This window comes from Erythranthe guttata, chromosome 5 (genome assembly GCF_056151865.1).
Source record: "Erythranthe guttata isolate IM_541 chromosome 5, IM_541, whole genome shotgun sequence".
NCBI classification, from domain to species: domain Eukaryota; kingdom Viridiplantae; phylum Streptophyta; class Magnoliopsida; order Lamiales; family Phrymaceae; genus Erythranthe; species Erythranthe guttata.
In genome coordinates this window covers 12723256-12784203 of record NC_142537.1, presented here as the reverse complement: position 1 = coordinate 12784203, position 60948 = coordinate 12723256, and the positions used below count along the sequence as shown (strand labels likewise).

At 34.6% G+C, this 60948-nt stretch overlaps 4 protein-coding genes and 3 long non-coding RNA genes across 8 annotated transcripts; 5 read left to right on the top strand and 2 right to left on the bottom strand.

Annotated features, from left to right (window-relative positions):
• Positions 1 to 214: 214 nt before the first annotated feature.
• LOC148770665 (uncharacterized) lies at positions 215 to 2105 on the bottom strand. The gene is made up of 2 exons (XR_016031091.1): positions 1563 to 2105; positions 215 to 501 (listed from the first exon to the last, which is right to left on the bottom strand). It is a non-coding gene; the product is annotated as an uncharacterized LOC148770665 (long non-coding RNA).
• Positions 2106 to 2884: 779 nt separating this feature from the next.
• On the top strand, positions 2885 to 6250 carry LOC105976279 (uncharacterized). 2 transcript variants are annotated; one of them, XR_016031090.1, is made up of 6 exons: positions 2885 to 2954; positions 3062 to 3119; positions 3207 to 3268; positions 3390 to 3453; positions 3538 to 3821; positions 3913 to 6250. It is a non-coding gene; the product is annotated as an uncharacterized LOC105976279 (long non-coding RNA). The 2 variants fall into 2 exon arrangements; XR_016031089.1 differs by having other exon boundaries at positions 3207 to 3453.
• Positions 6251 to 14580: 8330 nt separating this feature from the next.
• On the top strand, positions 14581 to 15828 carry LOC148770664 (uncharacterized). Its single transcript, XM_088818257.1, has 2 exons — positions 14581 to 15080; positions 15155 to 15828. Exons 1-2 carry the CDS (start codon positions 14754 to 14756, stop codon positions 15746 to 15748), a joined length of 921 nt encoding a protein of 306 aa, XP_088674383.1. The 5' UTR covers positions 14581 to 14753; the 3' UTR covers positions 15749 to 15828.
• Positions 15829 to 23910: 8082 nt separating this feature from the next.
• LOC148770663 (uncharacterized) lies at positions 23911 to 27845 on the top strand. The gene is made up of 3 exons (XR_016031088.1): positions 23911 to 24424; positions 24590 to 24852; positions 27321 to 27845. It is a non-coding gene; the product is annotated as an uncharacterized LOC148770663 (long non-coding RNA).
• Positions 27846 to 32263: 4418 nt separating this feature from the next.
• LOC105966970 (labd-13Z-ene-9,15,16-triol synthase, chloroplastic) lies at positions 32264 to 34552 on the top strand. Its single transcript, XM_012991537.2, has 2 exons — positions 32264 to 33270; positions 33735 to 34552. Exons 1-2 carry the CDS (start codon positions 32359 to 32361, stop codon positions 34338 to 34340), a joined length of 1518 nt encoding a protein of 505 aa, XP_012846991.2. The 5' UTR covers positions 32264 to 32358; the 3' UTR covers positions 34341 to 34552.
• Positions 34553 to 38258: 3706 nt separating this feature from the next.
• LOC148770662 (uncharacterized) lies at positions 38259 to 38843 on the top strand. The gene has a single exon (XM_088817980.1). The coding sequence runs from the start codon at positions 38259 to 38261 to the stop codon at positions 38841 to 38843; it is 585 nt and encodes a 194-aa protein (XP_088674106.1).
• Positions 38844 to 41201: 2358 nt separating this feature from the next.
• On the bottom strand, positions 41202 to 41699 carry LOC148770661 (uncharacterized). Its single transcript, XM_088817979.1, has one exon. It carries the CDS (start codon positions 41697 to 41699, stop codon positions 41202 to 41204), a length of 498 nt encoding a protein of 165 aa, XP_088674105.1.
• Positions 41700 to 60948: the final 19249 nt, after the last annotated feature.

Sequence of the window (60948 nt, the reverse complement as noted above, 5' to 3'; positions counted from 1 at the left end):
TTTAATTTTTTAATTTTTTTAATTTTTTTAATTTTTTTAATTTTTTGAATTTTGCTACTTTTTTTGATTTTTTTTAAATTTTTAATATTTTAATTTTTTTTGATAAATTTACTGTACTGAATTGACTATATATGACTACATTATACCACAGTCATGTAATATGTAATCATATACTGTCTTTTTACCCCAAAATTAATCTAAACCAACAACAAAATTCATAATTTAATCTTGATATTATAAATCAACTAACCCAAAAAAAAAATGAAAAAACACAATCACATGCATATAATCTTCAAAACATGAAAACGCATTACTATACATTAAAAAACACATAACATACATATAAATCTATGTTACTACAGGTGACTATAGTTATATACAATTATCTATAGTTATGTAAGTGGCATAAGTCTGGAGTACTGTAGCACGAATCCAACTTCACAAAGGCACTTCATCGAATTTTATTATCTGCATGTCATAATACTACAATAAAAGCAAAACCTGCGACAAAAAAATACGAGTTAAATAGCAAAATGGAACATGCGAGTTAGATTACATGAAAAATACAAAAAAAAACATGATTTTTTTGTTGATAAATTTACTGAACTAAAATCGACTACAAATGACTATAGTATACTACAAGTCCTATATACAGTCATGTATAGTTACATGTAGTCATGACTATACATGACTACATGTGACTGACTATATATGACTGTATATGACTAAGTATAACTGTATATTCATCTGACTCAAATCACACATGTAAGTAACCACTACTGGTTAGATTTCTATTACAAACAAACAAATCTCTCACACATTAGGCATTTCAAATCATCTTCAAATAAATACAAAAAAAAAAAAAAATACATATGGTTTATAATAAAAAATCAAATTACATGAAAAATACAAAAAAAACATGATTGTTTTTGTTGATAAATTTACTGAACTAAAATCAACTACAAATGACTATATTATACAAGTTCTATATATAGTCATGTATAGTTACATGTAGTCATGACTATACATGACTACATGTGACTGACTGACTATATATGACTGTATATGACTAAATATAACTGTATATTCACCTGACTCAAATCACCCATGTAAGTAACCACTACTGGTTACATTTTCATTACAGACAAACAAAGCTCTCACACTTTAGGCATTTCGAATCATCTTCAAATAAATACAAAAAATAAATTACATATAATTTATAATAAAAAATCAAATTAATCCAAAGAAAAATATTTTAATATTAATTGTTCACAGATCTTCAAAAACATAGTAGATCTGTGTTTTTTTTTTTTTTTTATAAATGCAGTAAATATATACAAATCGAACACCACCAATTCCAGATGTGAAATTCTAGATCTGACTACACATCGTCGGATCACAATTTAAAATTTTCGAATTTAGTTGATTTTCATAAATAAAAAAAACAATAAAATAAGGTGAAAAGGTGAAAATAATTCAGATCTTAAAAAATAAATTAAAAATGGATGGACATTCATAAATTAAAAAAATCACTTAAAAAAGTGAAGTGAATGGTTTAGTACCGAGTTCAAGGCGGTGGGAGGAGCAACGACGGCCGGCACAAGGCCGTGGCGGAGCAACGACGCAAGGCGGCGGCGGAGCAGCGGCGCAAGGCGGTGGTGGAGCAGCGACAACCCAAGGAGGTGAGGGGAGGAGCGACGACGGCGGCGTAAGAAGGTGGGGGAGCTAGCCGCGACGGCGGACGGTTGTGGGCAGCCATAGAGAGAGAGAGAAATGAAGAGTGAGAAAGAAAGAGAAGAGAGAGAGAGAGTTAGAGAGAGAAATGAAGAGACAGAAAGAAAGAGAAGAGAGAGAGTTAGAGAGAGAGACATGAAGAGAGAGAATGGGTGAGGGAATTGACGGCAAAAAAAATGGGGGAGGGATTGGGAGAAAGAGATTAGGGGTTAGGGTTTTAAATTATAACTAAAGGGCAAAACGGGTATCTTAATTTGTCTAGGGGGTCTATCAAATTAAGTTTAGAATTTGGGTTTTTGACTAGACAAGAAAAATACATAGGACCTATCCTTATATATTTTCAAAACTAGGGGGTTATCCCACATTTCCCCATATATATATATATATATATATATATATATATATATATATATATATATATATATATATATATATATATATATATATATATATATATATATATATATATATATATATATATATATCGGATATAAAGTCAAAGAAAACTTGTAATACATCATGACTTGTTAAACATGGAAAAATATTATATCTATATTGAATATTTATTATTTATATGGTTTTGAATCATCAACTTCTAATAAATTATTTATAAATTAAACTTGGCAATCTCAAGATGATGAGCATCTCGTAGTTGAGATTTTATAAGCCATTGGTCAATAATTTGTATGACATTCATTTATGACCAGTCATTAATTTGTGCTGTATTATTGATCTGACGTCTAATTCCAGGGGCAATTTTTTTTTAAGCATAGTTTGACTAATTTATTTCAGAAATAGGGCAGTTGGGGTGGTTGTTTCGGATTTACTATATTGCGCTATTCGAATTGCGCGTTATAAGAATCCGCCACGTGTCAGAAATTTCTGCTCCAAAAGCCTTCATCTAAGCCGTCGGTTTCAATCCAACGGATAGGGAATGTGCAGTTGAAGAAATCTGCTTTTTGACCAGCCCACTTTATTGCATGACTCACTTTTTTCAAAGTTGTGTTATGCCAGCCGTTGATTTAATTTCAAGGGCTGAGATGAATATTGAAATTGCTCCATAAAGAGCAATTTTGTCCAACCAACATTTAATTTTTTCCTTATTTTCTCAGCCTTTTTTTTTTCTTTTTCTGTTTTTGTTTTTTCCCATCAATTACTAATAATTTCTTGTTTTTTTATTTATGTAGATAATTTCTCATAATTTTGGAATTTCTCAACAGGTATTTTTTTGTTATATTTTTTTGTGACAGTTTTTATTTTTCATTTAATTTGTATTGTATTATTTATTAACACTGTTTTTTTTTTAATTCACACTTTATAATTGTAGCTTGAATTCGAAAAATGTGGTGCATTGTGAGAGGTTTTTTGTGGTAGCATTATTCGAGGTAAATGCGATTTTCATTTTTAAATTGTTTGTAATTTTGAATGTTTTTGGGAAAATGTTACTTGTGATTTGGTTTTGAGTGTGTTAGGGTTTACAAATTTCGAAAATTGTGGTGTGTTATGAGAGGTTTTCTGCCGACATGCATGTCAGGTAAGTGTAATTTTTTTTTTTGTTATTTCTAGAATAATGTTTAAATTGTTTGTATTTTTTAATGTTTTTGAAAAAATGTTAATTCGTAGTTTAATCTACATTTTGGTTTTGAGTGTATTAGGGTTTTAAAAGTCTGAATTCGTGGGTACATCGCTGGAGATTTTTGGTGCTAGCATTAACTCGAGGTAAACATGATTTATTTATTTGTAGAAGTAAATTTATTGTTGGAAAAATATGATTAATATGATTAACTCGAATGTGTTGGAAAGCCGTTAGCAAGCATTTATCGAAGAATCCCGTTGTTGAAGGTAGTACGGAACAACATGTTATGTTATACACTCGAGGGCTTGCTTTTCTCATACTTGGGGGGGTTATGTGTCCCGACCACACTGGAGATACTATTCCGATGATGTATTTGAGACATCTAGAGGATCTTAACGAAGTAAGAAATTACAGTTGGGGTTCTTGTGTTCTATCAATCCTCTACAGTGAGTTGTGCAAAGCGTCGACAAAAGGAGCAAAAGAAATTAGTGGTCCAATTCAACTATTACAGGTAACATGTGAATTGTTTTTATAATACATTTCATTAAAACTTTCTCTATGCAATTAATAGTCTAAGTCTCTACTATTGTGTTGTTTTTTAGATGTGGGCATGGATGCGGATTCCTCCATCGAGACCCAGACAACTTCCTGGAAAATGGGGCACTACTCTTGAGATAAGCGGTTATCAGTTCCCGTACCTTCTTATGGTGCACAGTAATAGTTTCAAGTGTTATTATTAAATTCAAATATTAAAATTCAAGTTACATGACTTGTGTACAATCGAATTGTTGTTCTGTTAAATACCTTGATTATCTATATCTATAGGGCATCTTTGGTTGGGGGTATTACAAGGGATGGGATGGGTTGTACCGCTTTGTACAATGTTTGGTTTGCTTGAGTTACCATCCTTGACTGTTGGGCCCACCTATTTAATACCCCATTCGAATTATTGTTAGTCAAGCCAAAATTGGCTTGACTAGTTATCAAATATTGAATCCCCTTTTGTAACACATGTGTAATGTCGAAAATATCCTTCGAAAATACATAAATTACGAAATTAATAGGTATAAATACTACAATCTTCATCTTCCCCTTTCTTGCATTGTGCCCTAGTTTTTTTCCAGGTAAAAACTCGTATGAACAAAATTAAAAAAAATAACCCCACCTTCTTCCTCCTTCCCAATCTCACACATCGTCACCACCTTCCTTGTTCAAACCCAATTTCTCTACTACTCTCAATTTCAACCACCGCAACCCCGCCCACCACCACCGCCTTCTTCCTCTCACATCTGCAATCAATCACTTCCCGTAACAGGAATTAAGAAAAAAAAAAAAGAGCCCCAATTTCAACAATCGGAATCGGAACACAGATATGGGGATTGATTACTACAACATCCTGAGAGTGAACCGCAACTCCAACGACGAAGACTTGAAGAAAACCTACCGCCTCCTCGCCATGATTTGGCATCCCGACAAAAACACCAACAAGCAGGAGGCCGAGGCCAAATTCAAGCAGATTTCCGAAGCCTACGATGTACTCATCGACCTGCGCCAGATCTACGATCTCTACGGCGAAGAGGGCCTCAAATCGGGCCAATTCCCCCTCCCCCCGCAGCTATCGCGCCCAGAACAAGAGTTTATTGATGCGATCTCTTGAGTATCATAAGATTTCTTTACTAAACGTAAGAAAACTCTTCTTTATTATTTCTCTTCATAATAAAACCCTAGCACAAGACGACTATTTAAAGAGAATAAAACCCTAGAATCTTAATCTAACTAGGAAAGATAATTTCCTAAACTAATAAAATACTTAATATCTATCCTATAATCATTAAGCCTACGGCTCTAACTAAATTAATACTTAAATAATATATATTAAATAATTAAATAATAACTAATGAATAAATATACGATATATTAAATATATATCGTATCAAACCACCCCTCTTGAAATGAACCTTGTCCTCAAGGTTCGAGTTAATTTGATCCCTCTCCTTTGCGCTTCCACCTATGTTTGACTTCATTGACTTGCTTCCCGATTGACTCCGAAAAACACGATGAACGACCGAGCTTTTTAATACATTGTTCATGCTGATCCAACGAAATTCCAAAGGCTACTTTAGCGAAAATATTCAATCTTTTTCCCGATAAATAAACTTTTTCAATCGTCTTTGTAGATTTTGTCTCCTCCAAACTGACCATCGGTTCTTCGTCTCCTTTCTTTTGAACACCATGGAAATCTCCCAATATCCATAGTAACTCTTCGCTCTCCTCTCTGGTTAATTTCTCGTCTTCGTCCCACTTTATCTCGGTTGACTCCGATTCTTCTTCTTTCGGCTCTTCGTCCCACTTTATCTCAGTGGAATTTGATTCTTCTTCTTTGGGCGAACTCACAAATATTTGGGGCTCTTCGAAAAAGTCATCGTCGTCCTCTTCCTCTCCCTCCGACGATAGACTCGGCAGCGGCGGTGGTGGTGATGGCCCTGGCGGTGACGGACAGCGGTCCCTTCGGCAGCAGTCCCTTCGACTTTTGTGATGGCGTTGACGTCGTCTTTGACTTTGTTCGAGCAATTTCTGAAAATTAATCCGTAATCTCTCTACGGATTTCTCCAATCGCTCCAACCGTCTTGTTTCTGACATCATGATTTTCACAAAGTTTTGATGTGATCTCAACTTTGCTCCAGCGTAGCTTTGATGTAATCGCTGCCTTGCTAACGAAGCGTTGGTGTTAATCGCAACTTCGCTCTGATACCAATTGATACGATCTCTTGAGTATCATAAGATTTCTTTACTAAACGTAAGAAAACTCTTCTTTATTATTTCTCTTCATAATAAAACCCTAGCACAAGACGACTATTTAAAGAGAATAAAACCCTAGAATCTTAATCTAACTAGGAAAGATAATTTCCTAAACTAATAAAATACTTAATATCTATCCTATAATCATTTAGCCTACGGCTCTAACTAAATTAATACTTAAATAATATATATTAAATAATTAAATAATAACTAATGAATAAATATACGATATATTAAATATATATCGTATCATTTATACTACAACAACCATCAGCAGCATCTGAGTCAGAATAAGGGGTGAGCAAAAAAACCGAAAAATCGAAAAACCGAAACGAAAAACCGAAAAATCGAGCCGTTCGATTGGTGTAGATTCCGACCAGGTCATAGCAACTTTCCTTATAGACTCTACTGTAAGTGCGGTCTCGTAAGAAACGGTCAGAAATTATTTGACCAAATGACGAAATTCGACGAGGTTGTATGGAATTCAATGTTGGTGGGTTACGCTACAAATGGATTCGGAGTCGAAGCTTTGGCTCTGTTTCAAGAAATGAGAGGAGTGAATGTTACACCTAGTGAAGTTACTTTTACTGCAGTTTTATCGTCTTGCGATCTTTGTGGATTAGTCGAAGAAGGGAAAAAATGGTTTTACATAATGAAAAACGAGTATTGCAATTTGCATCGATCCTGGTATTGAACATTACTCTTGCATGATCGATCTTTTTGCTAGAGTGAGTTGTCTGAAAGAAGCAATTGATCTTATCGTTGAGATTCCTTTTCAGTCCGATGCAACTATGTGGTCAGCGGTTTTGAGAGGTTGCATCGAAAACGGTGAAAAGTCGCTCTTTGAAAGTTGCCAAGAGAATTATCGAGCTCGATCTTCTAAATTCCGGTGCTCTTGTATAGTTATCGGGTGTAATGGCGTCTACTGGAGATTGGAAGGAATCTGCATTAGTGAGACAGTTAATGAGAGAGACGAGAATTCGAAAAAATCCCGAAAGAAGCAGGTGCAATATCTGAGAAAGAAAACCAGCGAATATTTTCTAATGGGTTACTTATCGAAACTACATTATCTTTCTTCGACCTTCTGAATTCAAATTTTAATTTGCATGAAATGAAATGACGACTCTTTTCTTCGATTTGTAGTATTCGTTTTATTTCCTGGAAGATGTCGAATTGTTGGACGAGGAATTCAATAATTCATGGATGGACGTCGCCTCGTTTAAGCAGGTTCGTTTTCTTGTTACATTATCGTTGCAATTGGTTTCTTTTGTGTGTGTGTGTGTGTGTGTGTGTGTGTGTTTTCTTGATCTTGTTTGTGTTGTGGAATTGATTACCTATTCTGTACGTCAGGAATTGAATTTGATCAATAATTCTATTTGGTATTGTGAGCTACTTCTCTTAGATGAACGGCGGTGGAGGTAGAGAATTTCCTGTCGGCGGCGGCGGTGGAGGATCCAGGAAGGCGACGCCGGTGGAGAACGCGCTCATGTGTAGCTTGGAGGAATTGTATGCTGGTTCTACTCGGAAGATGAAGATTTCCGGGAATGTAATTGATTCTCATGTGTATGTTTACAGTTTACTGATTTAAAATTCCATTCAATTTTTTTTTTCTTTTAAATTCGATCATACAATTTTTTGGGATAATTATTTGCTCGAATTCCTCAGCGGCTTTTAAATTGAAGATCTTTTAAATTGCCGCAATCACATACATCGTAGAAGATTGTACCCAAATATAAATGAAGAAGACGGAGATGTATTGGTAGAGAGAGAATCGATTAATTAATAAATGTATTAAAAGGGGTAAACCAGTAATTTACCTAAAAAATCCATAGTAAACAGTGGTATCACCCAAACAAAACATGATATTATTATTGCAGGTATTATTAGTTTCTCCCCCATAACTCCAACCAAATAATGAATTACTCACTGTGAATCAACAATTTAGTCCCAGTATACCATATCCCATCCATAGCTATCTATCCAAACCACCCAACCAAAGATGCCCATACTATCTATAAAAGTATGAATAATTGGTAAGGTTTCTTCCCTTTATTGTATGGACAAAAGTAACCTTCTCATATGAAGAATAGGGAGCACAAATAGGTAAATTAACAATTAGAATTAAATAATAGTATTATATTACGTAATGAATAACATGAAAAGTCATGCGTGCATGTACAGGAATTGTAACCAAATCGTGATATTGACCATTGGTTTTCTCCTCTTGAATGACAGGGAAGTTTCTTTTATTTTGCCATCATAGTTATGCAAACTAAAAACGGTACATCATCAAAGAAATTTAAGGGTCTTAATTACTCTTAGGAATTGAGGTGTCTATTAATGATCTTACAAGATGGGTAATATTTAATGAAAACTTACGAGGCCAAGATACTAACACTTCTTTTCCTTTTAAAATAACCAAAAAATTGTTTACCTAATTGAAACGATGGCTGGAGATCAGAATTAGCAGTTGCCAGAGAGGATGCGGGGATCTACATGTACAATTTAGGAAAAATGTGATAAACACACAAACAAGTATTCTACGATTTTCCAGAAACACGGAAGATGAATGATAAATGTTTCAAAGTTTGCATTGATTCTAAGATGGCGTCAATTGGAGTCGAGGACATTAAAAAGTTTCGGGATGCTTTTGAATTGGTTACTGTGTTCCGTTTATTTCCTCGTAATGTCTCTTAGATTACGGACAAACTTCTTGTGAGTTTTTCTTTCTTTTATATTGTGTATATATGGTTCTATAATGTGGAGGTAATTTTCTCACATATGTCTTTTGTTATATTTTACGATGATACATATGGTTTCATGTTTTCATATATTTTTTTAAATTGTTGGAGTATATTCACGATTTTAGTTATATATTTTGAAGATTTAATTTGTTAACTGTTCGGGTAAACTGCAAGAAACCCCCTGTGTTATAGAAAACATGCACCAAACCCCAAGTGTTAATATTATTGTGTAGAATCCCCATGTGTTTTAGTTTATCTTGTATGAAATCTCCCATTCCGTTAACAATTAACACCGTTAACTATTTAGGGGATTCCATGCAAGTTTTTCATAACACAACGGGGTTTGTTGCATATTATTTACAGTACAAGTGGGATTTATGTAAAATTTATCTATTTATTTAAAACTTGAATTATTTTTTGAAATCAAGTCAAACACATTTATTCTATCTTTGAAAGTCGAATTTTCAAATTATTAATATAAATATTTATATCAAAACTAAATTTGAATTTGTCATATTATTTATAATCTTTGATATATAATACATTTATATTAATATATAACAATTTTTATATAATAAATATATAGTTTTGATTTTTCTAAATACATTGATAAATAATTTATTTATTCAAAATTGGAAATTTCCAAAATGTTATTTAGTTTCATTTTTTATGCAATTATTTTTCGTAAAAAGATGGAATCAAATTTTGGAAATCCAAATGAGAGAAAAAAAATTGTTAGAAATTTCATCCTTAGTATTATTAGTCTTAAAATTTATATTGCAATTGAATATACGTGTTAGACTTAATTTCAAAAAATAATTCAAAATTTAAATAAATAAAATATTTTTGCATAAATCCCCCATATATTGAAAAAAACCTGCACCAAACCCCTTTGCGTTATGAAAAATTGGCATGAAATCCCCTAAATAGTTAGCGGTGCTAATTGTTAACGGAATGGAGGATTTCATGCTAGATAAAATAAAACACATGGGAATTCTACTCAATAAAACTAACACATGGGGGGTTTGGTGCAGGTTTTCCATAACACAGGGGGGTTTTATGGAGTTTACCCTTAATTGTTCTATAGTATAATAAAAATTTCTTAGTTCAACTACTCTACTACATCGTGATTCGACATCTCTTACCGACAGTAAAACATTGAGCAAAGGGTTGACAGCTGCAGGAACGAAAGGGGAAAAAAAGGGTAGTGTTGTTCGTAATATTTTGCTCAAAATCGGTTGACAATTCTATTCCGTCTGAATATATTTTGGTTAGGATTCTCGGTAATCGTAATATATATTCGGGTTCTCTGCTTGTTAAAAAAAATTTAAAAATGAAAAAAATTATAGAATAAAGGACCAAAAATAAATGAAAACAATCAAGCATAATAAAACCCTACACCCTACTACGGTACTACTCTCTGAGGTATGTCAAAACAACTTTAAAATCCTTGTGGCATTGATAATTGCAACTACCCTCCCAAAACTAACGGAATGTTATTAACCCTAACATCAGGGATTGGTTATAATTGTGAATATCACAGAGACTTTAAAGTTGTTTTATCATAACTCATGGGGTAAATGTAATATTTTGGTTCTATTTAAATAAATAAAAAAAAAAAAATTTATGCTTTATTTAGTAGATGGTTGGTGCCATAGGGAGAATATAATGAATACAACTAAAAAAAGAAAAAAATATTGGTCCACCTTTTACTTAAATTTATTATAGCATACTTGATTTAGGGTTTTTAATTTCCAAATTTGAAGTGTCCCACTTTTACTTGGATTTTCCAGATTTCAACCTAATTTTGTTTTCATTCATTACAATTACCCCCAAGGGACAATGACTATAAAAAAATGGTAAAAAAGATAATAGAATTATTTATTGTTAAACAATATTCAAGATGTTACATTACCCTGAGTTATGATATAAAAAAATTAAAGTCCTTGTGGTATTCGTAATGACAACCACCCTCCGACATTCGAGTTTCTAACATTCCGATCCGTTAGTTTTAGGGGATGACTGTAATTATGAATATCATAGGGACCTTAAAGTTGCAAACTTCAGGGGTTGATTGTAATTTACCCAAAAAAAAATGAAGGACCGTTCAAATATAGGACCTGCAACATCTAAAGAAATGTCCTTTCACATACCCTAACTAAAATTTCCCATTTTAGGTTTACAATGCTTCTTCATATTTTGCTGACCCTCCTCCTTCATTAATTTTTGCCTAGGCTACCATTCTTCTTAAAAAGTTCAGTTCCTATCGTACAGATAAACTGTGAATCCAAAAGAATGATTCAGTTGTGCCCCTTTAAGAATTACAAGTCAATCAACATTTCAACACAACTAACAGTTGTCCGGGTTGGAATTGAGATAAGTTGGTGGCCAAATTTTTGTACTAAGGTTTGGAAGCTGATTATGATTGATGAAGAAGTTAGTACACAAACATTACTATTATTATTATTATTATTATTATTATTATTATTATTATTATTATTATTATTATTATTATTATTATTATTATTATTATTATTATTATTATTATTATTATTATTATTATTATTATTATTATTATTATTATTATTATTATTATTATTATTATTATTATTATTATTATTATTATTATTATTATTATTATTATTATTATTATTATTATTATTATTATTATTATTATTATTATTATTATTATTATTATTATTATTATTATTATTATTATTATTATTATTATTATTATTATTATTATTATTATTATTATTATTATTATTATTATTATTATTATTATTATTATTATTATTATTATTATTATTATTATTATTATTATTATTATTATTATTATTATTATTATTATTATTATTATTATTATTATTATTATTATTATTATTATTATTATTATTATTATTATTATTATTATTATTATTATTATTATTATTATTATTATTATTATTATTATTATTATTATTATTATTATTATTATTATTATTATTATTATTATTATTATTATTATTATTATTATTATTATTATTATTATTATTATTATTATTATTATTATTATTGTTATTATTGTTATTATTATTATTATTATTATTGTTATTATTATTATTATTATTATTATTATTATTATTATTATTATTATTGTTATTATTATTATTATTATTATTGTTATTATTATTATTATTATTATTATTATTATTATTATTATTATTATTATTATTATTATTATTATTATTATTATTATTATTATTATTATTATTAATATTATTATTATTATTATTATTATTATTATTATTATTATTATTATTATTATAATTATTATTATTATAATTATTATTATTATAATTATTATTATTATTATTATTATTATTATTATTATTATTATTATTATTATTATTATTATTATTATTATTATTATTATTATTATTATTATTATTATTATTATTATTATTATTATTTTTACTATTATTATTATTATTAGTATAATTTTTTTTTTTTTTTTTGCCATGTTAGAAAATCTAATCAACCAAAAATTGATGGCAAGGGTAAGAATTGGGGTAGTAATATTCGACGAGGATCTTCAATATTTAGACCGTTGCTTTTCACTGCATAAGACATACATGATTTATAATGGGGTTGTTTATAAAAGCATGAAGAAGTTGCTCAAACTAACAATTACAATTTACCATTAATTATCATGTACTACTGAATTTTGGGAACATTCCAAAAAAATTTAATGCATGGTCGTCACCAATGCAAATACAATAAATTGTGGAGTTGTCCATATCCAAAGTTTGAAGTGGTACTTAAAAATGGTACCATCATAAAAGAATCGTTAAGCCCAGTTACCGAAGATAATGTCAGCTACAACTTGAGATACTTCAAAGGCAGAGATATCAAAGACCATGATAAAGAGTCAATTGGTATGTATATTTTCTATTACTTCATTAACATTTTTGATATACAAACAAACTAATTTATATATGTAAATTTGTTTTTTTTAACAGAGGTATTTCGAATAAAAAAAATATCCAAAGGAAAATTTAAGGTTGATTCCGATGTTATAGATTGAATGAAATTTTGATTTCTACATTTTCGGGAGAAGCAAGAACATTCATGAGTTTTGATGAAGTTATCGATGATACAAATAATAATTATGATGGGTTTCTCAATTCTTTGATTCCAAATGGTTGCCTTCACATAAGTTGTTATTCAAGAGAAACTGTCCAATAAGTCACATAAGGATTTTGTATCCATCAAATGACTTAAGTCATGGCACACGAATGGTATGTAAGAATTTTAAAGACAATTCAAGTCATGCGGAGAGTGTATTTAGTCAGCAGACCGGCAAGCATGTGTTCGTACCTAGACTACCATTTAATATAAACAATATTCTTGACATATGCGTTTACTTTTCATGTTGTGCTTAATATAAACAATATTTCCATGTTTATGGAATATACATCTTTGATTCCCTATCATTATTATTTCCTCTCTCTTCTATATTATGTTTGTTTTGTAAACAGTAAATAATGTGAAATCTGCTTTTTTAGAGTGAAGCTTCACAGTTTCGGAAATGTCAAAAAGTTTGTAATTAAGGATTGTGGTTTTAACACCAGGGTTTTAGTTCAATATAAATGGTTCCATTTAAGTTTATGCTTTTCAGCACCAACTTTTTTAGTCTTATGTTATGGAACACAATATTCGTTTCTTCGTCGATTTTTTTCTTCATATTCTACCCTTTTGTAATGTACTTTATTATTTTGGGCATTTTTAGTTTCCAAACTGAGTGAATATTCAACGCATAATTATCTACTCTTAATTGTTGTCGTCATACATTTAAGGACAAAATGTACTTCACCCCTATAAATGTCTCATTTTGGCACTTTCCAAGGACAAAATGTACTTCACCCCTATAAATGTCTCATTTTGGCACTTTCCCCCCTAGAAATTAACAAAAAGGGATACTCCCCCTTCGAAATATTATTTTGGTTGCACTTTGCACATAAGTCAATTTTTGGAGGGCATGGTGCAACAAAAATAACATTTTAAAGGGCCAACGTACAAAAAAAATAGTGTTTTTAAGGGACAATGTGCAATAAAAATAATATTTAAAGGGGCAACGTGCAACAAAAATACTCAATGCCGATGAATAATCCATCGGAGTTTTGCTATCGGGGCAATGTGCAACAAGAATAACATTTTGAAGGGGGCATTCACTTTTAAAAAATTTAAGGGGGTAAAGTGCAAAAATTGGAAATTTATAAGGGGTGATGTGCAATTTTCCCTACATTTAAATTATTCTTTTTAGTTTTTCACCTAGCAAGTTGATTTTCGTATAAAATAATGTCCCGACACGTGCAACGCACGTGCACCTTCCTAGTGTTATTAAAAGTGCCATGATTTTTTTCCTTTCAATTATTATGTTAATTAGAATAATTATTTAATGCTAAATTAAAGCTTATTTTTTCTTTATAAAACATTTTAACTTGCAGTATGTGATTTTCAATTAGCATATAATATATTATATCATATATCGATAGAATTGTTATAGATTATATAATAATTAATTAATAGAAAATTAGAACAAATATATCATGTTTAAAGTAGCAAATAATGTTCATTATGAATTAATTTACATCCTATGGCTCACACTTTTATAATAAGTATATTAGACATAAATATAAATATATAATGATCATAATACGTTGTAGGTGGATCAACCACGCTAGCTTCATCGAGTCTGGTGCACACTCTGTGTGTCTTTTCAGGATGATGTTGGACCAGATGCTCCCAGGACAGTTTATATGGATGCCGTATTCTGTTAACGATCCCGAGTTTGGATTTTTAGGGCAGGATCCTATGATCTATTGCGAGAGTATCTGGACAGCGAGAGTCCCTTTAATATGCTACGCAGTTGTAGAGATGCATCGACCAGAGAGGGTGGTACGACAGATCCTGAAAACCGCGAACTTGACTTTCAGAGGCATGTCTCTAGACAACGTAGAGGTACCACTAACCGAGACTGGAGATCAACACATGCTTCTTATATTCTTGCATGGGAGCAGAGATTGAACTATAGTGTTCGTTATCCGTCTGCCAATGACGGACCTACTACAGAGGATGGTTATTTTGAGTGGTATGACTTGCACACTCGTCGGTTCATATCACCGATTACCACAGTTGAGAGTACAGGTTTTCAGGTTGGAGGACATATTTCTATGGATACAGTGGTATGCATTTATTTATTTTTTTTATGTCGAGATAATATATTTTACACAACTTATAATATTTTGGTTTATCTCAGAGTCAGCAGCTTCGATCATTAATCATTTCTATCGATGATGGAGCCATACATGAGGATGGCTTTCGTTCGTATCTCCCTACGCTCATAACGGCTCTTTCCACACTCGAAAATCGACATGGCCCTGCACATATGCCTCAGTCCCAAAGGCCTCAATATCAGACTCAGATGCCTCAGTCACAAATGCCTCAATCACAGACGCAGTTACCCGAGTCTCAGATGCCTAGATTTACGGGGATGTTCGACGGGGAGGTAGGAACTTCTACGACACCTATGTGTACTTCTGCAGGATATAATCCTATATTCGATAATGGAGAACATCCTACAAACGATCATATGATGGAAACTCAATACACCCCCTCGTATTATGAGCCTAATATGGGTTCTGAAGACACGATTTTACAGCTTCACTTGGGCTCTTTATCATCACCATTTGTAGATCGTCAACTGACACCTATTCCATTCGATACCAACATATTTCATACCACAAATCCATCAAGTATTATCGTTGCAGATGAGAGTGGACATCTTGGTAGAGGGCACATAATTAGAAGGCCTCGAGGATGTGGCACCGGAAGCCATATGCCGCATATTTGACCAAAAATATTGTTGAAACATAAAATTTCGTTTTCTTGTGTTTATTTATAATGTTGTTTAATTAATTAAATGTTTTATTATTGTTTTTAGTTATTCAAATAAAAACAAGTTTAATTTAAAAAAAAACTTTTTATTAATTAAATTGTTTTTTGTAATTTTTAGTTATTAAAAAAATGAATGTACAAAATAATATTTTTTTTAAAATAATTTTTTAATTAATTATATGATCTCTTTATTATTTTTTTAATATAAAATAAATTAAATAAAGAAACTAAAAAACTGCATATACAAACTGGGCTGAGGACACGTGTCGATTTCTTATGACACGCAGTTAGGAAACTTGTTTTTTAAAAAATATTTGCCATCTGCCAGGTGTCAACTCCTTATAACACGCAACTACCAAAATCCCTTCTTCGAAGCAAATAGTACGCTGCCATGTGTCATCTCCTTATGACGCGCATTTCTCAAATGTGTGTTGTTGTAGAAATGAAATTGCCCCAAAAAGTGCCCTATTTCAATAATAAAAAAGTCAAAGTACGGTAAAAAAAAAATTGCCCCCTAATTCAATGATACTTAAGTTCATATATTTTAGAAAGTTTATATCATTGTTGGTTGTAATACCTACACGCAAGTGCACGTATCGTACAAGTAATAAAGTGAATTTTTTAAGTCCAAGTATCGATCCCACAGAGAATATTTAATTATCTAATCTTAGACGCTAAATTCTACCAATTATTTTCAAGCTCACCCTACACTGTCGAATTTAGAGAGAATTAACTAAATTAAAGCAAATTAGAAAGACAAAAGCACGAAAGCAATTAAAAACGAAGGTTTAATCAGAGTAAACAAGCCTAGGATTTTATTCTTCCCCCTATGTGATTATTATTCCGCCAATTCCTTCAAGTATGCAAGTAATTAACCCAGATTATTAACCTGAGATGCTAAAATAATCATAACCCGCTTCCGCGTAGTGTATTACGAGTCTAATACTCTAGATTCAATTACTATATTCCTATGCAATTACTTCTAGAACATGGCATTAAGCACAAATCTCAATAATGGCTACCTAAGAGATTAACTATATTCCTATGTTAATACCACAAAGGCTCTTGTACCACAGTTCTAATTATTAACCCGATCTTCCGATTCATGCGATTAACAATAACATAAAAGCACATAAAGTGGCCAATTTCATGAACTTAATAAAACAAGTAGAAGAAATAATTCGGAATTAAAACTTGCATAAAATCATCGAAAATGGTTCATAAATCCCACATAGGGTTCAAAATAAAATCCTAGAAATAAAGACTTAACTACTCGTGATTCTTATGACAAAGAAAATAAAATAAATAAATTAAATAAGAAAAACTATGCTTGAGTCTTTGTTGATCTTCGTTCCTCACGTTTTGTGGTGTATAATTTCGTGCTTATGGTGTAGAGACTTGTTGCTTTTATAGGCTTTTCTTGATAAGGAAGTAGTGGAAACCTAATAGAAATATATCAATTTCCGTCACTTTCCCCCATCAGGACTTGTTCTTCGATTTTCGCTATGTTGGAGTGCGAACTTTGGAATGTTGCGTGAATAAGAATTGTAGCCCTTGAAATTAGCTTTCCAATGCTGCCAAAATCAGATAATTTGGAGTTCGTATGAGAGAGATATGCTCGAAATGGTGGACACTGCTAAAGCTGTGGCGAGATTCCTTATTCCAATTTGATTTGTTTCCTTATTAGCAATTTTTTCCTTTCTTTTTGATCTTTTTTTCCTTCATGGACACCTAATTCTCGTTTTCACCTATAAACCACAAAATCAATCAATTAAAGCACAAATATAATTAAATCTAAACAACATATCCACGTAAAGTAAACGTATTGAGCGTAAAATCTACACTCAACAATCATTAATTCAAAGGTTGGACTTATATGTTAAGAGTTAATTGCATTTACTACCCCTGTAAAATCGCAACTGCGCGATTCCCCCATGTCATAAAAAAATTAGCAAATACCCCCCTATGTTTATTAGTCAAAGGCAAAAGCCCCCATCAGGGCAGATCGTGAGGCTCACTCGCTTGACCTAGATTATTGCTCGGCGGGCGGCTGCGACATAAGCAGCTGGTCTTGAGTTAGGGATGGGTTAGTATTTGTCTAGAGTTTGGGCTTGAAAGTAGAACTACTGGGCTTTGGATTTGAAGAGGGAAAAATGACACACAATGAGACAATGACGGTGGGTGAAGAGTTACGGTTTTGAATGGGTGGATGAGGGTGGGGGGTGTGGGGAAGATGAAGACAAGCTAAAACATTCTTTATTTATTTATTTTTTTCTTATATTTATTTCAATAATATTTTTGTGTATTTTATTTAAATAAAAATGAAATAGAATTAAAATTAAACATAATGAAAACATTTTGAACATGTAATATAACAAATCTCCTTGGGGTATTTTGGTCTTTTTATGGCCGGTAAAAGAGGAAAAGATAAATGGGTTGAGTGTGCAGTCTAAATGTAAGTATAGGGGGTCTTTGTTAATTGTTTTATGACAGGGGGAATCGCGCAGTTGCGATTTTGACATGGGTAGTAAATGCAATTAACTCTATATGTTAAATATAATGTGTTGCAAGACTGTAGTATAAGGTTAATGGATTGAGCTTCAATGTGTTTAATAGTGATCCGACTCCGTTTTCTCGTGGTGATGACGAGGGTCGTGACGTCAGCCTGGTCTGGGATTTGTTCGATGCTACACCCGGTGAAAAACACCGGGTGGGTCTTCTGCTGCCACGTGTCTCTTTTTTGTATTTTATAATAGATTCCCCGCTAGGGTTTACCTTTAGGGGTTTTAGAAAAATAAAAAAAAGAACACGTGGCAGCAGAAGACCCACCCGGTGTTTTTCACCGGGTGTAGCATCGAAGGAACCCTGGTCTGGCAAGGTCGACTTTTGAGTTTTAACTTCATCAGGGAATTGGGTCGGCCGTCAGCCTAGGACGTACTTTCTTGAAAATTAGAAAATTTGTATAAATATATTTTTTTTCCATTAAACGATAACAATACTAAGATATTTGTTCCTATTTTACAATTTAATTTGAAATATTTTAAGAATTTTGTTAGAAAGTAATAGAAATAATACTAATTAGAATATAAAATAGTCTGTGACTAAATAAAAGTGTTCTAAAAGTTATATATTCTTAATTATATATACTAATGATAACTTATTGAAATGCGAAAGTTACGTTAGTTATAATAATTTATTTGTTAGTTTGGTTGACTGCAAATATAAATGAAATAGTTGAGTTATAAAATAATCATATGATTATTTTATGGCGATGTGATAAATGTCGTAGTTCACTTTTAATAATACTTCAAACGTAATTTTGACTCGTTTTAAGGTTGAATTTGACAAAACTCAAACTGAATGTTTAGTTCTTTAATGAGTTAACTTTCTAATCCAACTTGAATCACCAAGATTGGATGTTGGATGAAAACGATATGAATGAACCAATGAACATCGTCTAAAATTCAAATTGTAATCCATTCATGCATAATTGTCTCATCCGATGTTCAATCTAGTTTATTCAAGTTGCATAATTCAGCATAAAACATGGTCAAAATTAGGGGTGAGCAAGTCGGACCCATCAACCCGCTACACCCGTCAAACCCGCGAAAAACCGCCCCGTTAGGACCGAACGGATAGATCCATCCATAGGATTGGGTCCTAAAATGGTGAAGAACCGTGGGTTTGGGTCTTAGACGGGTTCAATTTTTTTAATACCCGTGAAACCCGTCCCGCCCCGCCATACAAAACGACGTCGTTTTGTTTACATTATATAGTAATAATAAATTAATAATATTAATGAATAAATAAAGTATCTCTAGTGTATCAAATACATAAATCAACTAAACTATAATTGTGGAAGTAATAGCTATAAAGATTATGTAAATTCTAAGAAAATGTAGGAAAAAAAGCATATATATATATATATATATACAACGCTCAACACACGACATAAAAAAAAAGGAAGAAAATGGTGTTGAATGGAGCTGAATAGCGTTGATTATGCTTGAAAAAACTATATTTATTTTATTTAAATTTTATCTTTTAAGTTATTTTTAGTTTTATATTAATTTTTATTTACTCTTGACATTTACATTATTTATGTTTGGTTTCAATTTAAAATTTTAGGTTATTCATTTTAGTTTCTAATTATTCTCCCGTAAAACTTATAAATTATATATAAAAAAAAATAGTTTAGACGATAACGGGTTTCGACCCGTAAAGGTTGGGTCCTACTACAAACCCGCCATGAACCCGTCTATCGTAAACCCGTTAAAAACCCACAAGTTTGGTTCTTCAAAATCAAGAACCGTTGTTTGACGGGACGAGGGCGGGTTTTGATAGAACCCGCGGGTTTATGGCCCGCGCACACCCCTAGTCAAAATCATGTTAGAAGTCAACATGATATTAGTAAAATTAAAATGACATTTAACATTTCAGTAAGTTTATATCTTTGTTTTTTTTAAAATCCCGGATATCTTTATTTTGTAAATTTTGGGATAACTACATCTTTTAAATAAGGGGTAATCACAAAAAAGCCCATGACAAGGGCACTTAATTAAAAGAAGGACATCCAACTTTTATGTCTTTCAAATAAATTCACCCCATTCAAACTTATTTGCAAATAAGGAAAATCATTTTATATATACCAAAATTACCCCCAATTCATTGAAACCCAATTCAACTCCAATTTCATGATTTACACCCCAATTTAGCCCAATTTCATCAATTAACCAATTTTAACCCTAATTTCAAATTTGACCCCAATTTTAACCCTAATTCGTATCAATTCCACCCATTCTGCTCTAACTTCTTTAATATTACACATTGACCCCAGATTTTAACAAATATATCACATTAACCCCCAAAACTTTTTTTTTTCAGAAAATAATTTTTTTTCTGAAATATTTTTTTTCCGGCCAGATTCCGGCGTTGACTTTTTTTTTTTTTTTTTCTTTTGTTTTCCTGAAATTTTTTTCCGGCCGGTCAACGGCCGTTGACCGCCGGGTCTCCGGCGTTGACTTTTTTTTTTTTTCTTAAAAAAATATTTTAATTAATTTTACTATCTTGGCTGCTAAATTACTGTCTCCGGCAGCTATTTAACTGTCGGAGACAGTAATTTAACTGTTAATTGACTGTTTTTTTTTTCTTCAAAAATATTTTAATTAATATTACTGTACTCGTTGCTAAATTACTGTCTCCAGCAGTTATTTAACTGTCGGAGACAGTAATTTAACTGTTAATTGACTTTATATTCTTAAAAAAAATATTTTTAATTAATATTACTGTATTCGTTGCTAAATTACTGTCTCCAGCAGTTATTTAACTGTCGGAGACAGTAATTTAACTGTTAATTGACTTTTTTATTCTTAAAAAAAATATTTTAATTAATATTACTGTATTCGTTGCTAAATTACTGTCTCCAGCAGTTATTTAACTGTCGGAGACAGTAATTTAACTGTTAATTGACTTTATATTCTTAAAAAAAATATTTTTAATTAATATTACTGTATTCGTTGCTAAATTACTGTCTCCAGCAGTTATTTAACTGTCGGAGACAGTAATTTAACTGTTAATTGACTTTTTTATTCTTAAAAAAAATATTTCTAATTAATATTACTGTATTCGTTGCTAAATTAATGTCTCGAGCAGTTATTTAACTGTCGGAGACAGTAATTTAACTGTTAATTGATTTTTTTTTTCCTTAAAAAACATTTAGGGTAAAGTTCATTTTACCTACCTGAACTATATCCAACGTGTAAAATACCCCCCTAAACTTCAAAATGAATCAAAACAGCCCCTCCCATTTATTGGTCAACGTTAAATAGAGCAAAAAAATTGACACCGTTAGTTTTAGAGTAAAACCGTTAGTTTTAAGGTGATTTTACATATTTACCCTTAGCATCTTCTTCCTCCCTTCTCTTCTTTTCCTCTTTCCTTTTTTCTTTTTTTCTCCCACCCCCCTCTGTTCTTCGGACCAGCAATACCCATCATAAAAAAATCATAACTTCCTTCTCTATCTCTGAATCACCTGAAAACCTATTTAACACCAACCGTTTTCAGATTCGAATCAATGGGTTGGACTAATCTATTGCGCAATCGTCTCCACAAACGGGTCAAAAAAGATTACCCTCGAATCCACGGCGGCACCACCTTTCTTTCACCACCACCACCACCGTCATGGGTCTTTCCATCTCCTCTTTCAACTTCTTTTCTCGCAACCAAAACCTCCAAGAAATTCAAGAAGAAACGCAAAAAAGATGAGGCGATTTCAACAAAGTCCCAAATCTGAAACCCTTCCATTTGTGAGTTGGGGAGAAAAAAATCAGGGTTTTGATTACTCTGTTTGTCACCTTGAATTAGCCAAGCCATGAGAATGGAAAAAATGGAAGTACCCAGACATTAAAGTCTACAGACTACAATCCAATTTATTATTCTTCAATCAAGTTTATGAACGTTTGCTGTATTCAATTTCTGGCAAAATAAAAGAAACAGAAGAATATATATATATATATATATATATATATATATATATATATATATATATATATATATATATATATATATATATATATATATATATACACACACACACGCACACACAAATAGATAAAATAGATTTAAGGGGTGAAAATGTCAAATCCAATGCAAAATATGTAAAAATAATTATAAAAGCAAAGTCAAAGTGCCATGTCACCAAAGGCACACAGATTTTAAACGGAAGGGCTATTTTGATGCATTTTGAAGTTCAGGGGGGTATTTTATACCTTGGGTATAGTTCAGGTAGGTAATATTACTGTCTTGGATGTTAAATTACTGTATCCAACAGTAATTTAACTGTCTTATACAATAATATTAATAATATTACTGTTCGGAAAAATAATATTCATAATATTACTGTCCCAAACAGTAATATTACTGTCTGAGACAGTAATTTAGTAGTCAAGACAGTAATATTAATTAAAATATTTTTTTTCTAAGAAAAAACAATTCAAAAAAAAAAAAAAAGTCAACGCCGGAGACCGGCGGTCTACGGTGGTTGACCTGCCGGAAAAAAAATTCAGGAAAAAAAAATTTCAAAAAAAAAAAAAAAGTCAACGCCGGAATCTGGCCGGAAATAAACATTTCAGAAAAAAAAATTATTTTCTGAAAAAAAAAAGTTTTGGGGGTTAATGTGATATATTTGTTTAAATCCGGGGTCAATGTGTAATATTAAGGAAGTTAGAGCATAATGGGTGGAATTGTTAAGAATTATATTATTGAGGGTATTTTAGACTAAAGACATTGGGATGGGCTTAATTGAGAGACTGTTTTTTTTGTGGACTAAAATGCATTTAAGTCCCATGTGATGGGCCTTTTTGCCATTTGCCCTATAAATAAATTATATTGCATTAAACACAATAATAATACTATATAATGTCCCATAAAACTAAGCTTGGTTTAGGTTGTTTAGCACACTCCTTAAATACTATTTAAGGATATTAAAGTCTTCCAATGGATTGAATGAAGACGAATATCAAGGGTTTTGGATTTTGAGTCTTTCTATGACTCTTAAGTTATTTGAGAAATTGTTTCAATTGCCCATCTTTGAAATGACCGAAGTAGTTTGTTGGTTAAGATTCACTGTTAATCATTAAATACTAATCAATATTGGAAATTAAATTGTGTACCATTTTAAGGCGACGTTTTCGTTGCGACGATATTGTAAACGTCGCTCATATTGCGACGTTTCTTAACATATCGTCGCAATAATGCATAATTTAAATTCAAATTCTAAAAAATGAGTAAATATTGCGACGCTTCTAAATTACGCCGTAGGAATCATCGCAAACTTTTAAACGAAAAGTTCCCTGAAGAAAAGGTGACTAATCGGTTATATACGTCGCAATTTTGCGACGTTATTGTAAATAGTCGTCGCAAGAGAAAAAAATATTTTTTATTTTTTTTAATTAATAATATTTGCGAGATAATTATGAAACGACGCAAGGTGATTGGAAAATTGACGACGTTTATATACTATTGCGTCGCAATGGTTTTCCAATTAAAAATTTTTAAATTTGTTTTGCGACGTAAATAATGTAATGGATTGAAACGTCGCAATATAATTGGTTTTTTTTTTCACAATTTTTCTGTTGCGACGTTTAATTAAGTAAAGTCGCTATTTTATTTCCATAAGTTTGTTGTGGCGACTAAAATATAGGAAAACGTCGCAAGGAAATTTTCGGTCCTGCGACTATTAAGTATAAACGTCGCGAAACCAAATTAAAACCCCTTTCCCCACCCTAATTTCAGAACACGTTTGCCCAAGTCCGTCTCTTCCCAAATCACAACTGCTCCCACACCCCTCCTCCGCCGAAGCAAATCAGTCCGCCGTCGGTGTCGCGGCTGACGGCATAAGGCCTTGTGATAGCCACCGCCAAAATCCCTCTATCTCAGCTCCTCCTGAGTCTTCCACACCGCCGCCGCCGCCGCCGCTTCAATATTCTCCACAGAAATCCACCCCCATCGTGCCGACGACATCACCGGTTACTAAGGCCGAGCCACCACCGAAGCCTTCTTCTCCCGCTCCTCCTCCCTGTTTCACACCGCCGCTGCCGCTCCCGTTCCCGCCGTCGGAGCCGTGGGACTTGCCGTAAGTTTTTTATTTATTCTGCATAATTATATTTTATATATTTTTATTATCAATGATTCATGAATTATTATTATTAGAAAACAAAAGAAAAATTATTTCTTTAAAAAAAATAAAAAAAAATCGAAATAAGGTTGACAGCTGGAATTTCATTGAATTAATGTGAAGGTGGTTGAAGGGGCAAGAACCTGAGGAGCATCAATAATTATTGGAGTTGACATTAATCCTGATAAAATTATTAAAGGTATCAAATTAAATTAATAAATAAATAAACTCGCCATTTAATTTATTGTACTATAGTATATTCATCCACTTGGAGTAATTAATAATCAATAAATTATGAAATTTTGTTTTAATAGGTAAAGCAATTGGGATCACAAACTTCATAAATCCCAAGGATTTGAACAAGGCACTGCACGAATTTGTAGAGGGTAAGTTAAATTATTTTATGTATATAAAATCTTTGTTAAATTATTTTATATATATTTGCTTTGTTAAATTATGTACTCATTATTCCCCTAAACATCACATCTGATCTAAGATCTCTTTCTTTCTAAATCCTGAGTTAATTTAGAATTTTGTTTATTAATTGTTGATGATGATGATACTAAGCAGTGATTTTAATGGGAATGATTAATATAATGGTAAATCCATAACAGTGATCACAATTTTCAATCTCTCTCTAAACCCATAACAGTTTCAAATACTCTTTATATGCTAACAATATTTTATTAACTTTCATCAGGCTAAGTATAAGTAAGATATGGGCATTTAACACACATAATTTCAAATATTCAGTTTAATCTGTTTCCTATATTTTTAATTGTGTAAAATATATTAAAATTTAAATTAATTTCAGTAATTAATAGTTAATATGGTGTCAATTAAATAGTTAAAAAAATGGGTCCCATAAGATACAAAACTTACACTTGAAAGAGATCACAATATTATTTTAAAAATATTTTTTCCCTACTATATATATACTCCGAAATTAAATAATTCCGAGAGAGGCGAATATATAAATTTAACTCTCTCGTTACCTTCTATGTTCCTCAGTTGCGAATATTTTCTAAATAATAATGCCGAAGGATAGGAGTTGGGTTTTGCTAGATGATCATCGATTAGACGCATTTCAAAATGGTTGTTTAGAATTTCTCAACTTTGCTTTCGATAAGGCGGCCATTGATGACAAAATAAGGTGTCCATGTAGAGACTGCAAATGTCGAAAAGTCGGGGATCGTAAATTCGTTCATGAGCATTTACTTTGGAGGGGTTGGGATAAATCCTATGGCGAAGGACAATGGGTAATGCATTTGGAGTCTGATGAAGAGTACCATCCAGATCTCTGCGAAGTACCCGAAGAAGAAGCTAGTGAAGTAGGGGGGTTTGGTGTTGTACATGTGAATGAAGACGATGACATGAGTGCCGATATTAATCCCACAATGGATGAATTATTGCAAGCATGTCTCAATCCTAGAGCTCAGAAAGTGATGATCTCCGCAAACTCATTGAAGAGTGGTGTATCCCCTTATATGAAGGTTGCACAGATAATTCTAAACTTTCCTTCATGATGGATTTTTACAAAATCAAATCTCGGGGTAAAATGAGTGATAAGACATTTTCAGAAACCCTCCAACTTATGAAAAAGATTCCTTCCCTAAATATTCCCGATTCCTTCTATGAAGTTAAGAAGCTTATCGGGAAGTTGCGATCCGGTTATGTCAAAATTGATGCATGTGAGAATGATTGTATGTTGTTGTGGAAGAATGACAAAGACTTGGACAAATGCAAAGTGTGTAATGCTTCAAGATGGAAGAGTCCCACAGAAAATGAACCAGTTGTTCAACCTCTCATCACAAAAGAGTACCTAAGAAAGTCCTCCGACACTTCCCGTTAATTCCTAGACTTAGACATTTGTTCATATGTGAGAAAACATCAATTCACATGAGATGACATGCTGAGTCTCGGTGTAACGATGGTTGTTTAAGGCACCCTGCCAATTCTGATGGGTGAAAGAATTTGATAAGAAGCATGATTCATTTGCTTCAGACCCCCGAAATGTAAGGCTCGGCTTGGCTACAAATGGATTCAATCTATTTGGATCATTGAGTAGTAAGTATAGCACGTGGCCGGTTATTCTAATGACTTACAACTTACCACCAAATATGTGCATGCAGCGTTCTTTTACGATGATGTCTTTGCCTGTTGATGGTAGTGATAGTGAGATTGGTGGGGGTGATGGTGAGCGACAAGTAGATCAAAGAGGAAAGCCTGAACTACGTGCCATTGCGGTAAGTTAATATTTTAGTTGTATCGATGCTTTATTTGCTATTTTGAACATGTTTGGGTTGTATTGTAGTTGATGGATTATGGATTTATTTCGTACTTAGGTATCGATGAATTGTGTAATGTAGTTGGTGGATCTTTACGTGAATTGAGTAATTGTGTCTATTAGGTTCTCTAATGAAGTTGATGCTTATTTTTGTTGAATTGTTATTTTATTTCCTAGTTGAGCATATGTTGGTTGTTTAATGTAGTTGGTCGATCTTTATATATGAAATCTTGTGTTTTTGTTTACTTGAACATCTTTGGGTTGAGCAATGTAGTTGGTATATTTATATATGTTGGTTGTTTAATGTAGTTGGTCGATCTTTATGTATGAATTATTGTGTCTTTGTTTACTTGAACATCTTTGGGTTGACCAATGTAGTTGGTGTATTTATATATATTGGTTGTTTAATGTAGTTGGTCGATCTTTATATATGAATTATTGTGTTTTTGTTTACTTGAAAATGTTTGGGTTGAGCAAATTAGTTGGTATATTTTTATTTGAATTATTATTTTATTTTATACATCGTATCAAGTAATTAGTGTGAATACACTTTTTTATATTACTCAGGCGGATTTGGACAGAGTCTATCAAGAATGTATGAATGATGGGAGTGATGAAAGCACCGCTAACATGATTGCTTGCGAACGAGTACTAGGAAAAACTAAAAGACTAGGACTTGGTTGCTCAAGTTCAAAGAAAGGGGCGAGGTCCAACTTATCTTGCATGTGTTGCTAGAGATGAAGAAATAGCGGCTTTTAAAGAAGACAATCAGACTTTAAAGGACGAGATGAATCAAATGCAGAGTACTATGAAAGCCATGGTCGAATATTTTAGGGCTAAACGTGTCGAGTTCAATCCCCAGAATCCACCCGGCGACGACAACTAGTTTCCTCTACAACATTGGTTTTGGGTACTTTTATTTCATGTTTGGATGATTTAAGTTGTTATTTGGATTATCTTGTGTTTTGATAGAATTTTTGGATGAATTTGTGTTTGATGATTTTGTGTTTTGGAATTTTTCGAAGATTTTATGTTTTGGAAGAATGTTTTGGATTATTTAATTTAAGCGAGTTGTTTAATATTTTTGTGTATTTAATTATATTGGAATTGTTTATTATTACAGGTCAAATAACAATTAAAATAAAAATCAGTAAAATATTAAATAAAAATATTTATATATTTGCGACGTTTTTTGGATATTAGTCGCAATAGTTATATATTCGTCGCAATGTCGTAACAAAACTGTGCGACTTTATTAAAAAAATGACGCAAAGTTAAAAACAATTGCGACGAAATCGTTTCGGAAAATATAGTCGCAAAAACTTTGCGACAATATATATGTGTCGCGGTTGGTGGACGAAATGTGCAACGTATAGATAAATTCGTCGCAATAAATTAGCAGACGAAAAAATTACAACATTGCGACGGTTACACTAAATCGTCGCAAACAGTTGCGACTTAAAGGAAAAGCGTCGCACATATTTGCGACGGCACTTTTTTGACTTTTTCCCGGCAAATTTCGTCGCAAAATAAACGTCGCAAATTACAGATTCCGTCGCAAACGGGGTTTTTACGTCGCAAAAAAACGTCGCCTGAAATGTGTTTTGGCGTAGTGTGTTCACTTAATTAAAATGGGGATTTTTGTGCATAAGTCCCCAACCAAGCATCTTTATTATTCTAGGTTTAGGGGCTATATCTCTTTCACCAATAAGCTCATCTCTTTAATATTATTTATAAATAAAGGAAACATTCAAGCATATCCCAATATTACCCTCAACATTTTATACCCAATGTAACTCCAATTTAATCAATTTTGTCCACAAAAATCCAATTTTGACCACAAAAATTCAATATTGACTTTTTTTGGAGGATACTTTAATATGCTCCAATTTCATACTTTAATTTTCATTTTTTTCTTTCTTTCGTATTTTTCGTCGGTCTCCGGCATTGACTTTTTTATTATTTTTATTTTTTTTTTCATTTTTCTTTTCTTTTTTTCGCCGGTTTTCGGCGTTGACCGGCGGTCTCTGGCGTTGATTTTTTTTAGTGTTTTTTTTTTTTTTTTTTTTTTTTACGTCCGCCGCTAAACATTGACCGTAATTGTGCTGACACAGACAGTAAATTAACGTAATTATACTGTCAATGACAGTTAATTAACGTAATTGTACTGCCGTTGAGGCGTTGGCAATACATTTATGTAATTGTTCTATCGTTGACAGTAAATTAATGTAATATTATTATTTTTTTATTTGTTGACAAGTCAACGTAATTATATTACTGTCGTCGACAGTAAAATAACTGTAAACACAATAATATTACTGTCTATTATTGTAATATTACTGTAAACACAATAATATTACTGTGGTTGACGGTAATATTACTGTTGTTACAGTAATATTGTTGTCAACCACATCAATATTATTATTTTGTTTGGATTTTTTGTTTGTTTGAGTTATTCACGGAGTAACGTAATAATATTACTGTCTATTATTGTAATATTACTGTGGTTGACGGTAATATTACTGTTGTTATAGTAATATTATTGTCACTCATAGTAATATTAATTCTTTTGGCTTTTTATTATGTTTAAATTTGTTGAACGGTCAACATAGTAATATTACTCTATTACACAATAATATTGAATTTTGTTGTGTTAATATTACTGTGTTAGAGATTAATATAGGAATATTACTGTGTTAAACTGTAATTTAGTTAATTTTACTGTGTTTAACAGTAATATAATTAATATTACTGTCACAACAATATTGTTGCTTAAACGAAAAAAAAAGTTACAGAAAGAAAGAAAAAAAAAATCGAAAAAGTCAACGCCGGAAACCGGCGAAAAAATCCGGAAGAAAAAAAAGTTTTGAAAAGTTAACGCCGGAATCTGGCGGAAAAAAAAAATTCTGAAATTTAAAAAAAAAACGTTTTGAGTAAAAATTGAATAATTTGTGAAATTTGGGGTCAAATTGAGGTTAAATTAAGTTAAGGAAGAAATTGGAACATATTAAAGTATGAGGTGTTATTTTAGTCCTTTACAAAATCTGAACCATGTGTCGACTTATTGGTAAAAAAAATTTTGTCTAGATCTCTTTATGAATAAGTACCCATTGATGGGCTTATTTATAATCATCCCAATTAAAACTGATAAAATTAACCAATATGACTTTGTTGCCCCGTGAGAAGAAAACATGGAAGTAACAAATACCTATATTCATCCTTCATCCTTTTATAATAAGTAGATAGATATAGATAAATTGGTTAATTGGTGAAATTGGCTAAATTAAGTTGTAAATTATGAAATTGGAGTTGAATTGAGTTTCAATCAATTGAGGGTAATTTTGGTATACGTAAAAGGACTTTTTTTATTTGCAAATAAGATTGAATGAGATGGAAATATTTAAAAGACAAAAGAGTTGGAAATTATTTTTTTAATTAAGTACCCCTCTTAGAAGCCTTTTTCTAAGGGATAATTAGCAAGAACCCCCTCATCTAGGAAAATGAGTTAACAAAACACCTCATCCAAAAAATAATTAGAGAAAACCCCTTTAACTAATATTCAACTCATGTGATATTTTCATAATTCCAAAATTACCCTTAATTGTCTATTATACTCTTTTAAAACCCTAATCTTATTTTTATTTTTTCATCCGCCGTTTTCACGCTCCAACGTCTCTCTTCTTCTCTCTTTTCTCTTCTTCTTTGTTTTTTTTCCTCTATTTTCTCCGTGACTTTTCCGCCACTGTCGTCGCCGCCGCCGTCGCTAGGAGATGGAGAAAGAAAGAAGATGAAGCACCCATCAAACATTATAAATGATTCTGATAGCAATTTTGAATTCAAATGCCACGAATGCTACATCGGAGTTGAATAGAGATAAGATTGTCGATTTGTCGCCGGAATCTAATTTTGATGGGTGGTGGTTCTACTTTGGTTGGTGGTGCGAGTTGTGATTTTATTTATTTATTTGTAACAAAAAAAACGTCATAATGTCAAAGTAAGGTGATGATGGTGTGTTGTGGCGGCGGTGTGGTGACGATGGGAGGCAGATTAAAGGTTTTTTGGTGGATCGAGCGGAGGACGGCGCCGGTAGAGAATTTTGCGCATGCTGAAACCTTAATCGACTATGTACATGTTCATAGTCGATTAAGCTAATCGACTATGCTCTGGCAGTTGATTAAGGTTGATCGACTCCAATTTTTTTATTTTTTTTTTGAACTTTCTGTTTATTTATTCCAATTGTATAAATCATTTATAATATTTGTATATTTTTTGTTTTTGTAATATATAGTTGATTTTATATTTTTTTCGCAGTTTTGATTTGTTATTTTTAGTAGCAGATTCTTAATCGACTATGCTTCACATCATAGTCGATTAATATACATGATATAGAAAAAAATTTAAAAAACAAAAAAAAATTAAAAAAATAAATAATTTCCTTAATCGACTATGAAGCATAGTCGATTAAGGTTAATCGACTATGCTTCATAGTCCATTAAAGAAACTGATACAGAAAAAACGGAAAAAAAAACCGGAACAAAAAAAAAAATTTGCTGAGCGCGTGACCCAGTGATGATGTTGCGGGCGGGGGTAACGCTGGAAAACATAATGGATGAAAATGGATGTGAGTTTTTCTCAAATGTACTAAAATATTTTGGGCCTCCATCCATTAAAAAAAATAGTGATGGGTTTTCTCAAAGAACCGATTTTGCTAATTATAACTCTTCTTATCAGTAAATTGAATTAAAGTAAAAATGGACATAAATTTTCACAGATCGAAGGTTTGATCAAATTTACTCTTACGTCGTCATTTCTTGCACCACCACTATATCTGGCGGCCTCCGGTGGCCCCATCAAAGATATTATCGAATCCAAAGATATACAGACTGTTTCTCTCATAAGAATTTATGAGATATTTTCAAATTTCTTGATAAGAATTTTATGGCGACCCCAGTTATATGAAAACTCAACCACACCTCCTTCCAGAGTAAAGATGGATTACATTTACCAATGAACAAGAAGTGGGTTCTTATTATTTATTAAACATAAACAAATTAATGTGTATTGGGAAGAGAGAGAAAACTTTAAGTCTTTTTTACTTTAATTCAGTTTAGTGAAAATTTTGGAATGTTTTCAAAGTAATTGCAGTGGTTTAGAAGATAGTTAACTTCTATAAATGTATCTGTTTTCTGGTAAGATTGGGGGTCTTTTTCTAACACAAAATATGATTGGGGTAGTTAGTCCTAATATTTTTTTTACCTGAAGGGCTTATATCTCATTAACCCTTCTATTAATTATAATAAAAAAAAAAAAGACATAAATGATCTAGTGGTTAGTGTAATAATGAATCTGGTTTAAACCCTAAATGTAGCATAATAATGAACCCTTTGACTTGCTGCTCTGGACGTCTTCTATCTTCTCACGTTTGCTTTCCAAGCCACATATTTAGTCTTTCATATCCAATACAGGGAAAAAGAAATCTTTCCCATTTTGGTATAATAATTCCTGCGGCTGCCGACAGTGGAAAAACATATCTCTCATATTTTGTTATAATAATATTCCTTTCACTAAAAATACTAATTTGGCGCAACAAAGAAAAAAAGACATAATGGAATATGAGTTTGGACTTGCTGCTCTCACCTTTTTTCTTCTAGCGTCCCTATTTAGTTACTCATGGATAGTAGTACTTGGCAACTTAAAAACCGGAACCGAGCCACCACTTCCGCCCGGGCCATACGGCCTTCCGATTCTCGGATACCTCCCGTTTCTCAAACACAACTTGCACCACCAGTTCACACAATTGTCTCACAAGTACGGCCCCATTTACCGCCTCTGGCTCGGCAGCAAACTCTACGTCGTTGTGAGTTCGCCTTCGTTGATAAAGCAGATAGTTCGCGATCACGACTCGGTATTCGCGAACCGGGACCCGCCGGTTTCGGCCCTAATCGCCACGGGCGGGTACAACATCGTGTGGACGGCAAACGGTCGCTACTGGCGCGACATGCGGAAGCTGTTCGTTCGTGAGATGATGAGCAACACCAACCTCCTGGCGTCGAACGTTTTCCGCACGGATGAAGTGCGGAAGCTTATCGGGAATCTCGATACGAAAATCGGGAGTCCGGTTCAAATTGGCGAACTCATTTTCCTGACGGAGCTCCACGTACTGACGAGCTTGCTCTGGGGCGGTGAGATGGACCCCACGGAGCGTAGCAGGCTCGGAGTTGAGTTTCGGCTTCATATTTCGAAATTGGTTGATTTGTTTGGAAAGCCTAATGTTTCCGATTTTTTTCCGGTTCTCGCCAAGTTTGATTTTCAGGGAATCGCAAAAGAAACGAGAGCTGTGGTAGTGGAGGTGGAACGGATTTTGGATTGTATTATTGATGCAAAATTGAAGATCATGGCGGCTGGTGGTGCTATGGAAGGGTGTAAGGACTTTGTGGGAATTCTTTTGGAGCTCAAGGATAAGCAACTCGGCGAAACCTCAACTTTCGGTTTAACTCAAATCAAAGCAATTTTGATGGTAATTTTCTCCACTTTATCCTTCATTTCATTTTCTTGTTGATTTAATATGTTACTTGATGCTAGATTTGACACCGTTCAGTAAAAGCTTGTTTGGACTCGATTTGTTAACATAACGAAGCAAACTTCAACACGTATATACTTTTGTTATTGATAATGTTTGAAACTCGATCTTTTTGAGTCGGGAAATTTTTTTAAAATCAAACTACTCGAGTTTGATTAATTCGTGCTAACCTCTAATGCTTATTAATCCAAGCTCAGACACATATATATATATACTCAATGCGCTTATGCGTGTGCCCCTAGTTCTGTTGTTTCTTGAATATATAGGAGAATTAGTTTTTGTGTTCAAATTTGAAGAATAAAAACCGCTAACCATTGTGATCCAAAGTCAAGACAAATATAACTCTCTTTGTGATTCTCTTTCATTGAAATGAAATAAAATATGCTCTTTGATAATAATAGGATATTGTTGCCGGCGGGAGCGATACTACGGCAACGATGGTCGAGTGGGTGATGACCGAGCTTTTGCACAACCCGAGTATAATGCAAAAAGTGCAGCAAGAAGTAACAAATGTTGTAGGAGCAAACAACGTCGTTGAAGAATCCCACGCATCGAAACTACATTATCTCGAAGCGGTTGTAAAGGAAACATTCCGCCTACATCCTCCATTGCCACTCCTCGTTCCAAGGTATCCGAGTGAATCTTGCACTATCGGAGAGCACACAATCCCAAAGGGCTCAAGGGTCTTCTTGAACATGTGGTCAATCCATATGGACCCGCATGTTTGGGAGAATCCTTTACAATTTCGACCCGAGAGATTTTTGAATCATAACTCCGAAAAATTTGATTTCATTGGAAACAACGTTGAGTATCTTCCGTTCGGGTCGGGGAGAAGGGTGTGCCCTGGTATTCCGTTGGCTGAGAAGATGGTAATGTATTTGTTGGCTACACTCGTTCATACGTACGAGTGGGGGTTGCCGGAGGGACAAACGATTGACTTGTCGGAGAAATTTGGGATTGTCATGAGGAAAGAAACACCACTCATTGCTGTTCCTTATCATAAATAACCAAATATGAACTTGTATTCTATGCATAATTATATTATGTTTCTTGTACTACCATATCATCTAAGGCCCAGTTTGGTTGCCAAGATAAGTTAGATTAACTAAATAGTTGGACTTAATTTGATGTTTGGTATCCCAATAAATTGTCGGGACGACCCGCCAAAATTATGTAATCATAGCTTATTTTGTCTTATCGTGGCTTATCTTGCCTTCTAGCGTGTTTTTTTCGTTGGACGTCCCGAGCTCCAATAAAATAATTGAGTTTCCATAGACTATTTAATCTTATCTTAACTAATCTTATCTTGTCAACCAAATGGGTCACTTTATTCTATACTTTGATGATCCTAAATCACAAATCACAATATTCGTATATGCTCTTTATTTCTCACTTTATCTCCCCATTAATTGGTATACTTACTTGCGGGAAGATGAAAATTTAGAGTAAGTTTTAGGATTTATTTTGATTTATTTTAATTTTCTGAAAATTTTCGACGTCAATATTTTCTAATATATCTGACGTTCATGTTGCCAAATTCTACCCATGTACAGGTCGGGTGATATTTTTGGTATTAAAGATCTTGTGTGGAGTAGTTTCAAAATTTAGGTGTTCTGTTCAATTGGTATTTTTTGGACTCACGAATAGCTGTAATCGTCCCTATGTCAGGAAAAAACGTCAGGGTGTTCACTCGGTCAATAAACTGACTGAACCGTACCGAACCAAAAATTTGGTTCGGTATTCGGTAATTTATCTTTTGAATTCCGGTATTCGGTACGGTATACGGTTTTGATGTCCGTTATACCGTCCCGTACCGAATACATAATTATTTAAAAAACAAAATCTTTTATTTGAAATCCTCTAAGGTTAACAAATTATAAAATGCTTATAGATTGATATTTTTTCGATTATTTACAAATTAGCCTTTATTGATAATCACTTTTTTTTTTTTTTTCTTTTTTTTTTTTTTTTTTTTAGGACCGATTATTGAAACTTGCATGTCATATTCAAGAATTAACTAGCTTAAATGTTTATGTTTTCACCCTTTTTAAAATAAGAAAATATATTTTCGGATTTTACCGGTACCGAACTGAAAAAACTGAATTATTCGGTAAAAAACTGTACTGAACTGAATAGTTCGATAGGGTAGACGGTACATTGTTTTGTTCGTACTAAAGTTCCAGTATGGTTTGATGCATATTTACTGTATGAAAGAAAAACGGTCTTCGGATGAAAATTTAAATTTCTCAATTTCAAGAATTTAATCACATATTTATTTCCTGATGATGGGACCCATTTTCGCAAAGGCTGGGCCGCCCCAGAAAGTTGAGCTAAATAGTAAAGGACTTATTGGGCTTGAAGGATCTCCGGTTTGATGGAAATAGGGCCTCAAGCCAGATTGGATGAGCTTGCTAAAAAGCAGTCAAGAGGAGGCAAGGAAGAGAAATCATCGGGGACTACTAAAGATCAGCTCGCCCTGATTAAGAGGGGATGAGGGTAGGAAGGCGAGTCGCTTAGAGAGACCTAGGGAATTTGGGAATAGAAGTTTGAATAGAATAGTTGTTCCTCAAGGTTAAGGATACAAGAAAGGTTAGTCTGCCTATTATAGTGCTTGTAATTACCCTAAGGAGGGTCAAGTTTTAAATCAATAATATTCATCTTCTCCTAAACTCTCTCTACCTTTATATTCCGTTAACTGCTTCGTAATCACCAATCTCCAATCCGGCTTAGTTGGAGCTTCCCGACGACCTGCAGAGTGCGGTTTAAAAGGAGATCTTGAGGATGCAAAGTTTGGGCACCATCACCTGACTATCCTATCATCCCCACACACCCATGTCCATTTATTTCAAGATCTTCTCTCTATTGATGGAAATCCATAAACATGTGCATCGCCTTCCTCCTCATCGGAGTTTTTCTTGGGGATGTGGATGACGAAAAAAATGGAGGAGGTAGAAGAGAATAATTGCGAGAAAAGGAAAAAAGAACAGAAGAATGAGGGCTTTTAATTTATTTTAATGCACATGTTTCGAATTCCGGCTAAAATGGTCGGAAAATTAAAGAAAATGTTGCTAGTGATAGCGAGAAAGGGAAAAAGAAAGGGAAAAGGAAAAAAAAGAAAACGTGAGGTCATTTGCATCAAATGCATGCATGAAAGGCATAGGATTGATATGGTCAACCTTACCCACCCCCTCCACCTTTGACCATCTCCAATGGATGTGGGGATGGGTAGGGGAGGGTAACAACAGGGGAGGTACCAAGCATTGCCTTGGAGGCAGCCGCCTCTGCAGAAATTTTTTCAGTCTTTTTTTATTAGGTTTAATTTATTTTTATAAATTGCAGTATATTTGCCGCACAGAAAATGAAACACCCCACTAATAATACATTATTTCTAGACTTAAATAGTTTAAATATTAATATATCAGGTCATATTATTTAAAATTTACATATTTATTGTTGCTTATTCAACCCAAAAAAATATATTTGGTGGCGCTGCCCCCAAATCCATAAATGTGTAGTTTATTATTTATTTGTTCTGAATTCTCAACCCGTAGCCAAATGTCGAATTAAACAAAAAAACCAGTACCTTCCTCTTAAACCAGTTGTACATTATAGACGCTCCCCCTACCCCTAGTCCGGAACACCTATAAATACGAGGACACACTAAGAGGTAAAAATAGACACACACTCCACCGGCTTCATTTCCCCGCCTGAAAAACGTATTTGGAGAGATAAGCTAAGGGTACATTTTGATGGAGGGATTTTGAGGAAGGATTTAAATCCATAATACCCTTGGACTTGTTTGGTTTGAAGGATTTGAGAATGAATTTCAAATCCATACCCCTCATTTTTAGTTGTTTTTAGAACAATTGGTGTGGATTTCAGATGACTCCAAATCCCTCCATCCAAACACACTCAAAAATTTATTGCTTATTTTAATATTAGATACCTTTGTTTTGTTTCTGAATAACTACCAATAATGTATGCTGATAGAGTATTCGAGCCCAAACCCTCCGCCATTGTCGCCGCCGCGGAGGTGGCTGAGGTACGGAGAATCGAGAGTGTAACACCCCACCTTTCCAAAATCCTAAAACCTGAACTTAAATCTTCCCAAACTCGAAAAAATCCTTACATGCAGATTTTACGTGAATTTAATTATGTGCTATATTTAATTGGTAGACTTATTTTCTAACAAATTTATGTGAATTATGTGAATTACACTACTATATGCTATGTTTGATTAATTAAATGTGATAATACACTACCCTAAACTATCCTATACAGCATAGACCTTTACTTGATAGCATACATGTATACTATAAATATATCTGAAATGCTAATTGTAGCGGGACTTTTACTGAAATTGGCTTATTTGCAGCGGTACTTTTCATTTCAACTTTTTCAACTTTCTGAAAAACTCAAAACGCTCTCAACTAAAAAAAGTCGAGAATTCAGATTTTCGTGTTTATTTGATAAATCGACTGCCCGACAACAACAAATAACCTTATGGCCGATTCTGATGACTTTTACGAGGTAAATCGAAGATTGTAGTCGAAGTTGAAATTTTTCGTCGGGCCTATCGTGTTGTGTAGCACGGGAACCCCAAATTTTTGGGGTTCCCGTACTGCAAAACACGGGAACATAAAAAAAAATAAAAAATTCAAACGTGCTGTTGAGCACGGGAACACCATGTTCCCGTGCCATGGAGGACGGACCTTTGTGGTTCCCGTGCCCTAGAGGACGGGAACCATGAACAATCGTCCTCCATGGCACGTGAAACATTATTTATTTATTTATTTTTTAATTTTTATATTGTTATTATATACTAATTATTATTTGTTTTATCTTAATAGGCTAGTGAAGGTGATTTTGACGATGAGTTTTGAACTGAATATGACAAAGAGTACAACGAGTACGAGGATCCCAACATGTGTTTCGATGTTCCTCAAGACACACCAACAACTACTGAGGATCACAGTCAATATTTCAATGTGGGTGTTGAGTTTGAAACTGCGAATGAATTAGTGGAGTGGGCAAAAAAATTGGCTGCTACTCTTGGTCATCGATTGATAGTAACTTCAAGCCAGGAAAATGTGTATGTAGTAATTAGATGTCATGTGTCTAGGAAGGGACGTGAAAAACGAACCGAAGGTGTGAAGCAACGGAATGTGGGAACAAAGAAATGTGGATGTCCGTTTCGTATATACTGTAGCAAAAATCGAAACGATGGATTATGGCGAATGAATTTAAAAAATGGCACCCACACTCACCCGACGCTACCGTATCTTACCGGACAAGGACCGGATAGTCGTTTGACACCAGAAGAATACGAGGTAGTGATGAAGTTACTTAGAAGGAGCCACGTGAAGCCGGCATTATTCATGGATCGATTGAGAAAGGATAATCCACAGACATCAACGAGTGTGAAACATGTCTACAACCAACTTGAGAAGATGAAAAAAGAGAATATGGCGGGGAAGACTGTGATACAACACGTGATGTCGAACCTTTAAGAATCTGGATATGAATATTGGTATCGAAGTAATGAAGCTGATGATACACTTACTGATTTGATGTTCGTTGCTCCTATTTCACTTAAACTTTTGCGGTTATTCTCTCACGTTATATTGATGGACTGCACTTACAAAACCAATAGGTATGTTGTTAATTAGTATTTAGTATTGTGCTATTGTACATTGATTGCATTTGATATTTATGTATTTACGTAGGTATGAGATGCCACTTTTGGAAATAATTGGAATCACTCCTATTGGTTACAATTTTACAATTGCTGTTACTTTCATGTCACATGAAGATGCAGACACATATGAATGGGCTTTGGGTTGTTTGAAATGTGCATTGGGGGGGGGGGGGGGTCACCCTACATGATGTCGCATTTATTTTGGGGTTGCGTGTTGACGGTCTAGCAGTGCACGGTGATTCTGTTGAGGAGAGGCCTGTGTGTGAGTTGTTGCTAGCTGAGGTTCTTGATTTGGACATGGTCGAGGCGCATGCCAAGTTCGGCAATAGTGGGATAAAATGGTCGGAGTTTGTTCAGCGTATGCGCAGTCGGTCCCGATCTTGTCGGCAGAAAGTGGTAGGATATTTGACGTTTTTGATCGGTATGGCTTTATTCCCCGACCGGAGTATAGACAGGTTCAAGCCAACGTGGATGAGATATTCTTCCGATCTTGAGCACGTTAGCGAGTATGCTTGGGGTGCAGCTGTCTTGGCTCATTTATACCGGCAGTTGGGCTTGGCTAGTAGGGCCCACGTGAAGGGGTTACAGGATTGCACGTTACTGCTCCAGGTATTCAAGTTGTATTTAATATAATATATTGTAATTTAATATAATATATTGTAATTTAATATAATATATTATAGTCAATATATTATGTTAATAATATAGTATTAATTAGTATAACGTAGGTACTTATATAATATAATCTAGGCTAATACTACATTAATTTAATATAATATATTGTAATTTAATATAGTCTCGTTTATTTGTAGTGCTGGATTTATGAGTACTTTCGCCCTTTGCGAGCACCTATTAATCCGGATTATAGGGAGATGCAGCCTCGTTTCCTAAAATGGAAACCACACAAGGGTATTTCGGACTTGTTCTCGGTCCGAATGATGATTGATGATATGCAGGCCGATCATGTATGTATTTTAATAGTTGGATTTATTTATTATTAATTATTATCTAATTTTCCAGATTGACTGGATGCCTTACGGTCCGCACGTACATAAACGCGTTCCGCGTACACTATATTATGGGTGCATACAGTTTATGGAGATTATCGAGCCATATTTACTGGATCGCGTCCTTCCGCAGTTTGGCTTTAGACAGACCATACTGCAGTGCTACATTCAGTCTAGAGAGTCGTGCCTACATGGTCCGCTTGGAGGCCAGACATACCAGGTACGGTTCGATCCGCCTGGCGAGGAGTGGATGGACCTGGCTGGCAGCTCGATTACATTGGACGGTAGGACATTAGCCTGGCCGCCGTCCGATACTACTTCTCGGTACATGGACTGGTACGTTCCTCGTACGCATCAGTACGTCATGAATCGGGATCCAGCGCCACAAGGCCCACTGCCAGTCGTACGCCACCCTCCTATTCAGCCGGACTTCTATGACATAGTGCGTATCATCCATCCGCACATGCACGAGATACCCGAGCATCTACGTGTGCTGTTACAGCCTCGTGTGGAGCCACACGCGCGTTTTCTAGGTTTATCCCCCTCTCAGACTGGAGATTCCGACGACGACGACTTTATGGAGATGCCACCACCGCGTCGGCGACCGGGTGGGACGAGTGGCACCTCGAGGAGGTCTAGGGCTAGACAGTAGACGATCGTTCCATTTGTTTGACATTTATTTGTTTTTTGTGACATTTGTCTATGTTTTGGACTTGCTTTATTATTTTCAGTTACTCTTATTTGACTATTATTTATGTTATTTTTGTTTGACTATTATTTATGTTATTTTTTTTGACTATCCTAGGTTCAAATACATACCAAAATAAAATAATACAAGGCTTAAATACATACCAACTAAAATAAAATAATACAAGATTCAAATACATACCAACAAAAAAATTAATACAAAGTTCAAATATAATAGTCCAAAATACAATAATAGAAGGTTCAAATACATACCAACTAAAATAAAATAATACCAGGTTCAAATACATACAAACAAAAAAAAAAATAATACAAGGTTTAAATATAATACTAGGTTCAAATACGTACCAACTAAAATATAATGTCTATCCCAACCTAGATAAACGACGCCACATGTATAGGCGTTCTGCGAACATTTCCGACAAGTGGGCAAGATTTACGGCTCTAACAGGTCGCCACTATGGAGTGATAGGTGGTAGAGGACAATTAACCGGTAACTGGAGAAGGACAAAATGGTTTCCTAACAACACCATATGGATCATATGCGATAATTCACCCGGACCTACTAGAGGTAAGTATGTTATACTTCCACCAACGGCGTATAAGACCAAAGCCGCATTGTATTTAGTCGCTATCGACATTCCCATATTTGGAAATGACATCCATTTGTCCTGACTACACGGTCCTTCTTGCCAATCGCATCTTGTAATCCATCGGATGACTTCATCTTGACCATTTTGGGATGCGTACGTACCAAATCGCTCGTACATATCGGCAATCAAATCTCTCCTCACATGACTCCATCTGTGCTGATCTCGGAATACTGCTTCTGCAACACATTTGTACCCACAATTTCCATCTGCTATAACATTAACATACGACACAATAGATCCTGCCACAAAACCTGGGATGTAAGATCTGAAATTGAGCTCATCGCCCGGTTCCTTTCGAGGCATCGGCATACGATTCTGATTGGCAGTGGATTCATCACTTGATCTACCACTCCCTCGACCCCGCCCTCGTCCACGACCAGAACCGGGATCGGTTACTTTCGATGGTGGGGTTCCGGTAGAAGTACTTTTTCGAACCTTAGAACCTGCAGACGATCTACCCTTTTCTTCATCAGTAGGCGACTTCCGCGGGAATGTTGGGTACTCCCAACCAGATTTATCTTGTAGCACCCCCCTTCTAGACGGGCGATAAATCGAACCGGTTTATCGGAATATTTATTAAACTAGCGGAAGCAAAGGATCTCTTTGTAAATTTTTGAAACGTTGGAATGGGGTGAAAATGCGATTATCAAAACTTTGTTCTTTTGGGTATTGAAGGCTTTGCATTTTCGAAAACTTTATTGAATTGATTTAGCCGAATATCAATCTTGGTTTGGAAATAAGCTTTTGAAAGGAGGTTTCTTATTCGAGTGCTACATTCTCACTAAACATTCTTTTCGGTTCGAGAATAAATCAGAGTTCGAAAAGGTTATTTTGGTGAATAATTCGAAGTTTCCTAACGAAGGCATGAAAATAGCAATTTACGAAACTTAATATATTAAGATGGGTAATAAGTACGATTCATAATGAAAAACGAGTTCAAAAGTACGAAAGGGAAATATTACGGTTTAGGTTTACACCACCAAAAGAAAATAACCAAAAGTCTAGCATCGTTCATAGGTCCTCGTACGTCTTCCAAAATCCCGGGCAAGACCTCGATCCACTACTCGATCCATCCCGGTTGAGGATTACTATTACCTGCAATTAAAAGACATCTATATGAGCTATAAAGCTCAGTAAGAAATCCGAGTATTATCAAACTTTGGAAATACGTTATATATAATATATAATATCGTATACCCGTTCTTACCCACAATCCGCACACAACACAAGGCAATCGGTCGAATCACATATCTCACGAAAACACATCATTTAATAAGATCACGTAATTATGCGAAATGACTAAAATGCCCTTTTTGTGAAAATCATGAAAAACACATTTTTCGGTTATCGGATCCGTGAAAGATTAATTTCTGTACCGAATAATAAACCTGTTACGAGCCCGTTTTCACTAAGTGGAATCAAACCACTACCACATCATCCTAGTTGGATACCGGCCCACTATATCCGAGTTGTTTATTACCCGATATTCCATTAACCTTTCAAGTAAAATCATTTTTTTATGCAACTTTTCGAAATTATGCTTATGACCCACACATAACATCACAAATGTCAATGAAGTGTCACAAATCACACAAATACCACAAATTACCACATATTTATGATTTGAGCAAAAATCCCAATTTCACACACATAAACACACAACCACACACGGCACACACACCATGCACAATCAGCACCCACACATTCACACAATTTCAGCACACACACATGCACAATCAACACGTTAAACATCACTAATTATTCATCAAAGCAAGCTTAAGAACAATTACCCCTTTTTACCTTTCATTTAATGGACTTATTACCACATCTAGGTAATAATCCATTCCAATCAATTTCTCACAACCATTAAACACATCCAGCAACAAACCCAAGTATAAAAATACCAAAACTCATCATTCATAACCATTAAATCAAGAACATGAACACTTAAGGCACAAAACATATGTAAAAGACATGCAATTAACCAAATTTCGAAATAATAGCAAACTAATTTCAAAAATCCCCAAATTAAATCCTAGAACTCCTAAATGACTCAAATTCCAGATTCTGAAATAAATTTACAATTTTACAAAGTTTCGAATTTATTGAAATAAAAACTAGGAAAATCCCTTTTTCAATTCAAAAATCAAAAACTCTAACATAACTCTAATTGATTTAAAAACTTGTTAAATAAAACTTTTTCCTAATTAATACTTGCTGTAAAACAGACCCAAACTTTGAAAATGGGAGATTTTTCAGAAATTGCAGTTTTGACCCAAAAGTTTCGAAATATACACATGCAACCACACTAGAAGTTCAAAATCAACTTTTCATGGAAACCCCTCACAAATCTGAAATTCCGATTACCGATTAATTATCCAAAATGGGGTAATCCTAATTACTATTACACATATCGTCTATTAATAATTCCCACCGATCGGAGGAAGCGAACGGTAGAAAATACCTAAAACCGTATCAAATGTTTTTACAAGCATATTATACAAATAGAACCACATAACCAAATTAAGAGCCAACACAATCCACAACCCCCCCCCCCCCCGATCTCCTTCCGATTCTCGAGCTCGATTCCTGACTTCACTCCTCGGGCTCCAAATCGGGTATACCTACAAACATACAACACCTATATGAGCCTTTGAGGACTCAATGAGAATCTTGAAGTATTATCGAGTACACATAGCACATAGAGTATACATATATCTATATATATACATACATATATCTTATACATGAACATGCAACATAAAGTAAAACAATCATATACTTCCCTTTTTCGTCGGCGTTCTTCATCACATAATTGCCACACGCATAGAGTGAGATACTTCCCACTTTTATAACCCTATGATCCCAAGACCATAGAGTGAGAATATCCCACCTTTATAACCCTATGCCATGACACGTATTGAAGATTATAGAATGAGAATCTCCCACCTTTATAACCCTACGATCCCAAGACCATAGAGTGAGATTTTCCCACCTATATCCTCAACACCATAATGCAACATGCATGACATGAAAAATTGTCGGGAATCCCTCGGAAGAGTCAATCGAAGTTATTGGTAAATAACCTCACATATATATCGAATCATGTCTATCTACGTGGGATCAAACCACCCCTAGGCCCTACGGTACCGACTCGCCGTACCCGGGAAATTTACCGTAACCTCGAAAGACTTTCCAACATAGTTTTATCTTTTAAAATTTCATGACACTAATGCACCCACACATGCACCCTTCTACTTACCCTTTTCTCATCCTCACACCCAATGATTCACATAAGCAAGCAAGAGCACATAGAAAATACACATAAAGTTTCACAAAAATCATTTAGCCATAAAAACATAAAAGTAACCGAAATCTTAACATGCAAAGACAATCTAACATATAAAATTCACTAGCTCTAGCATTTTTACAAGAATAAAATTCAAGACTTCCATCTTTGCATTTATTCAAGTAAATACACTAGATCTTCACATGCAAGAGTAATCTAAATAAAATTAGCACAAATTCTTAGTACCTTCATCATTTTACATAGAAAACACTAGATCTTAACATGCAAGACTTTAGATCAACCATCAATCACTAGATCTTAACATGCAAGACCTTAGATCAACAATCAATCACCAAATCTTAACATGCAAAGCCTTAAAACAACAATCAACACAAGATCAACACATGCAAGATACAAAATAAACCACAGAAGCAATTTTAAGCATTTTATCAAAAAAAATCTAAAGTTCCTTAGTTAAGTCAAAATTCATTTTCTTTTCACAAATCAATAATCAAACACTAGATTAACACATGCAAGACACTAATTAAGCCACATAACCAATTTAAACATTTTCCCCCGAAAAATCCGAAAGTTTCATGGCTAGGCCAAAAATTCATTTTCTTTTCACAAATCAACAATCAAACACTAGATTAACACATGCAAGACACTAATTAAGACAAATAAGCAATTTAAACATTTTTCCCCAAATTTTCGAAAAATCATAGAACTTGAAGAACAAAGTTATCTTTTCAAAATACTAACATGCAACCATCATATAAAACATAAAATCACATAATATGCAAGGAGAAACAATAAAAACACATAAAAACAAAAATACTGGTGGTGTTGCATGTTTGAGCAAGAATTCAAGAATTCTCACCTATACTCTTTAGGGGAAGGATTTGTTAGCTCTTTTCTCTCTAATAAAAGAAGAGATTAAGAGTTAGATTAGGCATTAAGAAATTAAGAAGAAGAACAAAAGAAATTGGAGGAAGAAGAGCTTTGCTCTTTCGGAAAAGAAGAAGGAAGAAGAGGGAGGAGAAGCTTACTCCTAACCTTGGCCGAAAGTTCTCCTTTTCTTGAAATAGAAGGAGACCTTGAACTTATAGATAGTGAGATTAGAGGTGGAGAGTTCATTTTGATCTTGGGAATTGGCTGTATTTATAGAGTTTTTGTAGAGTTCAAAGCCAATGGAGAAGAAAGGGAAATACATCTTTTTGTGGGGGTGATTTTGCAATTTTCGAAGGTTGAGGTGGTGGTGGTTCTTGGGTGGTTGAAGCTTGAGAAGATGGTGGCTATGGTGGTGGGGGTGAGGCTGCCGAAATGGAGGAGGAAGGGTGAAGAAGAAAGACCTTTGGTCTTACTTAAGGAGTGAAAAGCATGCCTAGTCTATAGAGTAGGGGCTAGGCTTGAGTATTTCTTTTAATGCTCAAAGTACAACCACACTAATGCATGTTTTCTACTAATTAATATGCAAATTTAAAATCATGTGTGTGTGTGTGTGTGTGATGTCCGAAAATTTTTAAAAAATGTGGGGAGGATTTTCTAATTTTCTACATTAATGAAAAATCCTAAAATGCATGAGAAAATTTATTTTCTAAAATTTTGTGCGTGCATAAATATGATGAAATGCTCATTTAAATTCATATGCAAAAATAAAATCCTAATTCATGAAAATAATTTATTTCGACATAATATCTCGAAATATTACCTAAGCACATAATTCACATAATCACATAATTCACATAATCACGTAATTCATATATTTCACATAATTACCTAATTCACGTAAATACTAACCATGCAAGAATTATTCTAATTTCACAAATATGCACATAAAGGTGGTAAAAATTATTTTACCGAAAATGCGGGGTGTTACACGAAAAATCCTCCTAAGAAAGTTTTCGAAAATCACAAAAGGTTTTTAATGTCCTAAAGAAGAGATTTTTAATAATTTCATTATTCCAAAGTTTTAAAAGTTACAAAGAGATCCTTTTGCTTCCGCTAGATAAATGAATATTCCGATAAACCGGTTCGATTTATCGCCCGATAAGAAGGGGGTGCTATAGGGTGGTGTCAGAGCATGGTTCATAGTTACTCATATGAACTTTACGGGTTTAAAGACTACTCGAGACGCAAAACTCGGACCATTCGGTAAATTATGTGAATTAATATTTTATGTGCTTTACTTATTAGATGTAAATTAATACAGAAATAATGGTGAGACGTATAACCCGAGGAAACTCGAGCACTCCCTCCGATGAACCACAAGACCACAATCAAACTATTAATAACTTCTCAAACTTAATCCGAGAACAAGACCAAAACCACCAACGCCAAATCGAACAACTCCTCCAACGTAACCAAACCCCACCTCAAAATAACGCAACCCAAGCCATATACGAACGAGTCCTCAGAATGAACCCTTCTGAATGCCACGGTGGCACCGATACCGCCATAGCCGAAGAGTGGATCAAATCTCTCGAAGTCATATACAACTACATGCAAATGACCGACCGCGACCGCGTGCACTGTGCCATATTCCTACTCCGAAACGAAGCTCGTCACTCGTGGGAAGGAATCAAGGAAGGAAAGAACCTCGAAACTTTTCCATGGACCGATTTCAAAGTCCAATTTTTCGAGAAATATTTCTCGAAAGACGTGCGAGCTCACAAACTCAAAGAATTCCTCGAACTCCGTCAAGGTGGCTTCCTTTACACTCCATTCATCGCTCGAGACGCCGAGGAGAAGAAGAACCATTTCATTCGTGGCCTCCAACCCGAAATCCGCAGAGACGTTCGTATGTCCGATGCCTAGACTTTCCGGCAACTAGTGGACAAAGCCCTCATGGCTGTCCAGGACGAACGAGACATTCAAAACAGCCGCCGACCTCAAGGAGTTACTCAACTCCCATGGAAAAAGGGTAACTTTGGCAACCGCCCATTTCGAGGAAAAGAAAGTCAGCCCGTACGCCAGCCAACCGAACCACTACCACCGTCGAAACCAATATGCCCGAAATGCGGGAAAGGAAACTTTGGAGTCTGCACCTATGGAACGGGTAACTGTTTCCAAGGCCAAAAGCCCGAGCACAAGGCACGAGACTGTTCGAATTCTACGAACACCGTTCCGGGCCGTGTATTTTCCATGAATCAAGAACAAATTGAGCAGGATCCCTCTATGATAGCAGGTATCATATTTATCCTAGAGAAACCCATATATGCTCTAATTGATTCCGGCCCTACTTATTCTTTTATGCCAAACGACGTAATTGCGCACTTAAAACTCACACCTAGTCGATTAAGTTACGAATACCGAATTCTCATTCCTTCCGGCGAACAAATGTGCTCAAACCTAGTAGTACCTAATTTTTTTGGGCCAAATCCGTAATTTTCAAGAACTCAGTCCTAAACATGTTTTCAAATCTGTTTTCAGCATTTATTGAGTAAAATTTTTGGATTAAAAAAGGTTGTGTGGATTGCATAATTTGTGTGTATTGCATAATTTTGGTATCATGTATGAATTGCATAATTTGTGTGACAAAAAACATAATTTTGGAAAAATTGCATGTCATCATTTTGAAAATTGAAAGATTAATGGAATGCTAAGTGAATAAACGGGATACGGTAGGCCGGTATCCAAGTAGGAGGAAATACGTGGTTTGATCCCACAATTGAACGGGCTCGAAACGCTTTATAGTTTATTGTTAGGCACATAGAGTAATCTTTCACGGATCCGACAAAATAATATTAATAATAATAATAATTTTTCACGATTTTCTCAAAAAGGGCATTTTAGTCATTTCGCATGATAAGTGTTTATGTGTGAATGTTGTGTTTTCGTGAATTATGTGATTAACCGTTTGTCTGGTGTTGTTTGGAACATGAGTAAGGATAGGTATATAATATTATATATTATATATAACGTATTTTCAAAGTTCGATATTTCATCGGATTTCTTACTAAGGTTTATAGCTCGTATAATTGCCTTTTAATTGGAGGTAATAGTGCTAGTAACCCTCCAATGGAATGGATCGAGTAGCGGATCGAGGTCTTGCCCGGGATTTTTGGAAGTTGTACGAGGACCTATGAACGATGCTAAAGTATTTTGGTTTGTGGTGATGTAATAGTAAACCTAAGTATTTCCCTTTTTGGATCTTTCGAACTCGAATTCGGTATGGATCATACTTGACTTTTATTACAAAATAGTCCTTTTAGTAAATTTGTTATCTTCATGTCTCATTAGTGGTTTTCAAAATATTCACCAAAATACCTTTTCAAAACTCCGATTTATTTTCGATCCAAAATGGATAGTTGACAGTGTAGCACACGAACGAAAAATACTCCTAAAAAAGTTTTCGGAAATCACAAAAGGTTTTTAATGTGCTCAAGAAGAGATTTTTAATAATTTCATTATTCCAAATTTTTAAAAAATACAAAGAGATCATTTTGCTTCCGCTAAATAAATAAATATTTCGATAAACCGGTTCGATTCTACAGAGAGGGGCCGGGGTTGAAAGTTGATGCATTTATGGCTAAAACTCAGTCGTTGATGGACACGATAACGTCGAATCCCATGAACCCTAGTTATATGAACCATGTCAAACATGTGAGAGACCCGATAACAATACTTTGGTTATCACCTCCTTGACTGTCTAAAAGAGGGAATCAAAAAAGGGTGGAACCGCGACCCGTTGTCTATAAAGAGAAAAGAACCTTGGTATGTGAAGACGCCACAACCAATTGTGGAAGATTTATTGATAAGTCGGGTGAACGTACTGATTCCTCCGATATGCTCGATGAGTTCTTAATGAACTGCAGATAATCTCACAATTTAATTAATGATAAAAAAATGTCTTTCACAATGAATAAGAAGGCTTATATATAGCCCAAAAAACATAGTCTTCAAGAAAGGAAACTAAAATCCTAAAGCTACTTCATACAAAAAAAGGCTCTAAACAAGTGAGCCACGAAATTAAAGAGGGCCTAGTTAGGAAAGGCCCACAAACACACTATTATGAGCTGATTAAGATTAAACCCACGAATTTAAGGTAGGGTGTGGGTTGGTCTTCATCTTCTTGCTCTTATTTGCTCAACTTGGACTGATCTTTAGCCCAGATGGTTCCCACACTTGCGCGGTGGCTCCGCCACTTGAATATGTATCATCCAGCCTTGTTTATCACCATTGAATGAAGCTTTCTTAGTTAAGACATTTTGGATCAATTTAGCAAGCTTCTCCTTGAATTTCTTAGCTCGACTCATCGTTACTCATCCTATTGGGACTTGGATTGGATCATCTTGGCAACTGTTGGTTAGACCTCCATGATTCCCCTCATCTTGAAAATGATTTGTCTTCAAATCATCAACTACATAAAAATAACTCAAAATCGACAACATTGAAGGTGGTACTAACATTATACTCACCTGGCAATTCCAGCTTATACGCATTATCATTCACTCGCTCGAGAACTTGAAAATGACCATCTCCTCTCGGCAGCAACTTAGAATGCCTTTGTAATGGGAATCGTTTTTTCTCATGTGCACCCAAACCCAATATCCAGGTTCAAAAACCAACTTGCGACGTCCCTTGTTCGCTTGCTTTGCATATTGTTTTGTTCTCCTCTCAATATTGAGCCTTGTTTTTTCATGAATTTTCTTTGCAAGTTCAGCATTTTTCTTTCCATCCAAGTTAAACGCTCACATAAATGTAGTGGAGTCAAATCCATTGGAGTTAAAGGATTAAGACCATAAAAAATTTCAAACGGTGAAAACTTAGTAGCAGACTGAACAGCTCGATTACATGCAAACTCAACATGTTGTAAACACTCTTCCCATGTTTTAATGTTCTTCTTGATAATAGCCCTCAACAAAGTAGACAAAGTCCTATTTACTACTTCAGTTTGACCCTCGGTATGTGGATGACAAGTAGTAGAAAACAATAATTTTGTTCCTAGCTTACACCAAAAGGTCTTCCAAAAGTAACTCAAGAACTTAGCATCACGATCTGAAACAATTGTCCTAGGCATGCCATGCAATCTAACAACTTCTTTAAAAAACAAATCAGCAACATGCGACGCATCATCAGTTTTGTGGCATGGGATAAAATGCGCCATTTTAGAAAATCTATCAACGACAACAAAGATCGAATCTCTACCATGTTTTGACCTAGGAAAACCTAACACAAAATCCATAGAAATATCAATCCCCGGTTCATTGGGAATAGGCAATGGTGTGTATAAACCATGGGGCTGTACTCGAGACTTAGCTTGACGACATGTAACACATCTACCATCAATTCTCTCAACATCTCTCTTTATGTGTGGCCAATAAAAGTGTTCTTTCAATATGTGTAATGTCTTTTCGAAAGCAAAATGGCCCATAAGACCTCCCCCATGCGATTCAAGCACAAGTAATTCACTTATAGAACACATAGGAATGCAAAGTTTATCTTCCATAAACAAGAATCCCTCATGCCTATAGAACTTATCAAATTCACCATTTTCACATGCTTGATAAATAGAACCAAAATCAGCAACTGAAAACCATGTAATTTAACATTAAGAGTAGAGATTAAGGTGTACCTTAGAGAAAATGCATCAGCCACAAGGTTCTCTTTACCTCGCTTGTATTTGATGACATAGGGAAATGTCTCAATGAATTACATCCATCGGGCATGCTTCTTGTTCAGCTTGTGTTGTCCCTTCAAGTGCTTCAACGATTCACGATCCGTGTGAATCTCAAACTCCTTAGGCCAAAGATAATGATGCCATGTCTCTAAAGCTCGAACTAAGGCATACATCTCCTCATCATAAGTCGAGTAGTTTAAGGTTGCCCCACTCAAATTCCCACTAAAATATGCAATCGGTCGTCCCTCTTGCATCAAAACAGCGCATATGCCTACTCCGGAAGTATCGCACTCGATCTCGAATGTTTTTGAGACATTTGGTAGAACAAGTATAGAAGCTTTCGTTAACTTCTCCTTAATCAATTGAAATGCTTTCTCTTGCTGCCTCCTCCCCCACCCCCCCCGTGAACACCACATTCTTCCTTATCACCTCGGTCATCGGTGCTACGATAGTGCTAAAATCCTTCACGAACCTCCTATAGAAACTAGCAAGGCCATGAAATCTTTGAACATTCGCTACACTTGTCGGACTTGTCCATTCTTGAATAGCTCGAACCTTTTCTTCATCAACTCGAATACCTTGTGCACTCACAACAAAACCAAGAAAGACAAGCTCTGTGCAAAATGTACATTTCTGCAAATTAGCATACAACTTCTCTACCCTAAGCGTGTGTAAAATGGATTTCAAATGCATAACATGATTATCCAGATTATTGCTATAGATAATAAGAGCTTATTAAAAATACCACCCCTGTGTAATCTCTAATTGCTAAATACCCCCTGTGAAAAAAAACTCACTAACTCCCCCTTGTGTTAACAAAGTCAAGGCATCCGGACCCCTGGAGGCAAATCGTGTCTCTCACTTGCGGATTGTGCGATGTTTTTATTCTATTTTCATGGTGAAATGACAGAAATATCCCTTTATAAAAAAGGAAAAAAACCAGATTGATTTAATTATAAATAATCTAAATTTATAGGACTAAATGTAATTTCCAAAATTACAAAATAATAATAAGCCATTTAAAAGAAGAAACAGGAAAAAAAAACAAAAAAAGGAAAAAAAAAAGGAAAAGGAAAATAGGATTGAGACCCACCAAGGCGGCGACGACGACGGCGGCGGCTACGACTGAGGCGATGGCGGCGGTCAACAATGGTTGGCCAGATTTGAGGCTCATGCTTCTAAACGGCGTCGTCCACAGGAAGCAGAATAAAAGAAAAGGTAAAAGAAAAGAAAATTCAAGCACGCAGGTCGCCGTCGAGCTGCTTGAGAATTAAATCAAAAAGAAAATATTTGTAACGTCTGATTGTAAGGGAGATTAGAACGACACATTTCCCGTCGGCCCACCCACCTCCAAGTTCAGCACCGGCGCCGTCTCGCACCACCACCTTCCTCCGCCTCCTTCAAATCCGTTCTCACTACACCGCCTTCCACCCACTCCTTCAAATTCATTCCCACTACATCGACTTCTACCCATTCCTTCAAATTCGTTCCCACAACCACGAGATCTGTGTGAGATAGACCAAGACGAGATCGAGATTGATATCTCTCCACCGCCGAAGATCCGCCGCCGGCGCCGCCCCACTTATATATATTTCTTTTTGTTGTGTGTTTATAGCTACCATTTTCACCGTTGTTCTGGTGGTGAATCTGAAGAAGATGGTTGTGGTGGTGGTGTAGCAGGTTGAGCCTGTGGCGGCGGTGGGCGGGTGGGTGGATAGAAAGGGAATAAGACATTTTTTTTAAATGATTATTATTATTTATTATAAAATGTAACATAAACAATTAAAAAACATATAAAAACATTATAAAAAATACATATACGAATTTAATATTACAATATATATTTAATTCTTGTTTATATATTTTTTATTGTTAATAATTAAATAAATATATAATATTTACAAATTTAAAGTGATTCTAAAATTTGGTGTATTATACTTTACTAATTGCAAAAAAAACCCTTAGGGCATATTTGTCTATTCACCATTGGTCAAAGCTTAAAATAAAAAAGGGTGTAGTGTGCTTCGAAAATGTTAACACATGGGGGAGTTAGGGAGTTTTTTTTCACAGGGGGGTATTTGGCAATTAGAGATTACACAGGGGTGGTATTTGCAATAAGCTCTAGATAAGAATGTCATCAAAGTAAACTACAACAAATTTACCAATGAAAGATCACAAAAAATGGTTCATTAATCGCATGAAAGTACTAAGGGCATTAGTTAACCCAAACGGCATAACTAACCACTCATATAAACCATACATTATTTTGAAAGAATTTTTACATTCATCACCCTCTCTCATTCTTATTTGATGATACCCACTTTTCAAATCAATTTTCGAAAACACACAAGCACCATGCAATTCCTTTAACATATCATCTAAGCATGGAATAGGATGACCATACTTTACCATTATATTGTTGATTGCTCGAAAATCAACACACATTCTCCACTTTCCATCCGCCTTGGGCACCAAAAGTATCCGACAACACATAGACTCATGCTCTCCCTCACGTGCCCTGTTTCCATTAACTACGTGACCTGCCTTTGTATTTCCTTAGTCTCATCGGGATTGCTTCGGCAGGCTGGTCGATTTTAAACAAAAACTCCTGTCACAAAGTCAATTTGATGTCCAATGCCTTGAATTGGTGGCAACCCTCGTGGTAGCTGCTCGGGGAATACATCATCAAAGTCGTACAAAATAGAAACAACAGTACTAGGAAAAGAGGAGTTAACATTGTTAGTGTTCAAAAAGACTTCCTTCATCGGCTGATTGGAATGCATAGCTCTCTTCACATCACTCGCCCTCGCATATAAACTTGTTTTTCCCTATTTTTTTTCTCTCATTGGCCGAACTCACTTTTTTATTTTCTCTCTTGTTTTTCTCAGCCCCACTCTCTCTTTCTTTTGTACTCTCACTCATTTTCTTTTGATCACTATCTTTTTGTAACCTCACTTGATCCTCATGGACCTTCTGTGGCGTTAAAGAAACTAGGGTGATTGTTCTTTGGTTGAACGCAAATGAGTAGTTGTTGGTGAAAATATCATGCTTGTCCCGTCAATCAGATTGCCACGTTCGACCAAGTAACAAGTGTCCGGCTTGCATCGAAACAACATCATACACTACCCCATCTTCATACTTTCCAATGCGAAATGATACTAACACTTGCTTGTTCACCCTCAATTCTCCACTATCATTAAGCCATTGCAGCTTATATGGTTGTGGATGTTTGGTTGTAGGCAGCCCTAAATTTTCCACCATCGTACTGCTATCAACATTGGTGCAACTCCATCCACCAATGATCATACTACACACATTGTCTCGAACATGACATCTAGTGTAGAAGATGTTTTCTCATTGTGCTTATTCATCTCCCTTTGCTTGCACGCTTAGAGCTCTCCTTGTAACCAATAGTTCACCATGTGCTGCATATTTTTCTTCTCCAGGATCCTCTTGTGGTGGTGTGGGATTCTCTTTTCTTCGGTCTCAAACCCACCATCATCATGCAATAACATAACTCTCTTGTTTGGACGTTGGCTTGCTTTGTGACCCCTGCCATGGCATTTAAAACACTCTATATCGCGATTCCAAGTTGTATTAGAATCAATTTTACCTTGGATTGCGTGAAAGTTAGTGTTTTGTTTTTGCTCAAATTTGGGTTTAGTCATAGCCGACTTCTGATCTCTGCTAACAACATTATGCCTCCAAGATGAACTCGAACTAGGGGCTGATCGTGGATTGTTACCCCTCCTCTTGAGCTGATTCTCAATCTTGATGGCCATGTGTACCATGTCCTCCATCTCAACATAGTGTTGCAACTCCACTATGTTAGCAATCTCTCTATTCAACCCTTCCAAGAACCTTACCATAGTATCCTCCCGAACCTCTTCAATGTTTACTCGGATCATTGAAATTTCATCTCCTTAAAATACTCTTCAACACTCCGATTTCCTTGCTTCAAATTCTGCAGCTTTTGATACAACTCTCGGAAGTAGTATCTTGGCACGAACCGCTTTCTCATTAGGATTTAATCTCGTCCCAAGTTGCCATTGGATTCTCCCTATTTCTCCTCTTATTCAGCAGCAGTTGATCCCACCCAATGATGGCAAAATCAGAGAATTCAATTGTTGCCCACTTCACCTTCATGTGTACCGAGTAATTGTGACAATGAAACAACAGCTCCATCTTTCGCTCCCGCTCAATGTAAGCTTTAGGATCGTGTCCGCCTTGAAACGATGGTATATTCACCTTTATGTTTCCCAAATTGTTATCTTCACGGTTTCGAGCATTACGAGCCCTCGCTCCAAACCTTCGATTTGCAGCAACAGAATATTGCTCATCAAAGTCATCACTGTAATACTCATCCTCTTTTGCCCTAGCCTCTCTAGGTGGAGCTCGTCCTCTCCTTTGCATGTTAGGAATGGTTTGGGGAAACTCTTGCCGTGAGTTTTCCATTTGATCCATCCGCTCATGAATTTGCTCAATCTCTTCCCTCATGAATCTCTATATCTCACTTCATCAATGCCTCCATCATAAACTTTGAATCAGCCTCCCTATGTGTGTCTTCCAATTTTGTTTGATTGTTAGACATGATTCCTGTAAAATAATGTTAGAAAGAAAATATGGACCTCACACACTCCCTTACGTGTTTCACTCTATAAATGGATATCACTCAAGTTCACTCGTGTTTGCACACAAAAAGTTTTGGCTTTTACCCTCTTATGAACTCACCACTCTTGCCTTTTTCCTCTCAAATTCTCAATAGTCCCAATCAAACTCACAAAACAATAATCAGAATTTTCAGCAACAATTCACCACGAATTATAAAGGAATAGATATAGAAGATGATCGATGAAATTGAATCGAAATAGGATATGAGAAGAATTTAAAGGCCTTTGGATAGTCTCGAGTAATTTATTTTGTTTGAATTTCGAAATTAATATTATAGGAAACAAAAGAGTGTAGGAATGAAGTAGATGTGGAGTAGAAAAATAAGATATTCAAGGATCCCGATGTTAGGAAAAAAATATACCATTCCTAACTTAAGATGCAGTGTTCAAATCCTTTTCCACTACTTTTAATACCAACAAGGAATTTATTCCTTTCAAATAATTTTGATTTTGCTTCTTTTCCATTTTTTTTTTAGAATTTTTTTTTTCTGACAATAGACTGAAGACGAACAAGATAAAGAAAACCTGGACGAATTTAATGACTCAAGAACATTTGTGGTGAAGGAAACAAAAAAAAAAAAGAAAAAAAAAGATGACACTAGAAGGAAGAAAGATATGGAATGCATAAAGAAACGAAACAAAAACAACAAAAGACTGAAAGGATAGACGAAACCTTCTTGGAAGATGGATCTGATACCAAATGATATGAACCACGCCAACCATGTGACGAGACCCGATAATAATACTTCGGTTATCAACTCCTGGACCGTCCAAAAGAGGAAATCAAAAAGGGGTGGAACCTCGACCCGTTGTCTGTAAAGAGACAAGAACCTTGGTATGTGAAGACGCCGCAATCAATTGTGGGAGATTGATTGATAAGTTGGGTGAACGTACGGAATCCTCCGATGTGTTCGATGAGTTATTAAAGAACTAGTGAGAATACTCTCACAATTTAATTAATGATCAAAAGTTGTCTTTCACAATGAATAAGAAGCCATATATATAGCCCCAAAACTTAGTGTTCAAGAAAGGAAAATAAAGTTATAAAGAAACTTAATAAAAAAAAAAGGCGCTAAACCAGTGAGCCACGAACTTAAAGAGACCTTAATCAGGAAAGATCCATAAACACACTATTATGAGCTGATTAAGATTAAACCCACAAATTTAAGGTAGGCTGTGCTTTAGTCTTCATCTTCTAGCTCTTATTTGCTCGACTTGGACTGATCTTTAGCCCGGATGGTTCCTACAGTTGTCCGGTGCCTCCGTCACTTGAATATGCATAATCCAGCCTTTTTTATCACCCTTGAATGAAGCTTTCTTAGTTAAGACATTTTGGATCAATGCAGCAAGCTTATCCTTGAATTTCTTAGATAGACTCTTCGTTACTGGTCCGATTGGGACTTAGATTGGATCATCTTGCCAGCTGTTGGTTAGACCTCCATCATTCCCCTCCTCTTGGAAAGGATTTGTCCTCAAATCATCACCTACATAAATATAACTCAAATCAACAACATTGAAGGTGGTACTAAAATTATACGTAGGGCTCTTCGGCTAGGATATACGAAGTCGTGAGAGAAATAATGCAATTGATGGTGATTATGATCTGCAATTTTATCCTAATCGGAATCGCAATCGGAATAGTGACTGGAATATGATGTTGTCATGGCGATGAGAGTGAGCATGATTTGTCGTTGAATATATACATAAGTGAAGATGAAATGAATGAAAACATAATTTCTTTGTGAGCTGCTGAGTACCGTGACGTATAGAAAGTTGTGAACAAAATATCTACCCAGTGTATTTTATTGTTGGAGCATTCAATAAATCCAAACACTCTTCACACTCAAGTGCGAAATGTTTGTCCATTTCTTCCGTGTGTAGTGTATGTGCATATTTTGAGTATGAAATGTGTAATTTAACTATAAAATAATAGTAATAAATACAGATAATTACTTAGAAAAATACTGCCAAGGAAGTTTGATGTGTTATATGTTGTACTGTGGTGGCGTTTTCACCTATTTCTCCAGTGTTTAGTATGTTCAAGACTCATTATTTATTTTTATAATATTAATTGCACCATACGAATACCTTCAAATGTTGCCCAAAGAGTTGTCAAGTTAGCTTTTGAGCTTCTCGAGTGCCGAGATGAATTATTGAGCAAAAAAGACGGTTTATTCATTTCGTCCGGTTTTGCTTTTGGTGCGGTCGTCGAAGCATTCGATAGTAAGAATGGTTTGCAAAAGCTTCTTGGTCATTTACAAGATTGTGTTTTTTCACTAACACTCAGATTTGCAAGGAAAAATCCCACCGGACTTGTGTTGCATTGCATCCCACCTCCTTTTGTTTGTGGATTCCATTTTGCGCGTCTCAAAAGTTAGGGTTTCGTATAAGATGTTGCATTTAAGTTATGAGGCATTGGATGTTGTGTTTTGTCTATTACATATAGATGGTTTGTGCATGTGTTTTTTGGTATGCACAATCTTTGTGCATGTGTTTTTCGTGCGCAATGTGCGTGCATTTATTTCATCAACATAATGTAGTAAATGTGCACATTTTGAGTATGAAATGTGTATTTTATTAGGGGTACTTTTTTATAAACCCTCCACTCTAAGATTATATAGGTCCTAGTCCAAGTCATAAGTCCAATTTTTCTAAACCCCCCTTCTAATTTTTTTGGCTGATTTACCCTTTGCAACAAAATAGGAAAATTACCTTTTAAATGTAATTATCCACCAAATCAGTTTTTTAGCTAAAAAAGAGGCAAAACAATCTCATGGGATTGAAACTGAAAAACTTACCTCTCGTTTCTTTCAATTTACCCAATATCACTAATTCTCAAATCGACATAAATTGTTGTATATCTTCACACCGCCATTGAAGGGAGAAACTGCAAAAAACTCACCTCTCGTTCTCTTTCAATTTACCCAATAGCCCTAATTCTCAGATCGACGGAGAACCTGTAAGTAATTCTGCAAACCGCCACCGAAGGGAAAGATCTGCATATCTCGTCAAATTGAAACATGCAAAACTCTCCCCCCTTCGTTCAACCCAAACTCTGTAATCATAGCACCTTATTGCTGAGATCGATGGAGAGTCTGTAGGTTTGGAAACCGAGAAGATGGTGCAAAATCGAAAACGTACAGGTAATTTGCTATATATTTCATTTTTTTGTATTTTTTGTTTTTAAAATCGCGATTCATTGACGAAATGCAATGGGTTTTTTTACGAATGAAGTGAAAGACAAAGATTTGGAGCCTACGACCCCAGGTAATAACTCCGTTTTCTGCAAATAATATTTTTTTGTTTGTTTTTTATTTTGCTGTTTTTATGAGTATTTTGCACTTTGTTATTTATTATGTATTTTGCACTTGCTTTTTTATTTTGTTGTTTTTATGTGTATTTTGCACTTTGATATTTATTATGTATTTTGCACTTGCTGTTGTATTGTATATTGTATTTTGTATATTTCATTAAACTTTGGTGGCATGTCAATTTTTGCAAACCTTCTATTGTTCTGTTGTTAGTTATGTTGCGATTTTGAAACTGTGTATTGTTGTTTGAAATTACAATTGCCACTTGGCACTTGCTATTTCAATTGGCACTTGGCACTTTGCACTTGGCACTTGCGATTGTTGTTTCAAGATACGCATTTCATGTTATATTGTGCAATTAATGTACATGGCTTTTATACAGATCAAATCTAGTTTCAGCTGTTCGCTTCTTCCGTCAATATAAATTTACAAAAAAAAACATATTGACTGCATTGGGCGAACTGCGCTGGCTGATTTTGTAATTCCATTTATGCAGAGGAAGATCTCTACACACCATGTTCGGAAGTCGGCAGAAGAGGTGCACAAGATATTGTAATGATGCGTTTCGATATTGTAATATGCATTGATACAAATTTGTGCATATTTTAATTGGAAGCTTTTTTGGTTGAACTCGTAGTTTACTGCAGCTACAACTATAGGCCATAAGAAAACAAACAAGAGATTCATTAGAGGTAGATGCTACTGACACGATCATGTTTCTAGAAGATCCCCGATGACGTTTGGAAGTTGTGAATTCAGTCGGACGTCGAGACTATGTCCCTTATGACATCAACCTAGTCATAATCAGTTATGATATATTGTAGTTTGTTCATTGACTATATTGCAATACTGCTTGTATCTATTGATTTGTATCTTACAATATTTTGTATTTAATGTACTGATTTATTCCTAAATAAAAATGGTTTATTGGTTTGTTATATCATCTTTTATTTCATATTTTATATTTTAAAAATATTTTATATTGTTCGAGGAAGAATAAACTTGAACCTCTGATATTTGAGAAAATTATCATTAGTTCCATATTATGTTGTTGTGAAAAGACATTTGTAAAATAATATTTTTGCCATATGGTAGGTGATTCCGTATTATATTTATTTTACTATTTATTTTTGTTGTTATAAATTGCAGTTTGTATGTTGCTAATTGTATTTTGCAATTTGTTTTTGTAACTTGACACAAGTATTTTGCAATTTTGCTATTTATTTTTGCTGTTATAAAATATAAAAAATTAAAAAAAAAAAGAAAAAGAAAAGAAGAGAGAGAGAGAGACGTGATTGAGAGGAGAGAGAGAGAGAGGAGTTAAATGAGAGAAAAGAAAGGGAGGGGGAGACGTGAGGGAGAAGAGAGAGAGAGAGGAGTTAAATTAAAGAGTGAAATGTGGGATCTTATTAATATAAATAATAATTAAGGGATTAGTGTCAATAGAAAAATAATTTAATTTAATTTATATTTCATTTATTGGTCAATGGACCTATAGCTATAATCAACTAACAAAATGGACCCCCAGCCATATAAGTTCCAAATAAGGGGGTTCCAGCTAATTATCCCATTTTATTAATAGTTATTATTACTATAAGTACATATAAATAGTTATTTAGAATAATATTATCAACGATAAAATAGTTATAGCATGCTTAAA

Coding starts and splice junctions, on each gene's coding strand:
- LOC148770664 (XM_088818257.1), top strand. CDS start 14,754: ATGCTACGCAGTTGTAGAGATGCATCGACCAGAGAGGGTGGTACGACA. Junction 15,081..15,154: donor ATATTTCTATGGATACAGTG/GTATGCATTTAT, acceptor GGTTTATCTCAG/AGTCAGCAGCTTCGATCATT.
- LOC105966970 (XM_012991537.2), top strand. CDS start 32,359: ATGGAATATGAGTTTGGACTTGCTGCTCTCACCTTTTTTCTTCTAGCG. Junction 33,271..33,734: donor AAATCAAAGCAATTTTGATG/GTAATTTTCTCC, acceptor TGATAATAATAG/GATATTGTTGCCGGCGGGAG.
- LOC148770662 (XM_088817980.1), top strand. CDS start 38,259: ATGTGTTTCGATGTTCCTCAAGACACACCAACAACTACTGAGGATCAC.
- LOC148770661 (XM_088817979.1), bottom strand. CDS start 41,699: ATGCCTCGAAAGGAACCGGGCGATGAGCTCAATTTCAGATCTTACATC.